Source organism: Maylandia zebra, linkage group LG9 (genome assembly GCF_041146795.1).
Source record: "Maylandia zebra isolate NMK-2024a linkage group LG9, Mzebra_GT3a, whole genome shotgun sequence".
NCBI lineage: Eukaryota > Metazoa > Chordata > Actinopteri > Cichliformes > Cichlidae > Maylandia > Maylandia zebra.
Window position 1 is genome coordinate 2578292 of NC_135175.1, and position 72089 is coordinate 2650380.

At 42.6% G+C, this 72089-nt stretch overlaps 2 protein-coding genes across 2 annotated transcripts; one reads left to right on the forward strand and one right to left on the reverse strand.

The window, feature by feature from the left end:
- Positions 1-964: 964 nt before the first annotated feature.
- LOC143420216 (uncharacterized) lies at positions 965-9246 on the reverse strand. The gene is made up of 9 exons (XM_076887888.1): positions 9144-9246; positions 8695-8857; positions 6750-6942; positions 5888-5984; positions 5738-5799; positions 5358-5472; positions 5063-5124; positions 2072-2137; positions 965-1756 (listed from the first exon to the last, which is right to left on the reverse strand). The coding sequence occupies exons 1-8, from the start codon at positions 9244-9246 to the stop codon at positions 2111-2113; spliced, it is 822 nt and encodes a 273-aa protein (XP_076744003.1). The 3' UTR covers positions 965-1756; positions 2072-2110.
- A 27987-nt stretch (positions 9247-37233) lies between these two features.
- LOC143420215 (uncharacterized) lies at positions 37234-44349 on the forward strand. Its single transcript, XM_076887887.1, has 3 exons — positions 37234-37455; positions 40591-42532; positions 42896-44349. Exon 2 carries the CDS (start codon positions 40717-40719, stop codon positions 42529-42531), a length of 1815 nt encoding a protein of 604 aa, XP_076744002.1. The 5' UTR covers positions 37234-37455; positions 40591-40716; the 3' UTR covers position 42532; positions 42896-44349.
- Positions 44350-72089: the final 27740 nt, after the last annotated feature.

The following is a 72089-nucleotide window of genomic DNA, read 5'->3' on the forward strand; positions in this document are numbered from 1 at the left end:
AAAACCCAAACCCAAAGTGGGTTTTGGTCAGTGGTTGTTGATCAATGGTCATGAGAATTTGCATAATTATGATTGTCTGTGAAGGTTCTCAGTCATCCAGGTCATCGTAGTCAAAGGAGCTTGCAAAGAAAAGCGTCTTGACTTGGGGGTTGTGGATTTGACACCTCAGCATTGTCAAAGTGGGGAAACATGTTTCTGGCTGAGCATAAGATTTCTGCTTACAACATAGAAACTCAGCTCTAAATGAAATTCAGATGATTTTTTAAGTGTGGCTAATGTATTATTTGACTTCTAAGGCATCCACACACACACACACACACACACACACACACACACACACACACACACACACACACACACACACACACACGTTTCTTGGGTTAGAGGGACAATTTCTGAAATTTTTGGCAAATCAGACTGGACATAGGGCTATGGGGACACCGGGTTCCAGAGGTGCTAGAGCTACAATATGCATATCAAAAATCATGAAAAAAATCAGCAAACCTATACACAACTTAAAATGTAAACATTTTCTTTGCTCGACTGAGATATAAAAAAGGCTATTTTTTCAGACATTCTGGTGGTTTGTAGAGACTTTTCTGTAGCTCGGTCTATAAGGACAGTCTGGTGTACAAGGTCAGTGATGTCATCATACATATACACAAAGTATAGTCTGTTCTGAAGGGACACATGGTGTGTAAAGCCAGTCTACTGTACACACACACACTGATTAAATCTGGTTTAAAAGGACACATGGTGTGTAAAGCCAGTTCACTGTACATATACTCACACATGCACTAAGTATAACCTTCTTAGAAAAGAAGGTGTATTATAAGACTGTGACTGATACATCATTATAATAAAATTGAATAAATTTGCTTAGGCTGCTGCCCCTGCGACCCGGCCTCGGATAAGCAGTTGAAGATGGATGGATGGATGAATAAATTAAAAAAATAATAAAAAGACTATATTTTGGTTTTCTCTGATGAGCATTACAATCTGACATACAAGCTTACATAAAACACCACAGATCATATCTGTTGTGATCTACTAACAGGTGGTCAAAGTGTCATTAAAACAACTAGAAGCATAACACAACAGTGCTTGCATCAACTAGAACAAACTATGTATTATAGAGTTTTTCATTGTCCTGAAGAAACTGGCACTGAGTGGCTGACCAATAAAACAGCACCTTTGCACACCAGGGGTGAGTCGGGCTGACACCATGACTTATACATAAGACTTATATCAACACACAACACATTTGTTGAATTACTGAATTATATTTAATATAACCAACTCAATAATCAATTCCTTAAAAGGACAGCATTGTAACAATTATTGAAGGAAAATAAAAGTGAATCCTGGCATTAAAAGACTCAGGCTAACCACACATCAAAACAAAACACTGCCTGTGAGCACAGTGAAGTCAACTACATACTTTTTGAATGGAGAACACTAACCTTGAAATCAGGCCCAGAAAGGTAAAGGCTCAGACTGTCAAAAAGTGCATTTAGTGTTTAACATTTTTTTTTTTTTTTTTTAAAGGCCAGTCCTCTGTTGCGCACAAAATCTCGAATGTTTTGAATAGATCTCGTCTCCAAGATAGGTTGTTCCTTTTCTTTGCACTTCAGACACTGCTGGTTGGTGACAGTGATACCGTTTTCAATAAAAGGCTTCATATGTTTCATCACCGCTCCTATCTCCTCCTCAGACCATGGTCTCTTCACACACCGCCTTGATGAAACACGTAAACCTGTTCAATAAAACAAAACAAATTTGAAGTTTAAAAAGATCATGTGAGATGCACTTGTAGGTAGAGATGGTGTTCAAAACTGTGAAAACAAGCTGGTACTTGTCTAAACAAATTGTGTGTGATAATAAATAGACTGTAGACCTGATAAAATTTAAAGTTTGATTGTTTTCATTAACATGATAGTTCATCACACTGCTTGGTAAACACAAAATACATTCAGCTTCTTTATATGTTATATAATGTCTAACCACATGATGTTGGTGTTAACTGCACATAGTGCCTAGTGATGGACATGGCATCTGATTTATATCATACCTTTAGTAACTGAGTCAGGGACAGGAGGTGAACCAGAAGTCACACAGGCATCATTCCCCTGGTCATCTAAAAAATATTGCACAGTATAAATGTATGGGCTTAAAGAGGCTTTCTGCCTACCAATCAAACACCATGAGCACAGAGGGGACAATGACAGCCAGTTCTATTATACTAACTATACACATGGCAATGCTGCTGAACTGGATGAAGTCAACAATACCTTGGGTAATAAGTTTACTGGGAAATGATGTAGATTTTGCACAGGCCAAATCTTGCTTGGCCAAAACTGATGAAGCATCAAAATACTAGTCATAAAGCATTAGTGTCACAATTAGGAATGGAACAACTAACAATCGACCATGTAAAAATGTACTGATGGTTAGTAATATTGTTCTATACACAATCCCAGGTTATCGTAATCAGCATAGTAGTGTTAATAGTAAAGTCTGATTTCATTTTTAATGCAATGAAAAACAGATGCAAGTGGCATTAATGAAACAAGAGAGCATCGTTATCATACGTGATGTGCGCTGTTAAAATACGTTACTGCATATTTCACTGGATTTGTCTCTGAACAAGACTAACTCACAGATCCCAGCTCATTACATAAGATATGTTGGGCAAACTTTGAGTACAGCATTGAAAATGTACCTTGAGCTGCAGTCTCGGAGAAGTGAGGCAAATCAGAAGTAATATTATTTTATAGATAGATAGATAGATAGATTATCTATCTATCTATCTATATATCTATATATATATCACACAATGTATGATTTTATAACAAGTTTTTTGTATATTTCTTTGTAAAATAAGTATTTGAACACTTGAGTCAAACTATATTAATATTGCCTTTGTTAACAATTGCAGCGGCCAAACAGTTCCTGTAGTTCTTCACCAGGTTTGCACACATTGCAGAAGGTCTTTTGACCCACTCCTCCACACAGATCTTCTGTAGATCTGTCATGTTTTGGGCCAACACAGACTTTTAACTCCATCCACAGATTTTCTATTGGACTGAGGTCTGGAGACTAGTGAGGCCACTCCAGAACCTTGAAATGCCTCTTACGGAGCCACTCTTTGGTTTTCCTGGCTGAGTGCTTCAGGTCTTTGTCTTGTTGAAAGACCCAGCCAGAACCCATCTTCAATGCTCTGACTGAGGGAAGGACGTTTTGGCCCAAAATCTCACAATCCATGTCCCCGTTTATCATCTCCTTAATACAGTGCAGTCGTCCTGTCCCCTGTGCAGAAAAACAGCCCAGAGCATGATGTTTCCACCCTCATGCTTCACTGTAGGATGGTATTATTGGGATGAGACTCATCCTTCTTCTTCCTCCAAACCCCAACAATGGAGTTTAGACCAAAAAGTTTTATTTTGGTCTCATCTGACCACAGGACTTTCTCCCATGACTCTGGATCATCCAGATGGTCCCTGGCAAACTTCAGACGGGCCTGGACATGGGTTGGCTTAAGAAGGGGAACCTTCAGTGTGATGAATGATTTTAAACCATGACGTCTCAGTGTATTACTGATAGTAGCCTTGCCAACGGTGGTCCCAGCTCTCTTCAGGTCATTGACCAGCTCGTCCCGTGTAGTTCTGGGCTGATTCTTCACCTTTCTTAGCATCACTGACACCCCACGAGCTGAGATCTTACGTGGGGCGTCAGTCCGAGGAAGACATTAGCCTCTTCCATTCAGGGGCGCCTGCAGGAGTCTTGCAGAGGGTACGCACAGTCACCTGCACGCGCTCCATCGCGCACACGCACATGCGTGCACGCGCACTGTCGCGCACCGAGCTGCTTGGCAGTGGCTCTGGAGCCCTTTCCAGCTTTGTGAAGGTCTAAAGTTTTGTCTCTTGTGTCGTTGGAAAGCTCTTTGGTTTTACTCATGTTGCTGCAACACATTTGACAGATTGTGGGGTGCACATGTGTCTTTATAAAAGCTAACGGCATCAAACAGGTGCTGCTAAATTAGAATCATGAGCAGAGTGTAGTTGGACTGTTTAAAAGCAGAATAACAGGTATTTGAGGGTCAGAAATCTGCATGATAAGCAAGTGTTCAAATACTTATTTCAAGCAGTAATATACAAAAATATTTTAATAAAATCATACATTATCATTTCCGGAATTTTCTTTTTGATTCTGTCTCTCACAGTGGACATGTACCAACGCTGAAAATTTCAGATCCCTCCATGATTTCTAAGTGGGAGAACTTGCAAAATAGCAAATACTTACTTTCCTCACTGTAAATGGTATTAACTACACAGCAAAGTACAAACAGAACTGCAATAACAACCAGAAGGGATGCTTGCGATCTTTAGCTGGGTATGACAAGTAGAACAAATATTGCAAACATCTGGCAGCTACAGTGGAAATGTATTTAATCCACTACGAGTGGTCTTTTCTAACCAGTGTCCCCTCAACCCATGTGTTTTTCTGAGTATGCCAAACACTGGAGATGAAACAGTGAAAGACTCAGTTTGAGCTCAGATGTCAGGACAGTGTTCTCACATACCTTGAGTGTGTCTGTGTCAGACACACACACATAGTTAAGCATTTTCTGTTTCACCTTCAGTTAAATACAGTTCTAACTTTCACCCTAACTGCAAGGAAACAGAGTGATTAACCCTTACCTAGTTAAGTGAAGCCAAAGTAAGACAATACTAAGAAGCTAAAGTGACTGTGAGTAAAAGGTGCATGTATATGTCTGACACAGAAAAACCCAAGGTTTTCAAGGACACTGTCCATCAGCCTCATAATGACATCTGAGCTCAAACTGATGCTTTCACTGTTTCACCTCCAGTGTGTGGCCACTCAGTAAAACACACTTGTTAAGGGGACACTGTGGTTAGAAAAGACCTCCTGTTCTAAATAGAGGACATTTCCACCACCGCTGCCAGATGTTTGCTAAAATACTCAAAATGGAGTTTCGTGTAAACACCATAACACTTCTAACCATTGGTCAATTTTAAAACAAAGGTCAATTTCAACTCACCTCACAAGCAGAGTCGTTAGGCACAGCTCTGGATGATTGTGGCACCTCTTTCGATTTGCTCTCTGTACAAGGGAACACAAGGAGATTCAGTGCTTGACTTTCGTTAAGTCAAAAAAACACATCTACGCATAACGCAATCAATTCACATCCCTGACTGTTACAATTCTACTCAAAATATCCATCAAGACACTATAGAATCATCAGAAATGTCCCAATACTGGCACATTTTTCATGCAGCAAACCTTCAGGCATGTCATGCATTGCCAGAAGTTAACAACATTTACTCAAAACTGACCACTGGTAAGTTCTTCTGAGAACGCTTGGGGTGACAACTCCTGATACTGGACACCAACTTCACCAATTAACTCTTTCAGAGAAGAAGTGCCACGCTGACCTCCAACAGAATGCACCTAAAAAGATGCAAAGATGAACAAGCATCAATGGTACAGTGTCCATCTGATCAAGAGGGACACTCTCAGTCAAACCTTAAAACACCCAAATGATGTTGAGAGGGAAATGCAATGTTAAATGATGACTACCTGTACTTACAATGATTTAAAGACTGTACATGCAGTATAATTGTAATCAATTGATAAACATGATCTTTACAAACCACACTATTTACCAAACTACACATTGATACAATCTTTAGTAAACAGATGAATCCATGCTAACCTCATGCTCAGAGTTGTCTGCTGTAGGTCTAGATGACTGACACTCTGCTTTTAATTCTCTGTCTGTAGAAGAGAACACAAGACATGGAGGCATAGTGCTTTGCAAGACCCCAGGGTTTAACAGGTAGTGCTTACTCAAGCAGGGACTCACCTGTGAATGAGTCTGTAGAGATCACATGGTGCTCCACGTCATGGGCAATAGGCTCTGCAACACACTGTTGACCAGAAGGGATGCTTGCGATCTTTAGCTGGGTAGGAAAAGTAGAACAAATATTGTAAACATCTGGCAGCTACAGTGGAAATGTATTTAATCCACTACGAGTGGTCTTTTCTAACCAGTGTCCCCTCAACCCATGTGTTTTTCTGAGTATGCCAAACACTGGAGATGAAACAGTGAAAGACTCAGTTTGAGCTCAGATGTCAGGACAGTGTTCTCACATACCTTGAGTTTGTCTGTGTCAGACACACACACATAGTTAAGCATTTTCTGTTTCACCTTCAGTTAAATACAGTTCTAACTTTCACCCTAACTGCAAGGAAACAGAGTGATTAACCCTTACCTAGTTAAGTGAAGCCAAAGTAAGACAATACTAAGAAGCTAAAGTGACTGTGAGTAAAAGGTGCATGTATATGCCTGACACAGAAAAACCCAAGGTTTTCAAGGACACTGTCCATCAGCCTCATAATGACATCTGAGCTCAAACTGATGCTTTCACTGTTTCACCTCCAGTGTGTGGCCACTCAGTAAAACACACTTGTGGAGGGGACACAAAACAGATAAGCTTGCAATCATCACTTGGGAAAGTCATACAAATTCAAGATTTAGTTAAACCAGATTGAATACCACCAAGAGGACATTTAAATATTGTGACTAGGGCTGAAACAACTAATCGATTAATCGACAACTAATCGATTATTGAAATAATCGTTAGTTGCAGCCCTAATTGTGACATCTAGATATGTATGTTTTAAACAACAATTCATAGGGGGAAAAATTTTTTTAAATGACCCACCTTTTTCCGCCAGGGCCATTCTTTCCCACCATAGTCATAAGTAATTTCACTTCCTGCCGCAATTTCCTTCAGTGCAAAAAGGCAGAGATGTGGCTTCCCTTCTGCTTCAATCAACTTCATTCTGCAATTTGGTGTCCTGTGTTCATCGTTTACTAGTCGCCCAAATGACCCATCTTCAAGTGCTCCATCAATACTGCAAATTTGGAAACATACATTAAACAAACATTTATAGTGACATGCCTATGAACTATACTATAATTTTTAAGCACCAACACAAACACAACATCCAATACAAGTTTAGTTGTTAAATGCATAGTTGATAAGTTAAAGAGGGTCCATCAGTCAAGGACGCATTGCTTTCTGACTGAGATAAGTGTTTGCGCTTCTACTTGTGCTTAGAGCTTAAATGTGGTTTTGTTGTACTGTTGCGCTGACCTAGTAGGTGTGGCTGTTACTCTTCTCTTCCTCCTCTTGCCCACTACCTGCTCTGTGCTACTGCTTGCGCGTGGCCACTGATTAGACCTTGTGCAATCTACAGCTAAGCGCAGCCTGGTGTGCACTGCTCTGCCAGGTGAGTTGAATTAGAGCAATCAAGGGCGGGCGTGCCTAGTAGACCTTAAAATGCATGCAGCAGCCATTTGACCCGAGTGCGACATACTGAGAGGACAGCAAACCAAGCACAATCCACTTTCCACTGTGAGGAAGACTTTGAGTTAGACGGGCTATCGGTAAGCTTGGACTCATATTTGCGGCTTATGTTTGGGAACTATGGAAGCTCAATTGTGGAAATGTATTTATGCTTTGGGAAATAGTTACTGCATTTAAGTTTAAAAAATTATATTGATATTAAAATAAATGTTTAAGTTTGAATAGATTGTTTATGTAGATAGTGTTTCCCACACATTTATGTTAATTAATACTAAAAGTAATTACCCCAAATCCTTGGTTAAATCTTAAAACTAGTGTAAATATGTTTGGTTTAATTTAAGGAAAATAATTCTTTGTAAAAGAAAATCCTTGGTTAAAGTCTTTATTAAAATATTTGTAAACTCTAAAATGTATACTTTAAAAATGTAATTGTTACAGAAAGTGTAAAAAGTGCAAGGTAGACCACAGTTTATTTCATCTTCGTTGTTTGAAATTACTCACCTCTGATTCAAAAACTAATGAATGTAAAACTAAAACTAGGATAAATGATAGTTTAGACAAAAGTGGCTTTACTGAAGTGTATTTTTGTTATTTCATTTGTCTTCTGTATAATGCATTTAATTTATCTGAATGATTAATGAAATGTTCTTTATTTTTTGTGTTGAAAGGTTTTTCACCTATCCATCAAGCCATCCATCTACCTACCTCACAGACAGAGAACACTTGACATGTACTATTTTGGCATTGTACATATTATACAGTAGTTTTGGACACAGTATAACAGTGCACGAGTCTCCGTGTCCACATGTGCCAAATGCGCACAGACACAGGGCCGCTCATTCAGCCCTGGCCATTTGAATTTTCTCTTATTATTTTCTCTATCTCTATATTATATTTTAAATCTTCACAGCAGCGTGAGAACACTGTCTTAGCTGTAAAATGTAGGCTTATATTATTACCCCTCTAACCCCGTACATTACGCCCGTGAGTGTGTATTAGAGAAGGCACACACAGGCTGAATACGGGGACTAACGGGCCCTCAGCATATGTGGGAGTCCCGTCAGTCCCCAGTACCGAGAGTTCCCGGGGACCACAGGGTCACCGGGAAATGACGGAGCCTTAGTAAGAATGAGATCCCGCTATTCCACGGGTCCGTCACTCCCCCTTCTATAGATTCTGGGGACTGACGGGGCCGGGTACTAGAGGTAAGGACTCGTTAAAGAGCAATATGAGATGTTTGCTTCAGAAATCCTGACCTTGCAATAGAAATGTAAACAGTCAGTCATTTTGAATTTACCACAATGTCTTCTGCTTCCATATGAATTCAAACATGAAGCCTGAACATGCGCTGGGGTACAGGTTACGTCTGTGTTCAGCTTCAGTTGCATCAATAAGCTCCCCTCTATACTCGACCACAAAGTCTCCTTGTTTGAAATTGGCTAAAGTGAAGATGCCACGACCTGAAGAAACAACCATATTAGAGACACAGGTGTGGCAGCACTGCAAATAATCAATTCATTAAATATGTATATCTGTAAATAACAAGTATGCAATGTTGTGCTTTTTTCAATTCTACATATATAATAAAGAAAACATGTCAAAGTGCAGAAAACATAAATAGCCAGGCTCGCTAATAACTAAATTATTAAAATACCTTTAATTTTAATTTATATTGATGTTTGTACAGGTCACCACTGGTGATGCGTAACCCCTCAGTCTAGCCTGCAGTGTGTCGAAGTCACTCACCTTTAACTGAATTAATAAATTGAATTTCTAACATTGAATTCTTGTCTCTTCTTGCAAGGATGTGATTAATGGCATCCTGAAGGGGAGTAGTTCTCCATGACATGATTTGCTAAGGAAATAAGATAAAAATGTAAACAACATCAAAACTTCAAGCCTTTATGCTTACAAGGGCATTAGTAAAGCCTGAATGAGAAGCACCCCCCCCCCCCCCCTCCATGTTAGTGTACTATTAGTTTAAGGTTATTTTAGTTTGAGTGCTGGAGGGATTCTGATTAACAGATAAATGGATGGGGGCGAGGCTGTATTTGTGCAGATTAACTTGACTGTGTTCCACCTGTGTTGATTAAGTCAAGTATCTGACATGCTCCACCCAATTTTTCTTATTTCACTAATAGCATGGATACTGAAACTGTTTCAATTGAGTTCTATGCTTTCATTACATTAACATAACAGACACAGACAAGGCTGATGTCTGAGTTGTTTTAACAGAAAGCATGCACTTGCAGATATTAAAGATACTTAAATGTCCTAATTTAACTAAAGCCTAACTCTGACTTAGCCTAAACCTGTCTGTCAAACTAAGCTTTAGATCTCTCAGGAATAATGTGCTTCATCAACACAACTATAAGAGAGCAAAACAAATGTGTTGTTTGGTTTTTTTACAATATTTTATAAACAAATGTGTGCAGAGTGACATCAATACTGTCTCAATTAAATTTCATGAATCTAAAAAAGTTTATTTGTATTTGCCTTCCAATGTTTCCTTGGTATTTGGGCAAAGATCATCTTTTAATATCTTAAATAATCATCTCAGAACAGGAGGAAAACAGCTCCAACTACCACAAAAAAGACAGGTGTGAGTACTACTGCTAGTACAACTGCATCTACTACAACTACTCCTACCATTAGTACAATAGGTAGTAGTTACTAGTTACAGAAGTAGTACTTATAGTAGTTGTAGTAGTAGCAGCCATTTTACATTAAACAAGTGTAGTGATCTTGTAGTGAAAAAGGCCTTCTTTCAAACTCAGTGAAACATCACACACTTGTGTAATTTCTTACCTTGAAACAAGTGATGAGATTAGGCCAGGGTAAAAAAAAAAACCCATCCCGGTGCTTGGGACAGTCCGGGAATCCCCGCCCCGCGTGTTGCTGTGACCTCCGTGAACCGTTCCGCGTGCTCCGGCCCGCTCTGCCGTCCTCACCTCGTCGTGGTCCGGTCCCCGCGGTGTGCTCTCCGCCGTCCGCTCGTCGTGGTCCGGTCCCCGCGGTGCGCTCTCCGCTCGTCGTGGTCCGGTCCCCGCGGTGCGCTCTCCGCCGTATGCTTTCCACCGTACCTCGTCGTTCCCTCACCTGCCGCCTCACCACGGCTGTGCCTACTCTGAAGCACTGTGTCTGTCAGAACGTCCGTCTTTTAAAAGTTTTATAATTACCGTCTTACCTTTTCTCCAAAGCGTGTCAAAACTCTGCCAAAATTGATGGATGAATAAGAAGCGCCCAATCAGTCGGTCTAAATCATTGATGTAAATATCAATGGTCTAAATGGGTAATGTTAAAATGCGCATGCGCAGCTTCCAATTTCGCGCCATGTGTATAATGTCCCGCGCTCGTGTATAATTTCCCGCGCTTGTGTGTGCGGCATGCAGGGACAACTCGAACCGACAGGGGGCAGTGGCGGACACACAAATATACAACATATGTCAAGTTTTTGGTTTACAAAGACTTTTGAGAAAAACACTTTTTGGGTATTAAAACATGCCCAGAAACCATTTTAAAAGGTCAATTTTATGAGGACAGCAAAATGTCCTCATGTAACAGAGGGTCCTCATAGCTCTTTGATTTGTCTTGAAAATTGTCCTCCTAAAACGAAAAACACACACACACACACACACACACACACACACACACACACACACAAGAACAACAACAACCCAGAGAAGAAGAGGGGTCGTGTTACTATGCATCATAAAAACACAATCATTCATCTTCCAACTGAATCTTTCTGTTCTGGGGCCCGTTCTTCGTACGTCGCTTACTACATCCAAGATCAAATGACACATCCAAGATCAAATCATCGCGCTAACCGTGAGCTCGCTAATCCGGTTCCCCGAACACACCTGCTGTTGACGATTACTACAGCTGGACGCAGTAATGTGACATCACTGGGTGTCGTAAAAGGGGCTACGCATCGATAGTAGAAACATTGATCGGCAACCCTCTGATTGGTCGGCGAAAATGTCGACGGAGCGCGCTCGGCTCGGTATTTTTCGGCAGCAGAGCAAGAACTCTTGAGTGAGGGATTTCAGGAGTTTCAGAGTTTAATCAGAACGCAAGGGAACACTGCAAAGGCTGCAAAAGCAAGGAGCGAGGGCTGGCAGGAAGTTGCTGACAAATTAAACTCGTAAGTAATTTAATAATAACAATAATAATGGAGTGGATTGATATAGCGCTTTTCAAGGCACCCAAAGCGCTGTACAATGCCACTATTCAGTCACTCTCACATTCACACACTGGGGGAGGCAGCTACAGTTGTAGCCACAGCTGCCCTGGGGCAGACTGACAGAAGCCAGGCTGCCATATCACGCCATCGGCCCCTCTGGCCAACACCAGTAGGCGGTAGGGTAGATTTATTATATTACACTATATTATCCAATATTATATTACATTATATTATAATATGTTATATTTTATCCTCTGTCACATTAGAGCCACGACAGGACCCACTAGAACATGGGAACAGGTAAAAGTGAAATATAAGAATATTCTACAGAATGGTAATATTTATCACTTATATTGCTTTTAGTCTCTTGGAAAGAGACCCTGGAATAATCTGTTTGTTTATAACAGCAACCAAGAAAAGGGCAGAGCAACAAAAGACAGGTGGTGGTCCTGCACCCCCTCGTCAACAAGTTGGTTAGGTAAATAATACCCTCACGGGAAAATCGATATCTCTCTATGAGCACACTGTCGCGCTGAGCTAAAGGATCCTGTCTGTCCCGCAATATACGCTGAATTCTGAGGACTCTCCTTATCAATCTTGCACCTTCCGCAATGGGTGGCTCGCGTATACGGACAGGACATGGCTGCGACAGACTTCCCAAATCCACCTTCGCTTTTATAGCCGTGGTCTCTCATCTTGATTACACGAAGTAATTTACACTTGCTACTCTGAAATATGAATTAAATCTGTAATAATCACATACATGTAATAGAATGTTAATAGTACATTTCCCTTTTTTAGGAAATGACCTGTGTGAAATCAATAAATGGATCAGGTGCTGCATTGTCTTTAGTTACATTGATGTTATTTATTTATGGTGAAACAGTGGTGGAATATCGCTGTTGCTTTCGTATGAATGACGCGGACATACCTGCGTGGCCGCGATCTAATCCTGTTTACATAAAGTAAACCTGCTCCCGAGCAGGTTTACGCTTACGGCTCTGTTGCTATGACAGCAAGTCCCGGATGAGCTTCGGGGAACCGACTGATCCAGGATCACGCGAAATCGTCAACAATCTAATCCGGCTAACCTACTTAGCGAGGTACGAAGAACGGGCCCCTGGCTTTAGAATCATTGGTTGTTTACTGAGCCGTACTTTGGGAATCATTGTCATGGTCCTGCGGCCATGACTCGGTGACTTTGTGTTTATGTTCTTTATTGTTATTACTTTCATTATTATTCGTGGCTGTTTTGGGATGGTTTGTGCTTGGGATTTTAGATACTGGGTTCTGGGTTTGTGCTCCCTCTATTGGTCCCTGGTGTTAGTGTTCCCCTGTCTCGTCAGGTTAATCAGGTCCAGCTGTTTCCCCCACCTGTGTGTGATTTCCCAGTGTCTCTCTGTGTACTTATAGTGTGTTTTTTTTCCTCTGCTCCTCGTCGCGTCGTCTGTGTTCATACCCTGTGAAATTCCCTGCGTGCTCTCCCTGCTGTTTCTCACTTCGATGTTCAGGTTTGCTACTCCTTGGCTTAGTTTCTCCCAGTTTAGTTCATCCTTAGTTCTGTTTGCCATCTCCACTTTATGTTTGGTATTGTTAATAAATCACCCTCACGTCTGAATAAGTGCTGCATTTGAGTCCTCCTTTTCACCCTTCACACGGCCGCTGCCCCGGACCGTGACAGTACGACGCGACCACAAGATGGACCCAGCAGCGCTTAATCTGTCCAGGGAGCTACGGGAGACGCTCATCGATGCCACACAGGAGCTGATCGACCTGTGGCTGGAAAGCCCGGGTGGCACGTCCCAGCGCGCAATAGAGAGGCGGCTACAGCGTCTGGTGACCAGTCTCCCATGGCTTCTGGACTCGCTCTGTTCGTGGGAGCGGGAGTTTCTCCTTTTGGACCTTGGACTTCACCCCCCGTCTGCATTTACTTTCGAGCAGCCCGAGGCGGTGAGTGAGCGGGATTGCATTGGCTTCCCCAGATTCCGGGACTTTGTTTTCTGGGGCTATTCAGAGCGGGATGGGAGACTGTACGGGTCGCTTACCCACCTTCGTGGTAACGGATCCTTCCCAAGTGGGCGTGTACAGACCCTCTGGAAAACTGACAGACTGTGTCTCTGCCGCTCCCTCCGAGCCAGGACTTTATCACCATTCTCCGGCTCAGTTCTGTGTCCAGCCACAAGCTTCCAGGTCTTTAGCTCAACCGTTAGCCTCCCTACGGACACAATTACCTGTTCCGCCGCTCCAGTTAGCCACTCAGTCACCACCACCGCTAGCGTTGCTTCAACCCATAGTTCAGTTAATGGCTGAGTCACAATATTCACACTGTTTTTCCACCGCTGTTTCTAAGCAGGGAGATGAACTGTTTTACAACGGACCTGTTCCTCAAAAGCTGGCAACATTAGAGACTGTTGCTCACCCCGGGGCTTCCCCCAGAGGCTGGGTTACTGCCCTCAGCTTACTCTGGACCCCTGGAGGCCAAGCGGCCAGCTGTGAACTGCACCGGGCTGTCACTGCCTGAGCTGGGTCAGTGCTCTGCGCAGCTGCGGCCCTCCGTACATGCGCCAGAGGCCCACGTGCCTACTGGTTTTGTTTCACGTGCGCCAGAGGCCCACGTGCCTACTGGTTTTGTTTCACGTGCGACAGAGGCCCACGTGCCTCCTGGTTTTGTTTCACGTGTGCCAGAGGCCCACGTGCCTCCTAGTTTTGTTTTGTGTGTGCCGGGGGCCCCGGTGCCCGCTGGTTCTGCGGCTGTTTTCGCTGGGGGGCCCGAGGAGCCCGTCCAGCCTCCTGCTTCGCCCGCTGGGGGGCCCGAGGAGCCCGTCCAGCCTCATGCCACACCGGCTGCCACGTCGGCTGGGGGGCCCGAGGAGCCCGTCCAGCCCCATGCCACACCGGCTGCCACGTCGGCTGGGGGGCCCGAGGAGCCCGTCCGGCCTCCTGTGGCTGCTTCTCCACCTGTGGCTGCTTCTCCACCCGTGGCTGCAGCGCCGCCTCCTGCAGTACCACCACCTGCAGCGCTACCACCTGCTACTGCCACGCCTCAGCCTGAGGACGCAGCCTCGCCTGGCCCGGCTTCATCCTCGCCTGGCCCGGCTTCATCCTCGCCTGGCCCGGCTTCATCCTCGCCTGGCCCGGTTTCATCCACGCCTGGTCCGGCTTCATCCTCGCCTGGTCCAGCTTCAGCTTCATCCTCGCCTGGTCCAGCTTCAGCTTCATCCTCGCCTGGCCCAGCTTCAGCTTCACCCTCGTCTGGTCCAGCCTTCGTGCCCGCATCTTCGCCTGCTGCGGCTTCATCATCTTCGCCTGCTGCGGCCCCGGCTTTCGTGCCTTCAGCCTCGCCTGGCCCGGCCTCGTTTGGGTCTGGAGCTAAACGGCCGTTTTCTAGACCGCTGGCTAGGCTACTGGCCGGGCGCCGTCGCCTGACTGGCCGCCGTTGCCTTCCGCACGGCCGGCCCCCGGACCGCCATCGCCTGAGCGGCCGCCGTTGCCTTCCGCACGGCCGGCCCCCGGACCCTCTTCGCCTGAGCGTCCGCCGTTGCCTTCCGCACGGCCGACCCCCGGACCGCCGTTGCCTTCTGCACGGCCGGCCTCCTGGACCTTTTGCGCGCCTCCACGGCCTTCTTCGTGGCCGGCCTCCTGAACTGTCCCATCCTGGCCTCCTGTGTTATCAGGCCCCAGGCCGGCCTCCTGAACTGTGTTTCGGACTCTGCTCCCCTGTGAGTTTTGTGTACCTTTTTTTTTTTTTTTTTTTTTTTTTTTGGGACTCTGGGGCCTCCGTCTTTGGTCATGGCCCGGTCCCTCCGTCCTGGGCCCCCTGCCGCCCGCCCGGATCTGGTGGTGTGTTTCTGTGGCTGTCGGGGGCCAGCCCTTGGGGGGGGGGGGTACTGTCATGGTCCTGCGGCCATGACTCGGTGACTTTGTGTTTATGTTCTTTATTGTTATTACTTTCATTATTATTCGTGGCTGTTTTGGGATGGTTTGTGTTTGGGATTTTAGATACTGGGTTCTGGGTTTGTGCTCCCTCTATTGGTCCCTGGTGTTAGTGTTCCCCTGTCTCGTCAGGTTAATCAGGTCCAGCTGTTTCCCCCACCTGTGTGTGATTTCCCAGTGTCTCTCTGTGTACTTATAGTGTGTGTTTTCCTCTGCTCCTCGTCGCGTCGTCTGTGTTCATACCCTGTGAAATTCCCTGCGTGCTCTCCCTGCTGTTTCTCACTTCGATGTTCAGGTTTGCTACTCCTTGGCTTAGTTTCTCCCAGTTTAGTTCATCCTTAGTTCTGTTTGCCATCTCCACTTTATGTTTGGTATTGTTAATAAATCACCCTCACGTCTGAATAAGTGCTGCATTTGAGTCCTCCTTTCCACCCTTCACACGGCCGCTGCCCCGGACCGTGACAGTCATACTGTTGTGATACTGGGGAGAAAAGGGTAAGGTTTGATAGAGTAAACCATTACACACAAAACTTTAAAAACCTAAAGAGTGTGTGAGACTGCTAGCTGTGTAGTTCAGCAATAAACTTATCTACAAATATGTTAGTAAAGAGTGACTTGTACTTCTGTCCCATTAAGCAACAGTTTAACAAATTTCACTGCAAACTGTAAAAGGAAGCTGGATTGAAATAGGACAGTAGTGATGGATTAAGTGCAGGAAACACTAGTATAAGGTGTCTATGGAACAAATCTCCTTCAGCGTTCAAAATGACCAACGTGAGGACTGCAGGCGTTTCTCTCAGTTGGTTGTGTTCAGGGAAAAAAGCAGCTAAATACACTGAGACTGCTCCACATTGTTAGTGAGTTAACTCTGGATATCTGCAGGTTTGTCAAACTTGGAGTGAACAAAAGCAGAAAAACAGTAAAAGATGCAGACAGTGAAAGTCTGGTTTATTTCATGAACACAATGAAACATTTTACAGTCCACAGAGCAAAGTAGCATACATGATAAATAGATGCACATAACACGGCCGGTGAGAAGTAAAACTCGTCGTCTTACCACATGTTATATTCTGTAAACTTAAAATAACCACAGAAATTAGAGTTTAGTGTTTTAAAGTCATTATTAAAAACATGAGTCAACATTACTGAAGTGACACTTTAACGATGCTTCATATCACAGTCTTTATGATGATAAAACTTATTCTCTCGTTGGTAGATGTCTTCGCTGACACTTGTCATGAAAATGTCCTGAGCCTGGGTTCAAGCTTCCTCTTCAATTACCTTTGATCATTAATAGGGTCACAAAAGATTTGTCACATTATCCCCATTAACAACATGCTTTTATAGAAATCATTGTGACACAAATATTTCAGATTCTTGTTTCACAACGTGCACAAACTCAAAATCTTTAGAGTCTCATATTTATAAAGAAACCCAAAGAATACATTTATACCATTGTATGAGCTGCACTTCTTGTAAAAAACTGATTGGAAATGCGTTTGAGAAAAGCTCCTGCTGTGACCTTCCTTCTGTGAGGGCACACACACACACAGACACACACACACACACACAGACACACACACACAGACACACAGAGAGAGAGAGAGAGAGAGAGAGGTTCAAGGTTCTTTATTTGTCACATGCATAGTTATACAAGTATAACACACAGTGAAATGTAGCCTGACACGCTCCTCGACATGTGCAAAAATTGGGGGGGGGGGTGTGGAGGAAGAACATTATTTATATATATATATATATATATATATATATATATATATATATATATATATATATATATCACACACACACACACACACACACACACACACACACACACACACACACACACACACACACACACTCTGGGTGAATGTGCAGTAGTAGCAGCAAGCAGGTGAATTCTGTACATTAATATGAATAGACATCTGACTATTTTACAGGATAGACAATATAAACATATTTAAAATTAAAGGAATTGAAATGTACATTGTGCCTTGGTTTAGAGTGTTTGGAAGAGAGTCCTGTCTCAGTCAATTATAGATGATGTGAGAGGGCGGGTGTGTGTGTTTAGGGCACGGATGGCTTGGGGATAGAAGCTCCTCTTGAGTCTCTCTGTCCTTGCCCGGAAGATGCGGAACCTTCTACCAGATTGCAGAAGTTGGAACAGTTTGTTGCCTGGATGGGACGGGTCCTTCAGTATCTGCGCTGCTCTAGTCCGGCATCTCCTGGTGTAGGTGTCCTGAAGCGGGGGGAGAGCAATCCTGCAGCAGTGTTCTGCTGTACGGATCACTCTCTGGAGAGCTTTTGGTCCTTAACACAGCTGTTCCCAAACCACGATGTCATGTTCTGTGTGGGGATGCTCTCCACAGCGCCTGTATAGAAAATCCTGAGGATCTTTGGAGAGACCCTGAACTTCCTCAGTTGTCGTAGGTGATACAGGCGCTGCCTAGCCTTTTTGGTCTGGACCTGAATGTGGGCAGCCCATGTCAGGTCTGAGGAGATGTGGACACCAAGATACTTGAAGGACTGCACCCTCTCCACTGGAGCTCCATTGATGATAATGGGCTTGTAGTCTCTGTGCTGACCCCTTCTGAAGTCCACCACCAGCTCCTTGGTCTTGCTGACGTTCAGCTGGAGGTGGTTGTCCTGGCACCACGATGCCAGATTCTTCACTTCATCCATGTAGGCCGCCTCATCATTGTTGGAGATGGCACCCAACACCACTGTGTCGTCAGCAAACTTCACAATGGTGTTGGAGCCGTGGGTGGCCACACAGTCTGAAGTGTAGAGGGAGTAGAGCAGTGGCAAGAGGACACATCCCTGAGGTGCTCCTGTGTTGATGGTGATGCTGTTGGAGAAGCACCTGGCCACCCTCACCACCTGAGTTCTGCCAGTGAGGAAGTCTAACACCCATGCACACAGACGGCTGTTAAGTCCCAGATCCCTCAGCTTTGTGAACAGTCTGCAGGGCACTATTGTGTTAAACGCTGAACTGTAATCAACAAACAGCATTCGCACATAGTTACCCTGTTTCTTGTCCACGTGGCTGAGAGTGGTGTGTAGGACGTGGGCGATGGCATCCTCTGTGGATCTGTTGGATCTGTAGGCGAACTGCAGCGGATCTGTGGTGTCTGGGATGGAGGAGGAGATGATGTTCTTCAGCAGCCTCTCAAACACCTTCATTACTACCGAGGTCAGTGCAACTGGCCGGTAATCGTTCAAGGATGAGGGTTTGCTGTTCTTGGGCACAGGGATGATGGTGGATCTTTTGAAGCATGTGGGGACCACAGACTTCGCCAGGGACTCATTGAAGATGTAAGTGAACACACCTGCTAGCTGGTCAGCACAGCAGCGCAGCAGACGGCCGGTGATGCCGTCTGGCCCCGCCGCTTTCCTTGTGTTCACTCTCCTCAGTGCCGCTCGGACGTCATGCTCGGTGATGCTGGTCACCGGTCTCTCGCTGATGACGTCACTATCCTCGGTAGTCAGGCGGTAGATAGCATTAGCCGCCTGGCTAACCTCGAAACAGGCGTAGAACCGATTCAGGTCGTTGGTGAATGCAGAGTCGGCGTTGATCAGCGCAGTGTCCCTGGCTTTGTAGTCCGTAATGGTGCGTAGTCCGTGCCACATACTCCGTGTGTCGCCCTGGTGGAAGCGGGACTCCACACGTTCCCGGTACCGGCGTTTGGCATCTCTCACCGCGCGCCGCACGCCGTATGAGGCCGCTTTGTAGGTGCTCATATCGCCAGTGGTGAGACCCGCGTTGTAGGAGGCGGTCCTGGCGTTTACTGCAGTGCGGATCGATCTATCCATCCACGGTTTCTGGTTTGGGAATGTGGTGACTCTCGCAGTGGGGATAATCTCCTCCGCTAGCATTTTGACGAAGCATACTGCTACTTCCGTAAACTCGTTGATGTCGACTGCGCATGCTCTGAACATGTCCCAGTCTACGTCGTTGAGTGCGTCCTGTAGCGTAGCTTCTGATTGGGCAGTCCACCGTTTTACCTCCCTCGTGGTTACTTCTTCCCTCCGTATGCTTTGTTTATAATGGGGAATGAGGAAGATGGCGTTGTGGTCAGACTTCCCAAAAGCCGGGTGTGAGACCGCTTTGTAGCCCTGCTTGTATGGCGTGTAGCAGTGATCCAAAATCCGATCCCCTCTCATTGGACACGAGACATGCTGGTAAAAGTTTGGCATGACTTGTCTGAGGTTCGCTTTGTTAAAGTCTCCTGCTACAATGAGGGCTGCGCCCGGGTCCTTGTTTTGAAGCGAGCTCAGCACATCATGTAATTCGGACAAAGCCATACCTGTGTCCGCTTGGGGTGGGATGTAGACCACCGTGGCGATGACTGAGGTGAACTCACAGGGCAGATAGAAAGGGCGGCACTTAATGCTCAGGAACTCCAGATGTGGCGAGCAGCCGCTGGAGAGAGTAGAAATGCTCCTGGCATCACACCACTTTCTGTTTATCATGAAACACACTCCTCCACCTTTGGTTTTATTCGACTCTGCCGTTCTGTCCGCGCGGAGCACAAAGAATGAATCCGACGGAGTTACGGCCTGGTCCGGCACGGTGGGGGTCAGCCATGTCTCCGTGAAGCACAGAATGTTGCAGTCCCTCATGTCACGTTGGAAGGTGACCCTTGCTCTTAGGTCATCGAGCTTGTTCTCCATGGATTGTACATTGGCCAGTAGGATACTGGGCAGTGGTGCGCGATGCGCCTGCTGTCTCAGTCTGTTCCTAATACCAGCGCGTTTTCCCCGGCGCTTCTTTGTTCTGTGGGGATATCATTACAGTTTTTTTACAGACGCTAGGACACATTTCTCAATACTTAGGACACTTTTGCAAAACTCCTCACACAGTGAGCACAACAGAAGTCTATGTGGGCTAAACTGAGGATCAGTTATCATTGTTTTGGCACAAAATGCATTCAATGACTACATCTCTCAAATTTCATGAATTATTTTCTCACTCAGAAACAACAACTGCCAAAAATCTTTGTACGTACAGGACATTTTGCATGTGCTTACATACTGTTTTCAAAACTGTTACAGTTTTTTCTGATTGCTTAAGCACATTTTTTGTAACTATTGGCTAATTTTGCAAAACTCTTCACACAAATAAAAAAACCTGTCACCCAATAATCAAAACATTGTAGTTCTCTTGCAAAAGCAAACACAGCTAGATTACAGTTTTTACAGACGCTAGGACACATTTCTCAATACTTAGGTCACGTTTGCAAAACTCCTCACACAGTGAGCACAACAGAAGTCTATGTGGGCTAAACTGAGGATCAGTTATCAGTGTTTTGGCACAAAATGCATTCAATGACTACATCTCTCAAATTTCATGAATTATTTTCTCACTCAGAAACAACAACTGCCAAAAATCTTTGTACGTACAGGACATTTTGCATGTGCTTACATACTGTTTTCAAAACTGTTAAACTTATGGCCAAAACAATAACACAATGCAAAACTTACAGTTTTTTCTGAATGCTTAAACCCTAACTGTGATTCCTGTAGCACAATCTCTAAAACTATTCAGACTTATAGCAAAACCACTCACTGAGTTTGCAAAACTAAAAGCACAAAAACTGCTTTGCACTCAGTTTGCAATTTTGTAACACACACTTTGGAAAACTGTAGGCACAATTCACTGCACAACACTCAATTACCAAATTTCCAACACACTCCTAGCAAAAGTATACACATGTATGGCTATCATTACAGTTTTTTCTGATTGCTTAAGCACATGTTATGTAACTATTGGCTAATTTAGCAAAACTCTACACACAAATAAAACAACCTGTCACCCAATTATCCAAACATTTTAGTTCTCTTGCAAAAGCAAACACAGCTAGATTAACTCTTCACACCTTTGTAAAAATGGTGTTTCCGTATCAAACAGTACACACAAGCCATCATCTACTAAGCACACAATGCGCCAACTGCACACCGATGGTATGAATACAAAACACATCTGGCGTTTGCCTTCCCTGTGCACAAGGTAGGCTATGTCAGTTTTGAGCTCATACTTCTGTCATAGATCCATAAGCATGGAGGTATCCAAACTTCAAGTACTGGTGTTTATTCAAACACATCAAAACAAACACAAGTGTTTATTTCCAAGTATAGGATTATTTGCAATCGCCATAATGACTATATGGGTTACGTGGTCTGCAGTGAACATGCTTCCTCTGCCCCCTCCTCGTCTTCCTCTTGCTCCTCCTTGTCCTTGTCGTCCTCTTCATCCTACTTCTTCACCTCCACGTCCTCTTCCTCGGCCTCCTCTACTTCTCACTCTTTCTGCTCCCACCATTGTACTCCGCACACACAGCTTACCTGTATAATAGTGCTTAGGCTGATTGCAAAGTGAACGAATTATCTAAGAAAGTTTTCACATGTGAAAGTGTGCCAGACAGTTGGCAAATTAGTGTTAATGATAGCCATACATGTGTATACTTTTGCTAGGAGTGTGTTGGAAATTTGGAAATTGAGTGTTGTGCAGTGAATTGTGCCTACAGTTTTGCAAAGTGTGTGTTACAAAATTGCAAACTGAGTGCAAAGCAGTTTTTGTGCTTTTAGTTTTGCACACTCAGTGAGTGGTTTTGCTATACGTCTGACTAGTTTTAGAAATTGTGCTACAGGAATCACAGTTAGTGTTTAGGCATTCGGTAAAAACTGTAACACTAATTTGCCAACTGTCTGGCACACTTTCACATGTGAAAACTTTTTTAGATAATTAGTTCACTTTGCAATCAGCCTAAGCACTATAATACAGGTAAGCTGTGTGTGCGGAGTACAATGGAGGGAGCAGAAAGAGTGAGAAGTAGAGGAGGCCGAGGAGGAGGACGTGGAGGTGAAGAAGTAGGATGAAGAGGACGACAAGGACAAGGAGGACGAGGAGGGGGGAGAGGAGGATGAGGAGGGGGGAGAGGAAGGGTAAGAAGAGTAAGAAATAGAATTACTGATGACATCAGAGCTACAATAGTGGACCATGTAATCAACCGTGGAATGACCCTGAGGGTAGCTGGCCAACGGGTCCAGCCTAACTCGAGCCGCTACACTGTAGCAAGTACCATAAGGACATCTTGAAATGAGAATCGGTTAGTACAGTCACTTTGCACAAAGATTTGTAGCACTGCCATATGCCAATGAGAAACACACCAATACCATTGATGTAAAAATACTGAAATTGTTACTTTACAGAATTGCTAGATGACCAGATGCTGGGGGCAGAGGAAGCATGTTCACTGCAGACCAAGTAACCCATATAGTCATTATGGCGATTGCAAATAATCCTATACTTGGAAATAAACACTTGTGTTTGTTTTGATGTGTTTGAATAAACACCAGTACTTGAAGTTTGGATCCCTCTATGCTTATGGATCTATGACAGAAGTATGAGCTCAAACTGACATAGCCTACCTTTTGCACAGAGAAAGCAAAAGCCAGATGTGTTTTGTATTCATACCATCAGTGTGCAGTTGGCGCATTGTGTGCTTAGTAGATGATGGCTTGTGTGTACTGTTTGATACGGAAACACCATTTTTACAAAGGTGTGAAGAGTTAATCTAGCTGTGTTTGCTTTTGCAAGAGAACTACAATGTTTTGATTATTGGGTGACAGGTTTTCTTATTTGTGTGAAGAGTTTTGCAAAATTAGCCAATAGTTACAAAAAATGTGCTTAAGCAATCAGAAAAAAAACTGTAACAGTTTTGAAAACAGTATGTAAGCACATGCAAAATGTCCTGTACATACAAAGATTTTTGGCAGTTGTTGTGTCTGAGTGAGAAAATAATTCATGAAATTTGAGAGATGTAGTCATTGAATGCATTTTGTGCCAAAACACTGATAACTGATCCTCAGTTTAGCCCACATAGACTTCTGTTGTGCTCACTGTGTGAGGAGTTTTGCAAACGTGACCTAAGTATTGAGAAATGTGTCCTAGTGTCTGTAAAAAACTGTAATGATAGCCATATATGTGTATACTTTTGCTAGGAGTGTGTTGGAAATTTGGTAATTGAGTGTTGTGCAGTGAATTGTGCCTACAGTTTTGCAAAGTGTGTGTTACAAAATTGCAAACTGAGTGCAAAGCAGTTTTGTGCTTTTAGTTTTGCAAACTCAGTGAGTGGTTTTGCTATAAGTCTGAATAGTTTTAGAGATTGTGCTACAGGAATCACAGTTAGGGTTTAAGCATTCAGAAAAACTGTAAATCTAAAAATGCAGTTTAACCAGCCACAGCTGATTCTGATTGTAGATGAACATCTACACAGGTGTTACTCCTTCAATTTCATTACAAAAGGAGACAAGTGCTGAATAGGTTTGTTTTGTGATGTGAACATGGACCCAGCCAGAAATGGAGAAGTGGCTGAAAGATGAAGAAGAGTGGCTGGGAGGGGGCGAGGAATACGTATGCGTGGTGGAAGAAGAATAAGAGGAAGATCAAGAGCTGTAGTCTCAGATGAGATCAGAGCTACTGTAATTGATCATGTAGTAAATCATGGTCACTCAATGAGAGAGGCTGGTCAGAGAGTGCAGCCAAATCTGCAACGCTCTACAGTGGCATCTATTGTTAGAGTTTTTCGGCAAACCAACAGGTAACTTGTATTCTGCAAGGGCATTTGCACATTTCAGAAGTAAATAAGTTTTTGTGTAATTGTTGTTGCATTTCTGCTTAGGACTCAACGGTTACCTCACACAGGAGGGAGAGGATGGATGTTCACTGATGTGCAGGAAACTGCCATTGTTGATATGGTCATCAGAAACAATGGGATAAAACTCACTGAAATTAGACACAGAGTCTTGGCAGACAACGTTACTTTCGCAAATATTCACAGTGTAAGCATAACAACAATTTCTAGTGTCCTGAAAAACATCAGGTCAGGATGAAACAGTTGCACACTGTGCCTTTTGAGAGGAACTCTGAACATGTCAAGCAACTCAGGAACCAGTATGTCCAGGTAAGATCACAATAAAATACAGATCTGTTTTTGAACAAAACCAAACACACAAAGACAATTTTTACAAATTTACTACTGTAACAGCTTATGTTGCCTTGTGGATTTATGTTAGAGAGTCATGGAGATTGAAGGCAGGCAAACACACCACATTTTCATCTTTGAGGATGAGGCAGGTTTCAACTTGGCCAAAGCACGGCGACGAGGGAGGAATGTGATTGGGAAGAGCGCCACAGTGAACATCCCGGGCCAGAGGGGTGCCAACATCACAATGTGCGCAGCAACATCCACTGATGGACTGCTGCTACACAGACCACTGATTGGGCCATACAACACTGAACGGCTCCTTGCGTTCCTGCATGACCTCTATGGAAGGGTTGTGCTAGGTGAGGAAAGGGATGCGGAGAGAAGGAATCAGCCAACATTTATAATTGTATGGGACAATGTGGCATTTCATCACTCCCGTGCAGTCACCGAGTGGTTTGCAGCCCATCCCAGAATGGAGTCTCTTTTCCTCCCACCTTACTCTCCATTCCTCAACCCCATAGAGGAATTCTTTTCCTCATGGCGGTGGAAGGTTTACGACCATCATCCACATGATCAGATGTCCCTCCTGGATGCAATGGATGCTGGATGCCTGGAGATATCAGCAGAAGATTGCCAGGGATGGATCAGGCATGCCAGAAGATTCTTTCCTAGGTGTATTGCCCTAGATGACATAAGATGTGATGTGGATGAGAACCTGTGGCCAAATAGAGAAGACAGAGTAGAATAGCATTACTATTGTATGTGTATCAGTGGATGGTGTGTATACAAATTCTTGTATTTTGGGATTACTTAGTGCAGAAAAATAAAAATACATAAACAAATATTAACGAATTCTGCATGATGTCTGATTCATTCCAGTAACATATATTGAAATTATAAACAGAGATGTGTCCTTGTTTTACACAAGAAAACACTGTGTAATGCTACATGTTGTTAGTGTTTTTTAGGTCATTGTTTTGTGGGTGACAAAGTGTGTTTGTCGGCTGTCAACCTTTGCTAGTGTTCTGGAAGAATGAGTTTATTTGAGACCTGAATGAAGTGTTTTGGTAGTTGTAGTGCATTTTGAAGGTGAAATGAACTGCTTTGCCAAGCTGAAGGTCAGTGAGGAGAATTGTGTGAAGAGTTTTGCAAAAGTGACCTAAGTATTGAGAAATGTGTCCTAGCGGCTATAAAAATAAAATAAATTAAAAAAAACTGTAATACAAAGGATTGGAGTCTGTTTTGGATTTTCACTTGTTGTTGGCTTTAATATGAACAGTCACATAAAATTCATTCAAATTTTTTTTGCCTTTGCTTCAATTAAGAAGTTTCTTTAAATCTACAACAGCTTCCTTTTCAAAAAGTTTACTGACATAGTAAGGTAGTAGCAAGGGAACTCAGTAAGTATGAGCAACAGTAGCTTAGGGACACTTTCTCCAATAAAGAGGATTTCATCATCTGCAGTTCGTAAAAAGTGCCGTATTAAAAACAATTCAGCAGACCCTCAGAGTGCGGATACAAACTGTTTTCAGCTGTAGAGGTAGAGGTACGCTTCATGTACTTATCAACATACAGTTCAGAGGCTTGCATTAGAGAGCATTGGTGCTTGGGCATTGTCAGAGATTTACAGTTAACAGTCAGGTGAATAAACAACAATGAGACACTTGTGTAGGTTAACGTGCTGCACGGGTGAAAAGCTCAGAGCAAATCACACCGAACTGCAGTATTCGTTTATTTTTATAGGTTACATCGTCAATATGCAAATATAATCACATTTCCTGTCACGCAGGTCCTGATGTCTGTCTGCATGCAAGCTGTGTGTGTGTGTGTGTGTGTGTGTGTCACAGAGTATGTGTGTTGCAGGTCAATTTCTAAGAATAATATAATGCAAGTCAACTTCTGCGGATATGTATTTCTGTGCTGGTCTCTTGTCAGTGTCACAGGGTCAGCTTCCTGTTTTAACAGAAAACTGTGTCTGGTGAAATATGTATAACATAACTTTTGAAGCATAAGCAAATAAAACAATAAAAACTCCCTGACATTCCCTCCTGTTGTTACTGTATTTCACCACTTCAATCATACTTTATTATCAGCCAACAATCACTTGCTTTCAACACTTTCAATTGTAGCATCATTCAGTATGTGTGAGTGTGTGTGTTCCTATACTAAATCTTCTTGTGGCAGTCCAACATAGGTGATCACTGTGGCCTGTACCATTTTGTCAATCATTGATCTGATACAGGGTAGAATGCATGTAGAGAACATGCAAAGCAATAAAAGAAAAACTCCTATCAAGACAAGTCCTTTGATCATGAGGGTCTTCCAGCTGCCGCTCAGCAGCCAGGTCAGCCAGTCCTCTGTGTTCATGACATAGTCTTGTTGCTGTGCATTACTCAGTTGTCGTAACTTCTCCAGGGCGGTGGTCATGGTCAAGGAATGCACGTTATCTGGAATATAGGTGCAGCAAGTGATGTTGAATAAGACACAGAGGCCCCCTCTCTCAGCGAGAATCATGTCCAGGGCGACTCTGTGTTGCATGACCACTATTCTGATCGCGTCGATTTCCTCATTCTGAGCCTTGTTTATCCATGTTGAGCTGTTCAGGAAAAGTCCAAATCTGTAGTCAAGAGTCTCGATTCTCAGCATGTTTTTTCCATTCCCGATCCATGGGAAAAGTGAGTGCAGGACTTTCTGTCCGGTGGTCCACAACTTGAACTCCGCTGGCACATCACTGCCCCAGATTGGATCATGAGGTTGCACGTCATCAGTGCTCCTCTTGCGTCTTGGTCGGTCCTGATGGAATATTCTGAATGTGTGGTCTGACACTAAAATTGGGGCGCAGAGTCCGGTGCTGTTGGGTGGGATGGTGAAGTATGTCTTTGAGCCACATGCCCAAGCTGTACCCTGCACCCAATATGTGCCATTCAGGAAGCTTATCCGTGCCTTTCTGTCCTGCGGCATCCGGAAAGTCTGGGAGCAGTTTTGGTTCATCCCCAGCTTTCTGTTGCCGTATGCGAAGGTGAAACACATTGGATGTTGTATTCCTGGTTCCCTCCTGACGTTGAAAGATTTTCCCTTGTCATTGGTCGCATTCAGGTGTACCCAGTATCGGTCATCACAGCTGTAGTTCCAGTCTGAGATCTCTGGTGTACAGAAGAGTAGCTCATTAGGTTTATAGTTGATCAGTGTTCCATTACATCGTCGCAGGTCGATTTTTGTGACTTGTCTTTTTAACTCCAACTTGAAGGCGAAGATGTCTTCGGGGGAACATGTTCCACTGGTGGCCTTGTAGAATATACATAGGGCTTCGGAAAGGCTGGGTGATTTTCCATATAGGGTGGCTTGCATTGCTGTTGTTGGGAGGTGAGAATAGACGTAGCAGCCAGTGTGGTTGTCTTCTGTATGTACTCGGTTGTAGACGTACCGGTACCAGGCATTGTTCAGCCAGGGGTGGTTGTGCTCTTTATCCATATCCTTTAGGTGTAAGTTGTTATATGACCATTTTTATCTGCAGGTGGTGCTGTGGGTCCTCGTCTTTCCAGGTGAGTATCAGTAGGCTCTCTAGGAGCGCAATGCCAGTCATTATGAGGACAAGGTTCTTCATGATGACCAGGCACACCCGGGCTCCAGGTGAGTAGACCACTGGCGAGAAGACAAAAGGGCGGGATATACCCAAACAGCCCTTTCCTCCACCAGGGAACACCTAGGAGTCGGGGGAACCGGCGTCTATGCTTGTGTTGTCACTCACTTTTTTGCAGTGGCTTTGGTGGATCCAAGATGGTCTTTCTGCTATTTTGGGCCTTCCCACCTTGGTGAACTCCAATTTTTCCTCTGGAGCACTTTAATCAGGATCCAATCACCTGGTTGCAACCTGCAAGATACTGGAGAGATATTACTCGGCAGTTTATTGTTTAAGACAATCTCTTTATTCTCAAATAATTTAGTCATCCACTCTGCTAGGGTGGTTTCTCTTATAGACTTATTAATAGGCTCACTAGTGAGAGGAAGCGGAAATTGCCTCCCGTGAACAATTTCAAAGGGTGTGAGCTTTTGCGAACCCTGGGTTAGTCGCATCCACATCTTCACCAGGCCCAAACACTCAGGCCTTTGTCTGATTTTATCAGAGTAGGAATAAAATGGTTGCATAAACATTTTGCTACTGAGATTGCATCTGCTCTTTTTACTGGATAGATTTCTGGCCATTTTGAGAACACATCCACAATTACTAGAGCGTATTTTGATGTTTGACATTCGTTCAGTTCAATAAAATCCATGTGGATTGTGTGAAATGGGTGCGGTGGTGTTGGGAAAAAGCCTCTTTTAGGCCTGAGGTTTCCCTGTGCAATATGTTTCTGGCAAATCATGCATGTTCTGATAAACTCTTGTGCTGAAGCTTCAAAATTTTGAGTATAGAAGTGTTTGGGGAGGATACTCATCATTCCACCCCTTGACAAATGCTTTAAGCTATTTGTCACTAATGCTGCTGTCTTGTGTAGCAATTTTGTAGCCGTGCTCCACACTTTAGCCATTTCTTTCGCTCCGCTATAGGAGCGGCTTCCTATTCATCTCTAAGTACATCAAGTGGTATTAGCTGTGAAGTTTCAGACATTAAAGTTCATATTGGTTGCTGTGCGGCCTTCTTTGCGGCTTGGCCTGCGAAGTTATTGCCTTCAGTAATTTCTGAATTATCTTTTTTGGTGTGCAACGCATATTGACTGTCAGTGTGAATATATATATATCTTGACCTTTGCGCAGCATGCACGTATGATAGCCGCTAATTCTGCACTCTGTGCTGAAAAAGAGGAAGCTAAAGGTTTCGCTTCTAAAACAGTAGGCTGCAGTGTACTAAAAATGTCTGGTCGGGGTTTCATTTTTTTCAGTTAGCTTCAGCATACAGCTGTGTTCGGCACCATCTACTTCCGCAGGAAGGAGAGTGCTTGTCACAGTCAGGCAAGGCTAAAACTGTGCTTGTTTGCAGGGCAAGTTTTAAGTCAATAAATGCTTTGTCTGCCTCTGGTGTCCATTCTATTTCATCTTTCAGAGCTAAGTGTTTGCCATAGATCAAGTTTTGCAAAGGTTGGGCCAGCAGTGCATATTCAGGTATCCAACGTCTGCAAAAGTTGCAAAGACCTAAATAACTCATCATTTGTTGTTTGGCGACAGGCTTAGAAGCGTATTGTACAGCTACTTTTCTGCTGTCTAACAGCTGTCTGCCTTGTCCTGTCAGTCTGTGGCCAAGGTACGTGACCTCTTTGCTCTAAGGTCATGTACTAGCCGATATTTCCCAGTGTTTGCTTCTTTTTTTTTTAACTGGGAAAATCAGAGTATTACATGTTGCTTCAGTTGTTTTTATTAAAAGGCCTATTGTTAAAATACTGCACGCTTTTTCTTCTCTATAGATGCAACATTACATTTTCACTTAAGGCATGTTTAAATAATTTCTTGTTTCTCAAAGAATTCACACATTTCACTCATCTTACATATTTCAACTTTGAAGTTAAAGTTTTCTTATTTCATCTCTCTCTATATATATATTTAAACTTTGAATTGCTCACAGTTTACAGCTCTAAAACTGGGCATTTGTAAATCATGTACGTGAATTTGCATATGTTGCTTTTGCAGTGTTTCAGACCCCTTAAGCAGTCAGTTTTCTTTCCCAAATTTGCTAACCTATGGGTTTCTTCCGACCGCTGCACGTGGAGAATTAATCCAGGTCTGTTTTGCTCCTGAAGAAACACAACTAAGACATTTTCATTATGATCCTGAGTACTTAAACTACCCGTTTCCCTCTCTCTGGTCAGAAATACCAACTCATGTTATGTTATGTGTATAAGTGTAAGCAGGTCTTCATTTCTTTTCCTATGCATGTTAATGTTCAGTGAGTGTAAGCTGCTTTCTTCATTGCCTCTGCATGTTATAATCAGGTGTAATTCATGCATCTTTTCACTGATTTTTTAATTCAAAACCATCTCACTTCTGATTCTTTCCAAAAATAATTTCACATGTAACACTTTGTGTATGTGTGTTTTCTATTCATTGATAGACAGCTCCCTGTGCTGTCCCCTATGCAGCTTCCGCTCGGAAACAAATAAATAAAAATGTTTAACTCGCTCATTAGCTTAGTAGTGTCCACATATTTAAATCAGCTTCTCAATCTTGTAGCTTTAGCTATTATCCACAGGGTTTGGCTTATTAATTATTATTATAAATGTGCTCTACATCTCAGTAATATTTATCTAGGATAAATGACAGATTTTCAAGCAGGTTAAGTGCCTCTATGCACCTAATTGGTTTAGATATTGCCTTTATTTTCTTCATCTCATATGTCATTATACTGAGTTTGAGCAAACCTTAAGCTTGATGCAGACTACTTCATAACAATTATCCATCTCACATCATACTGACTAGGATACTTCTTGTCATTAATATTATATTTTTATTAATATTATCATCTTTTTCTTTCTATATAATGACAACAGTATATTACAACATTTTATCAGTGTAAATTACTATACTACTACTGAGCCAATTTAATAGTTTAGGATCATCTTACTCAGCAAACAGATAATTTAGAATTCATCCAATCCGTACAAATTTGCTTTTTCTCTGAACAGGTTTGTGCCTACTTTTTAGACTGGTCTTCTGTTTGCCTCATCTCAGATCCAATCTTCAGTCACATTCATTCTCTCTGTTTCATGTTGAACCAAGTAATTTATTATTATTTTTATTTTTATATTTTATTTTGTATCCATCAAGGGCTCTGGGTGGGCTGCAGTCCCACCCGTCATCCAGGCTGGAGACATTTACCTTTCCACACACTTTCCTTGGCTGAACAATGAGACAGCCTTAATCTACCTTATGCATCTCTCTTTTTTATAGAAAAGGTTTTCATGTGAATGATTTCCTTTTATTTATTTTATACAATCTGGGCATGATCGTCATGCCAACTATATTTCATTGTTCAGTTCTGTTTGTAAGGTTCCTCTTAAAATAGTTACTGCAGAGGGACTGCAAACCATTTAGTTTCGTTTTGTAGAAGGTTTGATTACAATGTATTTTATTGAGTTAAATATACAGTCAGACCCGTGAAGCTGTCACTGGCACGAAGGACGAGATAAGTTATCAACAACAGGCTTCTACTTTCAAGCTATTCTTGAAAGCGGTTGTCGATTTTACGTGATGACGCACAACTTTTTCCTCATTCAGCCAGTACATGAGCTATCAACGGTAAACAATTCAGTGCAGTAGTTCAGACACCTTAATGTGCTGTTAAATCAACTTACTCCACCAACAAAACAATGAAAACAGTTTATGCGCGCAATTTCTATCCTATGTTAGTTGACACTTTCCGTACACTTATTTACTTTCCAGTAAAGTTAGACTTCCAGCCTTTTTTAACTGCAAAACGAGTGTCTATTACACTACCAGTTTCGTCTTACAGGCGAGTCCCTCATTCAGACTACCAGCTTTTTTTTTTAACTGCGAAACGAGTGTCTATTACACTGCCAGTTTCGTCTTACAAGCGAGTCTTAAAACTGCCAGTCCCCGTAGGACGAGTTTTCTTGGAACAGTGTCACCCTAAACACCGATAATTTTACGCAAGGTGTGTCAAATGTGGAATAATCACCTGGCTTCGCTGTTGCCGGTCTGTCGGGCATCTCTTTTCAAGCCCCAGCGCCGTGGGCCTGTATGACGTCGGCCAGGACCCGAATTTTAGCGTCCCTGGACTTTCAACCCTTCCTGGAGGGCGCTCTGCAGAGTCTTCGACGCAGGCTTGTCACGGCGTCGGGACTTGAGGAAGGATACCACTGTGAAATGGAGCATAATATTATTATTAATACCAGTCCATTAACGGCTTCGAAGGACCAATTAAATGTCAGAGATTTACAGTTAACAAACAGTCAGGTGAATAAACAACAATGAGACACTTGTTTAGGTTAACGTGCTGCACGGGTGAAAAGCTCAGAGCAAATCACACCGAACTGCAGTATTCGTTTATTTTTATAGGTTACATCGTCAATATGCAAATATAATCACATTTCCTGTCACGCAGGTCCTGATGTCTGTCTGCATGCAAGCTGTGTGTGTGTGTGTGTCACAGAGTATGTGTGTTGCAGGTCAATTTCTAAGAATAATATAATGCAAGTCAACTTCTGCGGATATGTATTTCTGTGCTGGTCTCTTGTCAGTGTCACAGGGTCAGCTTCCTGTTTTAACAGAAAACTGTGTCTGGTGAAATATGTATAACATAACTTTTGAAGCATAAGCAAATAAAACAATAAAAACTCCCTGACAGGCATCTTTTATTTAGCATGGTTATACCATTGTGAATGTAGCTATATAAACATGCTCAAGAGTCTATCATATGTTTGACATGCAACTAAAAATTCGAAAATATGTTTTTAAATCATTAACTTTGCAAATTTAGAGGAATTGTTTTCGGACAACATGTGTGTCACATTTTAAACAGGGTTTGAATGATCAGCACTGACATACAGACATTTATGCGCTGGGTATAACAGACATGCTTAGCAAGCAGCTGTGTTGCAGTTGACTGGGATGAGCTGTTTGACATCCGTAGCATGTTTCCTGTAGAAAGGCGTTTAGCGCCAACATCACCAGGTGGTTGGTTGCAAGCTTGATGTCGATAATAGTTTCCTCACACAGACCTGATCCTGTAGGATCCTGCACAACTGTGGGGGGGAGGGGGTGGGGGGAGGTGGTGGGGTCTGGATTGGCAACCATGGTGGTGGGGAGTCTGGCGAGTCTGAGAGGTCCCATGCTTGCATGTCTCCCTCTGAAAAATGAGAACAATAAAAAAAGAGTACAGCTATATTACTACTGGCTTTCTATCCGGCTTAAAGTTTTTCCACACAGCTGTATGCTTTAATTCCAGAGTGGGTAACTAGATGACTCTGTAAGCTCTTACTGTGAGTAAAATCTCTGCCACACTGATCACATGTACGCTTTAACTGGTGTGTTTTTAAGTTTGAAGTCTGCGTAAAAGACTGACTTTCCCAAGCTTTGAGCACTGACTTCTCGGTCCACGTTGGTCCTCCAGTGACAGAGATACAAACAGGCAGTCGTGAAATGCAGTCGTGGAACAAACTGAACCTTCGAACGTCCTCAATTAACACTAGTTGTAAACCCCAGGCTGGTGATGTGAAGTTCATGAACAAGTTTGCTCTACAAGCCGATTCTTTGTAGCGAACGAGACAAACTGGCTTCTGCCACAAGGAGATAAATAATCTCCCCTACCCCACCCACTTCAACACCTTCAGCCCCCACCACCTCCACCATGTAAACAGACTCTTTAACATACAGAATCCAACAAAGCAGCTGAACCAGACTCAGTGTCTCCATCATAAACCATACAGTGGATCACAACATGAAGCAGTTTAAGACGACTGTTGCTGTGAACTTTCACTATAGAAAGAAAACTGAACAGAACATCTGAATTCCCTCGATGGGCCTTTCAACAGTTTTAACCAGCTTTCCTTCCTGCTTTGACTGCAGCTGTGTTTGACACAGGAAGACATTATTACATTCTTCATGATTATACTTTATTCTTTTTGGGGGAGGAGCAGCTTTAAACCTTCACGTGATTCAAGTCAATCCAACAAATCAATCTGAACGATCACAGGTGAGAAAAACTTCTGTAGACAAAATAAAATAAAACCCAACATTCAATCCACAACATGATTAAAAACATGATTCTCCCAAATTACCAAGAGCTGCACATTAACCACCACAATATATTGTCTTGATGCATTCTCAATCATCCAGGAAAATAAATCTCCAAAAGTTGATTGTGTTCATCTGGACGTAGCGTTTTGTGGGAGAACGTCGTCACTCATCCAGGTGACTTCTTCAGTCTCAGCTGACTGCAGGTTTCAATCTTATAAACAGGACATTTGCATAATGACTGAAACCAGCCCACTGAAGGAACGATGGGCTGGGAGGTCAGTTCCTTAATCTTAATTATGGTCAAAGGAGCTTGCAAAGAAAAGCGTCTGGACTTCTTTAACTGAAGAAGTCCAGACGCTTTTCTTTGCAAGCTCCTTTGACTACGATGACCTGGATGACTGAGAACCTTCGCAGACAATCATAATTATGCAAATTCTCATGACCATTGATCAACAACCACTGACCAAAACCCACTTTGGGTTTGGGTTTTGGTCTTGGCTCCCCGAGAAGCCTGCAGTTAATCCAAAATGCTGCAATACTGACAGGGCTTAGTTGTTGTTCCTAGAGTATTTAAAAGTAGAATGGGAGGCAGAGCCTTGAGTTTTCAGGTCCCTCTTCTGTGGAACCAGTTTCCAGTGGGATTGGTGAGGCAGATACTCTCTACTCTACACTTCTCTACTTTGAAGATTAGGCTTCAAACTTTCCCTTTTACTAAAACATATAGTTAGGGCTGGACCAGGTGACCCTGAATTCTCCCTTATTTATGCTGCAATAGGTGTAGGCTGCTGGGGGATTCCCATGATGTGTTGAGTATTTCTTCCTCAGTCAGCTTTCTCACTCACTATGTGTTAACAGACCTCTCTGCATTCAATCATACTTGTTATTAATCTCCGTCTGTCTTCCACAGCATATCTTTATCCTGTTTTCCTTCTTTCACCCCAACCGTCTGTGGGGTGAAAGAAGAACCTGAACCTGGTTCTGTCGGAGATTTCTGATTTCTTCCTGTTAAAAGCGAGATTTTCCTTCCCATTGTCACCAAAGGGATTGTTGGGTTTTGTATGTATTATTGCAGGGCAGGGGGTCCACTACCTCCATGATCCAATCTGGAGCCCCTAACCCTAAGGGTACATCTTTCACCATCTTACAATGCTGGGATTGCAGCCATTCCCCAACTCTCTGTGAAGGGTACTCGTTGAATTTGATCAATGGTCATGATTTGCATATTAATGATGAAGAAACTGACCTTACAGCCCATTGTTCATTCAGTGGGCTGTTTTCAGTGTGCAAATGTACTGTTTACTGAGAAGTCACTTGGAACACTGAAAACGCCAAAACGAATCAATTATTTTGGTACAAACAATTGACCACAAAAAAGACTCAATATTCAGGAAAACTCAGAAGTGCTTTAAACTGTGCAATAAATATTTATGACAAACTCAAAACAATGTAACTTAAAACATACTGCAAAACAGTGCTGGCTCTCATTTCAGTGGGAGAAATTTTCATGGACATGTGCAGGTAGAATTTTACTTTGGAGGAAATGGGGTCAATGAAATTTTTAAGCATGTGCGCAAATGTCCGATGGATGGATGGACCTTTATTAATCCCTCGGCTCGGTTCCTCCGGGAAATTCAGTTTCCAGTAGCACAGCACCGACAGAAGTTGCATGTTACAGATACGCTAAGGGAAATGAGAGTAAGGATATAAGCACACAGCCCCACTCCACTGACGACCTGCTGCTGGCCAACACCCTCAACGACCTTTACTGCTGGTTTGATGAGACGTCAAGCAGCCTTGACACCTCCACCTTCCCCAACAATAGAGACACTTTGGTCCATCATCCCCCCCACCTCCCCACTCCCACCAGCACAGAGCCATCACCACCATCAAAGACTTCACCCACAGGAGCTCCCCCCTCACTCCACAGCTATGAGGATTTCACACCACCTTCTCCCACTACAACCCTTCATATTCATGAAGCAGATGTGAGGAAGCAGTTTAACCCTTTAGACCTACCACAGAACCAAGTCTGCCTGAGCTTATCGTTATATTTTTACATGTTGTAGTGCCATTTCTGGGAGTATTTCAAGTTGCTATACATCAATACAACCATTATATCCCAAATGTTTATTTTTACACAAATTTCTAGTTAAAGAAATTTCAGAGGTTCATCCCTCAAAATTGGAAATGTAAAAAAGTTGCATAAAACAGTTTCCAAATTAATTTTGAGTGTCTTCATAGTTTTATTTTTGAGATACACCAATTTGTATATACTGCAGCCACCAACTTTGAAATTCTCATTTACATGACTTATTTAAACATTCTCGTCTTGAATGCAAAATTCTTAAAAACATATTTTATCCTTTTAAGAGTAAATAAATCTGAAAGCTTTTCCATCCTAAAAGAGGACAACAATGTGTAGTTTATGATGTTCTAAAGGTTTCAGCATCTTTTTGAATTTGTCACGTGTGGAAAGGTATGAGTGAGCCTTTGTATCTTACTGTGAGTGATGCTCATCAGCACACAAACCCAGAGTTTCTCTACAGGAACACAGAGAGAGTTATTCCCTGTACTGTAAGGACACATTCAGCATTGTGCAGTAAATCCAGATCACCCCAGTTAAATGATTACATGGATGTGAGTGTGATCGTCAGAGCAGCACTGATCAGTGTCAGGTTATAAGGACCAAGGTGTACACAAACACTAAGTTTGAGTGTGTGCAGTGAGACTTCAGTCAAAGCATTTAACTGAGGTGTGAAAAAATAAGCTGAACTCTACAGCTTGTTGTGGTCCCCTGTGGCTTGACACGCCTTCCATCTGTTCTCCAGCATTTTCAATTACAGTCATAAAATATCTCCACATGTTGCTCCTCTTTCTCACTCTCTGCAGTCCAAATGCGTCTTCTGAGCGCATCTGAGTCACGTGACGGCACAGTAACAAATCCCAGCAGGGCAGGAAGAAGGGGGCGGAGCAAAGTGCGTCTGCCGCATAAGAAGAGGTGCTCACACAGACAGAGCTGCTTTTTCATCCACAGCGATTAAAGAAGTAAATCTACAGGAGAGAAACAAACTAACGTATCGATCAACAACCACTACCAACATCTGGATAAATATCTGCATCGATCCGCCCAACCTTGTCTCCTGGATCGTAGCTGAGATCAGCGTGAACCACGTGGGTCTCTGCTCCCTGATCTGTTTCCTGTGTTTGGAAAGAGTTCCAGCTTCATCACGGAGTTTCTCTCGGTTTGTGGGCTCATCTAAAGGTAAGCACCGAGCTAACTTCAACACTTGATTTACTAACCCTGCGCAAATTTGCAGAAATCCCCTGAACCCAACACCTACTAGAATTACTGACTTTTTTATTTTCTGGTGAAAGTCTCGAGGTGTTAATCACCCCTGCTGAGATTTGTACAGGTCATATGCTCGATTCACATCCTGCTTTTGTTGTGCAAAGCACCCATTGTCTTTGAGGCCTGGCAGATTTCCTTTTGCACACACATACAAACTGTCACGGCTGGCGGAGGGAGCCGTGTGGTGTGGAGGAAAAGGAGGACCCAAGATGCAGCAAACTGATGATATGAGTGACGTTTATTCACAGAGGTGGAACGAAACACCATAGAACGCAGATGAATGCAGAGATACAGAGGAATGCAGAGATACACGGAGGAACGCAGATAACGCAGTGATACATGGATGAACGCAGACGAGCCGACAACAAACGCAGACGAGCCGACAACAAACACAGACCGACACCCACTATATATACACACACACGGTAATCGGGTGATCGCACACAGGAGGGAAGAACAGCTGATCTGAATACACATAATGACTGGAGGACACAAGCTGAACACAATGACACAGATACAGACCTTCAGAATGGAACAGGAAATCCAGAACACGAGCCTTCAAAGTAAAACAGGAAACACAGACTGATTTACAACACTACACGGGGACATGAACAGAGCACCAAGGACAGACACAGGTAGGGCTGACAATACACCAAACTTCAGGTTAACCCCTAAACAAATCAGAATAAACACAAAACGCTGGGTCAACGACCCAGGACCATGACACAAACGCTGCAAATCTGTGTTTATTTGACAGTGTAAGACAAAAGCAGCAAAAATAAAAACTGTTCCAAGAGTACAGTCTTAAAGGCTCACTATACAAACAATCTGGAGACATAAATATGGACACGTGTATTGAAAAATATTGATATATATATATTAGGGCTGCCACGATTAGTCAACTAGTCACGATTACGTCAACAATCAAAATCGTCAACGACTAATTTAATAGTCGATACGTCGTTTGAAGCTATTTAAGATCCCAAAAGACGCAGGAATAAGCAGTAGGTTTAAAGATTGTAATAACGGACTGAAACAGAAGATGGCAGCACTGCATGTACAAGGATGCCAGCTGCCATAAAACCCAGAAGAAGAAGAAGCAGCTTGCTGTACCTAGCTGTGTCCAAGTTCAGCAACCGCATCTTCCTGTGCCCGCATAAAAAAAAGTGTACATGTATGTATGTATGTGTGTGTATATATGTGTGTGTGTGTGTGTGTGTGTGTGTGTGTGTGTGTGTGTGTGTGTGTGTGTGTATATATATATATACACACACACACACACACACAAATGCATGTAGATATGTTGAAACGGGTGGGGTAAGGGGGGGTTATTTATCTTCTCGTGACAGAAGCCAGTTTGTCTCGTTCACTACAAAGAATGGACTCTTAGAGCAAACTTGTTCATGAACTTCACATCACTACCAGCCTCGGGTTTACAACTAGTGTTAATGGAGGGAGTTTGAAGGTTCAGTTTGTTTCACGACTGCATTTCACACTGTCCCGATCCTTTTATTTGAGTTCGAGAAAAAACAACCAACACTCCAGAGAAGTCCAGTCAAACAATGATTTATTGATTACACGTACGCGGGAGAGGTCTGCAGCGTCACTCACTTACAGAGGTCTTAACTAGGAAGCACACATCACACTACTTTTGTATATTAAAGTCCAGCGTCACAATACGTAAGCAGACATAATATGCGTCAGTTACAGTTAGAAACAGTTAGACACATTTCCTTTTTTAACTCTCTTGACTTGTATAACACTTCCTCACCGTCTCACACTATAGATGTGTCACAAAACGTCGGCTGCATCCTCCGGAGGCCGCATTTGAAGGCCGATTACGTCACAGCCAGGCGACGAAGGCTGTCCCAATTCGTCGACTCCTTCAAATGCGGCCGACAAATGCGTCCTTCATTTCCCCGAATTTGAAGGATGTGTCGGGTGTGTCCTTCGTGGCCCACCATATCCCAGAATTCATAGCGCGGGACAGCCAAATTTCAGCTGCCAACAATGGCGGCCGCTGCTAAGTTTTAAAATTAGTCTTATTACTCTTATTACTCAACTTTTAACATATTTTCAGGCGAGATTGTAGCTGTGTAAAATACAAATATCTGCTCGGTTTATCAAGACATCGCATATTTGCAAAAATGTGCCAACGTTTTTGGAGACGTCTGTTACCCACCAGCTCGATAGCAAGCCGGGGGTTCAATGGTCACTTCAGCCGGCGAGAGCAGCGGACTCCTGGCTTCATCGTTTTCAGACCCCCGCTTTTTCGCTATTCAAGTTAAACATGATATATAAGTCACTTGGACAACTTAAAAATGTAATTGTTTGCCTTTTTTCATTGTTTTATTTGTTCCAGAGTAAATCGGTTTGGCTGAGATCAAAGTTATTAGATTATTAGAGTAAATAAAACTTTATTAATCCATCGGGTGGGTTCCTCCGGGATTTTCACACAGCTGAATAAACGTTAAACAGAAAACTGATTAAACAGAAGTGTGAGACGGTCGAGAATTTATGCCAGTGTCCTGTTATATTTTAGATAGCAAGGAGCAGACGGCCGAGTTTATTAAACTCCACCAAGACAGCGGTGACGCAAATTTGAAGGCTAGACTATCCCATTTCGCAACCTCGCACTTCCGGCCTTCTCGGTCTTTGAAGGACCCGGCCCACGTAGACCGCGAAGGCCGGGGTCCTCCGAAGGATGCAGCCGACGTTTTGGGACGCAGCTTCTGTGTTTCCTGCTTTTTTTTCTCCTGTGACATCCTGTGCTAATCTCACTGAGCAGGCGTACAGGCACTTTGCAGGCCAAATGTCTCTCACCTTTGCCCTAGAAACAAGTCTAATATTTATCTGTCTGTAAGTGTGTTTGCATTGACCCTCAAAAGACTGAATGCCAACTCTCATGAGCACATTTGCAATGTGTGTATGAAAATAAGTGTAACTACTTATTTAATAAAAGGTCACAAAATACCACTAATAAAAGGCCGGTTAGAATAATGTATTTCCCACAACTCACTGCCTCTGTTTGTATCTCTGTCACTGCAGGACCAACGTGGATCGAGAAGTCAGCGCTCTCAGGAGCCCGACAAATTCGTTGAAGAAAGAAGTGGAAGAAAAAAATACAACTGTGACAAGTTTGGGAAAGATTTTACTGTGAAAGCTTCCCTAAAAATGCATCAGGTCATCCACACTGGAGAGAGACCGTTCAGCTGTGACGAGTGTGGAAAGTCTTTTACCCAATCTGGACACTTAAAAAGACACCAACTGATCCACACTGGAGAGAGACCGTTCAGCTGTGGAGACTGTGGAAAGTCTTTTACCCACTCTGGAAGCTTAAAAACACACCAACTGATCCACACTGGAGAGAGACCGTTCAGCTGTGGAGACTGTGGGAAGTCTTTTACCCACTCTGGAAACTTAAAAAAACACCAACTGATCCACACTGGAGAGAGACCATTCAGCTGTGATGAGTGTGGAAAGTCTTTTACCCAGTCTGGAAGCTTAAAAACACACCAACTGATCCACGGTGGAGTTAAAGCGTACAGCTGTGAAGAGTGTGGGAAGGATTTTCTTAAGAAGGATTCACTACAAATCCATCAGGTCATCCACACTGGAGAGAGACCGTTCAGCTGTGACTTGTGTGGAAAGTCTTTTTCCTGGAAGAAAGCCCTAAAAAGTCACCATCTCATTCACAGTGGACTTAAAGCGTACAGCTGTGATCAGTGTGGCAGAGCTTTTACTCGCAGTAGCAGCTTACGGAGTCATCTAGTTATCCACTCTGGAATTAAGGCATACAGCTGTGACTTTTGTGGAAAAACTTTCAGCCATGTAGGGTACAGAAATATTCACCTACGCATTCACACCAGACATGATGTGTACAGCTGTGAGCAGTGTGGCAAACAGTTTGCTACAAACAGAAAGTTACGATGTCACATGTTTACCCACTCTGAGGAGAGACCTTATAAATGTGACCTGTGTGAGAAGACTTTTAAATCTCCACATTCTCTGAAAGCACACCAACAGATCCACAGTGGAGAGAGACTGTTCAGCTGTGATGAGTGTGGAAAGTCTTTCACCTTATCTGGAAGCTTAAAAAAACACCAACTGATCCACACTGGAGAGAGACCATTCAGCTGTGATGAGTGTGGAAAGTCTTTTACCCACTCTGGAAACTTAAAAACACACCAACTGATCCACACTGGAGAGAGACCGTTCAGCTGTGACGACTGTGGAAAGTCTTTTACCAAATCTGAAAGCTTAAAAACACACCAACTGATCCACACTGGAGAGAGACCATTCAGCTGTGATGAGTGTGGAAAGTCTTTTACCCAATCTGGAAGCTTAAAAACACACCAACTGATCCACACTGGAGAGAGACCGTTCAGCTGTGATGAGTGTGGAAAGTCTTTTACCCAGTCTGGAAGCTTAAAAACACACCAACTGATCCACACTGGAGAGAGACCGTTCAGCTGTGATGAGTGTGGAAAGTCTTTTACCAAGTCTGGAAGCTTAAAAACACACCAACTGATCCACAGTGGAGAGAAACCATTCAGCTGTGACGAGTGTGGAAAGTCTTTTACCCAGCCTGGAAACTTAAAAACACACCAACTCATCCACAGTGGACTTAAAGCGTACAGCTGTGATCAGTGTGGCAGAGCTTTTACTCACAGTAGCAGCTTACGGAGTCATCTAGTTACCCACTCTGGAATTAAGGCATACAGCTGTGACATTTGTGGAAAAACTTTCAGCCGGATAGGGAGGCGAAATACACACCTACGCATTCACACCAGACATGATGTGTACAGTTGTGATCAGTGTGGCAAACACTTTGCTACAAACAGAGAGTTACGATGTCACATGTTTACCCACTCTGAGGAGAGCCCTTATAAATGTGACCTGTGTGAGAAGACTTTTAAATCTCCACATTCTCTGAGACGACACCAACAGATCCACACCAGAAAGACTCTACAAGTGCAGTTACTGTGAGGTATGTATTTTTATGTTTATCTTGTCAGCCCGACTGTTTGAAACAACTCTGCTCATCAAATTGTGTTAGCATGTTAGCAATTCTACTGCATGGAAAGGCAGCTCTGAATGATTATTCAGACTCTGATCACAGGTTTTTAGGGATAGTGTTTGAGAATTGTATTACTGTTATTGTAGCATTAAACTAGTATTGATTTAATGTTTTTACTCTTATCGTTTTTATAGCACATTAAATTGAGCTGAGTGTGATAATGTAAGCAGTAAAATGTAATTGGACTTTGGCAGAGATGCTCTTTATTTCAGGCGACGTTCAGGATAAAAATGTTGACGGACTGACTTACACTGTCTTTGTGTCTTTGTTTAGAAGCAGAGCAACACAGATGGATCAAGTTCTCAACCCTGTCATCGCTGTGGGAAAGACTTTTGTTGTGACCTTTGTGGAAAAACATGAAGTCATTGAAGGACTCTGAAAATACATCAACGTAGACACACTGGAGACGAAATGAACTACTGTAAACAATGCAGGAGAGGCTTCACCACTTCAAAACACTTCAAACAATATGAACTCATTCACAGTGGGGTTAAAAAGCATGTCTGCGATCAGTGTGGGTCATCCTTCATCAGTGCACGTCAGCTTGAAAAGCATAAACGAGTCCACACTTGAGAGAAACCATACAAGTGCAGACACTGTGACAAAACCTTTTCCCAATCATGTGATCATACTAAGCATGAACGCAGACACATGAAAGAGAACTTCATCTGTGAAAGAGTTTGAGTAATCTCAGTTCATACTCCACTCACAAACGATTCCATGTTACAAATAAACTGTTACGTCTTGATTCCCGCTTTTAAGTTAATCTTGTAAACAGTACATTTGCATAACGAATGAAACCGGCCCAATGAGTGAACAATGGGCTGTGAGGTCAGTTTCTTCATCATTAATATGCAAATTCTTATGACCATTGATCAACAACCACTGGTCAATGGCCATGAGTACCATTCACAGAGTAAAAATTTGCATAATGATTATGAAGGAACTGTTTTACTGTTACCAATGTTCAAAAACATTTACTAAATTATCTCCTCTGTGCAAACATCAGCGTGATGCAGGACTGAAATCATTACCATCTCTGGATCACAGTGAATCTGCATACTGGGTCAGTGACCTCCTGACCCAGTATGAACCTTCCAGATCCCTCAGGTCATCTGGATCCGGTCTTTTATCAGTTCCCAGAGTCAGAACCAGACACGGAGAAGCTGCATTCAGCTTTTATGCTCCTTATATCTGGAACAAACTCCCAGAAAGCCTCAGATCAGCTGAAACACTCAGTTTATTTAAATCCAGGTTGAAGACTCACCTGTTCTCAGCTGCATTTGAATAAAGCACCAAATCCACACTTTTAAGCTTAAATTTCAAAACTTACACTAACTACTGATCTTATCTATTTCTGATTTTATCTGTTTTGATTTTATATACTGTTTTGTTTGTTTTGTTTGTTTGTTAAGTGGGTTTAGAGCTCTGGGTAGCTCCCCAACTGGGTCTAGACTGGGTCTACAGAGTATTTTAAATTCAGGGAATTTAAAATAGAAAGTAGCTCGTCCACAGAAGGACTGGTAGCTCCCCTTACGATAAGGGTTCAGATCGCGCGAACAGGTGTGAAATGTGTGTGTTTACTTAGTTTGTTTGTTTGCTTGTTTTAATCCATTTTAAATCATGCTTTTTATTTGTTTTTGTTTCTAATGTCTCTGTAAAGCACTTTGAATCACCTTGTTGTTGAATTGTGCTATACAAATAAATTTGCCTTGCCTTGCCTTGCCTTGCAGAGACAGAAAGATCCTCTTCTGGTTTCAGGGTCAGACTTAAATCTTTGAGATCAGGCTCCACAGAGTTCAGGTGGAGTCTTCTGTAAAGATCTGATTAGGCACCTATGAAAATGTGCCTCTCGTTACATTTTAAGCTTTCTAAACTGTTCTACTGTAGTGTTTGTGTTGAGTGGTTAGCTTTGTTCCAGCAGTTTGATTAAGAAATCTGTTTCCTGTTATATTTTTATTGAATGCATTGATCCATGTGTTCTGCAGTTTTTTTTTCAGCTTGTTTGTGTAATGAAATCCTGCAACAGTTAAACCAAAATTTTACATGTTAAATAAAGAAATGGTTTACTGACAAAGAGTTTGAGCCGTGATGTCATTTCCTGTATATCAGAGCAACACCTGAAGTGACCAGTGTTTAAAGTCAGAGTCAAATTTTGTGTCAGCATGACCTTGTCAAAACTGCTTGGCGATGCTTCACTATGTTATCTGCTAATTGTTGGGGCGTAGAAGGACGAAACTCCCAGGGTGACCAGTGCCAGGAGCTTCCTGATGCAGAGAGTTGAGTGTGGGGGATATAAAAGAGAAGCTCCTGCATTTCAGTGGAGACTGTTTGTAAGATGGGAAGCTGGCTAAAATGAAAGCCATTTTTATTTTCAGCCATTTTCCATCATGAAGGTGTCGTGGAATTTTTCATAAAGTCTGCAAGACTTCCCCTTTCACATCCAAGGCCAGAGCTATTGCTACACTCATATGGAAAACGACTCCATTTACATTTGGGTCTGCGGTCCCCCCTGCACTTTGCTTTAGCTATGGAGCCACTAGCCGTTGCAATTAGTAACTGTGAAACCCATCATAACTTTATATGCAGATCATGTGGTACTAACATTGTCAGATGCCAGCCGTTCATTGCCTGCCCTGCTTCACCCCATCGACAAATTTGGGCATCACTAACCCCTCATATGGAAGCGAATAAGAGATGTGAGATGAACAAAATACAAGAAAAACTCATCCAAATGACTTCATTCTCAGTTAATGGCATGTGAAGAACAAACACATACAGTGGTTCCTTTCCTTCTTACTAGGATGGATGCAGAATTATATTATACAGCTGACACCACCTCAGCATTAAATACTGTTATTTTGTATTTTTTCACAGCCCAGTTAAAGGCTTTGGCTGAATTTACACTTCACACATTTTAATATCAAACTTAGTGTTTGTGTACACCTTGGTCATTATAACCTGACACTGATCAGTGCTGCTCTGACGATCACACTCACATCCATGTAATCATTTAACTCGGTGATCTGGATTTACTGCACAATGCTGAATGTGTCCTTACAGTACAGGGAATAACTCTCTCTGTGTTCCTGTAGAGAAACTCTGGGTTTGTGTGCTGACGAGCATCACTCACAGTACGACACAAAGACTCACTCATACCTTTCCACACATGTGACAAATTCAAAAAGTTGCTGAAACCTTTAGAACATCATAAACTACACATTGCTGTACTCTTTTAGGATGGAAAAGCTTTCAGATTTATTTAGTCTTAAAAGGTATACGTTGTTTTGCATTTAGGAGAATGTTTAAATAAGTCATACACACAGGAATTACAAAGTCTGAGGCACACCATTAACCTCAAATTTCACTAAACCTAACACTGAAACAATCTTCTGTATGTTGATGTGTGATTGTTATTGCAGTGTCAACTCCTCACGCTGAGTGTTCAGAGGCGAGTCCTCTCATTGTTCCTCAGTAACACAGTTTTCATCAAACAGAGCAGAAATGAACAGACATGAGCGTCTCTTTTCTCGGCTCTGTGTGCACAGCGAGGGACTTCTCTCTGCTGAATTTGTGACAAAGTGTTAGTGTGTTTAGTTTTTCAGTTGGGTTTTATTTCAATCATAACAACAGTCTCCTTCAAGTACTTTACATGGTAAGGTAGACCCTACAACAGGGATCCCCAATCCCCTGACTCTGGTCCAAATCTGGACCCCAAGAGGGTTTTGTCTGGGCAGCCAAACATTTTTTCATTTAGTATGTAGTTGGAGATTTAATTCCTTCCTGTAGTCTTGTTTTCTAATTCAAATGTGCTTTTACCATTAAAGACCCCCCCCCCCCTTTTTTTTAAACCCATGTTTATATTTATAGCATCCTCCTTATGCATTTCATGCATGTGTTATTTTCAGACATATGGGGGTTATGTGACCCCCCTCCTCCTCATCAGTAATGATCTAGTCCGGTATTTACTTGGGCGTGAGCCAATTAACCAATACCTACCTATTATATGTCAGCTGACCTATCTATGAAGTTTTGACTGGTTAATTTGAAATTTTTTTCTGTTTCCTGTCTTGTATTTAAGCAATTTTTACAATGTTTTACTATGACCCTGATGAAGGCCACAAGCCGAAACGCGTTGGTCAATTATTCAAGTTGTTCATCTTCCCTCAAGTGTTGCTGGAGTTCCTGCTTTGTGAATTCGTTCATCCTCTCCATGCACCTTGGAAACAGGTGAAGTTGTGCCAGAAAATTTTTGCGGAGATTTTATTCCTGCCATCTGTGGGCAACTCTTGAACAGGCGTGATGCAGCCTGTAAAATAAATAAATAAAAATAAACATTTAAAAAAGTGATAAGCAGATTGAAATATACATGAATGCAGGTGATGATCAGTGCATGGAACCGATGCAGTGAACACAGCGTAGGGTCATGTGTTAGTGGTGGGAACAGTCATACGGTTATTGTTCATGTGTCCAACAGCAGAGGGGAAGAAACTGTTCTTATGGCAAGAGGTTCTGGTGTGAATGGACCGGAGCCTCCTGCCTGAGGGGAGCAGGTCAAACAGACTGTGTCCAGGGTGAGAAAGGTCAGCTGAGATCCGAGCTGCATGCCCCAGTGCCTGGAGGTGTACAGGTCCTGCAGAGATGGGAGTCTGCAGCCAATCACCTTCTCAGCAGAGCGCACAAAACACTGCAGTCTCTGTTTGTAAGAGGTGGCGACTCCAGCGTACCACACGGTGATGGAGGAGGTGAGGATGGACTCGATGATTGCAGTGTAGAATTGCATCATCGTCCGTGTTGGCAGGTTGAATTTCTTCAGCTGCCTCAGGAAGTACATCCTCTGCTGGGCTTTCTTAATGACAGAGGTGATGGTGGGCTCCCACTTCAGATCCTGGGTGATGGTGGTATCCAGGAAGTGGAATGAGTCCACAGTGGTGATGAGGGTGTCAGTCAGGATGATGTGGGGGCTGTGTGCTTCCTGAAGTCCACAATAATTTCCACTGTCATTGTTTAGCACCAGGTTGTTGCGGCTGCACCAGGACACCAGACGTTCAACCTCCATCCTGTAGGCAGACTCATCCCTGTCCGAGATGAGTCGATAACAGTGGTGTCATCTGCAAATTTCACTAGCTTGACAGACTGCTGGTTGGAGGTGCAGCAGTTGGTGTACAGCAGGGGTGGGCAACTCCAGGCCTCGAGGGCTGGTGTCCTGCAGATTGGAGATTTGTCCTTGATCCAACACAGCTGATTCAAATGGCTAAATTACTTCCTCAATGTATTTTGTAGTTCTCCAGAGGCCTGGAGCTGTGTCAAGGACCAAAAAGCTCTCCAGAGAGTGATCCGTACAGCAGAACGCTGCTGCAGGATTGCTCTCCCCCAGCTTCAGGACACCTACACCAGGAGATGCCGGACTAGAGCAGCGCAGATACTGAAGGACCCGTCCCATCCTGGCAACAAACTGTTCCAACTTCTGCAATCTGGTAGAAGGTTCCGCATCTTCCGGGCAAGGACAGGGAGACTCAAGAGGAGCTTCTATCCCCAAGCCATCCGTGCCCTAAACACACACACCCGCCCGCTCACATCATCTATAATTGACTGAGACAGGACTCTCTTCCAGACACTCTAAACCAAGGCACAATGTACATTTCAATTCCTTTAACTTTAAATATGTTTATATTGTCTATCCTGTAAAATAGTCAGATGTCTATTCATATTAATGTACAGAATTCACCTGCTTGCTGCTACTACTGCACATTCGCCCAGTGTATATACTATATGTATGTATATATATATATAATGTTCTTCCTCTACACCCCCCCCAATTTTTGCACGTCAAGTAGCGTGTCAGGCTACATTTCACTGTATGTTATACTTGTATAACTATGCATGTGACAAATAAAGCACCTTGAACCTTGAACCTTGAATCATTTGATTCAGGTGTGTTGACCCAGGGTGAGATGTAAAACCTGCAGGACACCGGCCCTCGAGGCCTGGAGTTGCCCACCCTGGAGTACAGGGAGAAGTGCAAAGGACAATTAGTGGATGACTATGGTGGAGGACTCATTCTCACAGGAAGTAAAGTTTATTTATTAAGTGCTTTTCATAGACAGGTAGTCACAAAGCGCTGTACACAAAGATTAAATTAAACAGTCCGATAAATAGCAAATTATATACACAATATAGAGGTTAAATGTAAATTAAAAATGTAAAAAGCATTGGTCAACAGAAAGCTTGTTTAAACAGTAAAGTTTTTAACTGCTTTTCAAAGGATTCCACAGAGTCAACCAAACGTAGTTGTGGAGGTAGACTGTTCCACAGCGTTGGTGCCACAGACTGAAAGGCTCCGCCCCCTTTCATCTTCAGTCATGTTCGGGGAGCAACCAACAAACTCTGAGCCTGTGCGCGGAGACAACGAGCAGCAGTGTATTTTGTGAGAAGCTTGGATAAATAATCTGGTGCCTGGCCATGTACTGCTCTGTACGTTAAAACAATAATTTTAAAGGGAATTCTAAAATCTATTGGGAGCCAATGTAAAGAACATAAAATAGGAGTGATGTGAGCTCGCTTGCAAGAGCGAGTTAGTAGTCTGGCTGCTGCATTTTGTACAGAGATGATTTATCCAAGCTGGTAAACAGGGAATTACAATAGTCTAAACTAGAGATGGCACGATACCACTTTTTTTATGTCCGATACCGATACCGATATCATAAATTTGGATATCTGCCGATACCGATATGAATCCGATATTGTGTTTTTTAATCAACAAAACTGTTTTTTTAAATATCTTGCTGCATTTTGTATAAGTTCATACTCAAGTTTAAAACAACAGCTACACTAAACCTATTCTGTTATACCTGTATGCAAAAAAAAATATTTCATAGTTCAGCAATACTGATCAATCTAATAAACTTAAACCTACACCATCCTCCCTATTCTGGTATTTTAAAGAGTACTTAGCGTAAATATTAAGCAACCCAACTAATAGGGTTCCAACTCCCAGCAACAACAAAAATAAATAAATAAAAAATAGGGAACCACCCCTCACGCTCCACCTCATGATGCTTAATCAACGTAATCAACCTTAATTTGATGCAGTGTGAAAAAAATGCACAGAAATCAATTATTTTTCAAGAAATATTAAATAGATTCAACATCTTTCTTCAACAAAATTGCAGACTGCACAGATGGTACCTTCCCAAAGGAAAATGTACTACAGCTTACTAGGGTATATTAGACTTAGCAGTTACTATATACAGTAATGGACTTCTATACATTTTACATCAAATTAAAACTTTGGGTGTCAGATTCAGATAATTATTTATTAAAAGCTCGACATTTTAAATGAGAATAAGAAAGAAAAGTATGTCTTTGTGCCCCCTTTTCCCTGTTCATGCCCCATCGGCCCCCCTGGCTAAACTTTGCTAGATCCGCCCCTGCACAGTTACAGCCGTCAGCTGCGTAGAAAAAGATCCTGGTGTAGAAAGTTATATTAAATAAATTCTAACAACAGCTTATCAAGCTTAAACGTGCTGCTGTTGTTCAGCCGCTGGTTTCCTCTTTCTGGTGCAAAGTGGGCCAAAAACAAAGAAGAGAGACGGACTCACGACAGAAAAGCCGATCAGCTGATCATTAAGCAGTTTCATGATTGAAGTAGCAGCAAGAAGAGGCAGTCGCTTGTTAAGCTTAACGCAGGAATGCTTTACAAACATTCAAAGATGGACTTACACACTTGCTTTACTTCTCTCGGGGATAACTTTGTCGGAGATGAAATGCCAGGTTGCTAGCGAAGCTCCAAATGCTATCCAGACCACCACAGGTCCCGCATGCCACAGCTGCTCTATCACGTGATGCATACTGCTCCGACATGCTAACGTTCTGAGGTGAGTTACGGCGTGTTGCAAGTTTTGTGAGGTGCTTTCGTGATATTTAATGGATCGGATTACATTTTTTATTTTTCTCCGATATCTGATCCAGTAATTTAGGTCAGTATCGGACCGATACCGATACATGATATCGGATAGGTCCATCTCTAGTCTAAACGCAATGACACAAATGCATGGACAATTTTTTCCAGTTCAGCTAAGGAGACCATATGTCACAGTTTAGAAATATTCCTTAAATGAAAGAAACAGGAACGAGACAGAGACTTTACGTGTGAGTCAAGGCCCAAAGAGGAGTCAAATATTACTCCAAGATTTCAAATATTTGGCTCAGCAGAAAAACAGAAAGGGGCAAGAACCTGACTGATTTTAGAATATAGATCAGGAGATGGTATGATCATGGTCTCTGTCTTGTTCATGTTTAAAACAATGTAATTGTTAGAAAGCCAATCAGAAACCTGGGTTGAGCACTGGACTAGGATGGACAGCGTATCCAGCTGATTAGGCTTAAAGGACATATACAGCTGAATGTCATCAGCATAGAAATGATAAGACAGGTCACTAAAAGACTGAATAATGCAGCTAAAGGAAGCATGTAAAAGAAAATACTAATGGACCCAAAACTGAACCCTGTGGAACCCCGCAGGTTAGGGCAGCAGTGTTAGAGGAGAACCTATCAGTCCTAACAGAAAAGGTCCTTTCTGACAAATTGAAAATGATTGAAAATGTGACGTCATTCCGGGGTAAAACCGCAAAGGATTGTGGGTACGAGTGGCAAGCGGTACTAGCGCATGCAGGCTTTCACATGAAAACAGTCACACAGCAATAAAAAGAAACACAAAAAATGTCAAGAAGCTGTTTTATTATTAAGTGCAATAGCCGGTCACATGACAGCCACAGGAAGCCGGCGGGTAAAGAGATCGGTTTTTATCGGATTACGTCCCAGAACACTCCAGCTCACATGTTAGTCTGCTCCAAGCATTCCCACAAAGGTCAGTCTTCTGTTGTAGTTATTACGTAATTTATCATAACATAATTGTTGATGTCTCACATTCTTCACCCAGCATTTCAGTGGCTCCCCTCTGAGCGACGCCTCCGCTGCATTTCCTGCAGGACTGAGAGGAGGAGAGCCACCTTCGTCCCCAAATCCACTCTGCTTTTTAACTCATTTCCCACACCATAAACATAAACTACTCTACACTCTTTTATACTGCCGACACTTTATTTTTATTTATTTTTTGCATTGTTGATTTGTTTTTCACCGAAGCAGCTAATAAAGCATGATGGAATACAATTTTGCCTCTTTCTTGTAAGATTCTATAATAGAATGAAACAATAATGCCAGTTATAAATAAAGACAATAAATTGAATGAATTACGAAACACTTATTTTATTTCTATTAGATCTGAAAATGTTGTGTAACACTACAACCTGAAACGACAAATAGATTGTGTTTATGCCCCTCCCTAGGGCCAGCTCCCCCGCTGACCCCAGTAGGCACCCCCGTCCTCCTGCACCCACCAAGGCAAGGGAGCCCAGGCCGGGGCCTACGGCAGCAGCACCGCCCAGCCCCTCAGGACCCGGGGCAGCCCACCCGACCCCACCGCAGAGGAAACTGTACCCACCCCGACATTCAATCATCTCCCAGACTACACAAGATAATAGACACCCGGGTTAAGTTTATTCTCCACCTCTCCTATGTCTCTCCCCCACCTGCAGAGTGGACTCCTGCAAGGATGGAAGAACCTCCCTGCCAGTTGAAGAGCCCTTTAGTTAGGCCGATGCACCAGAGGCCCCCTGTGCCAGGGCTGAGCCCCGTGCACCCACCCGCCCACAACCTCGGCAACACACCAACAAGGACCGAAGCCCCCAAGGCCCAGCCAGAGCCTTAGCATGGAGGCGAAGCACCCCCAAACCCCAAGCCCCCACGCCTGCCCCGGATCCACTCAGGGGCAGCCAGGCTACCAGGCCAGTAACCTAGGTCCGCTAGCACAGACCCTCCCCCAGCCCTGCTGCACGCAGCCACAAGGAGAACTCCCTCTAAGACGAACCAGAGCCACTAACCAGGTTATGACCACAACCCCTGGGTTAAGCCCTCCAGGGATAACTCCAGGGATGATGTTTGAGCTGATAAATGGTAGGTCTGAAATCTCTAGATTATTGCATAGTGCCTGTTCAACATCTAGCCAGGGCTCATCTAAGAAGGTACGTTTTAACCATCCTGAGATGAACTGAAGCCTGTTGGCTGAGAAATATTGTTGAAAATTAGGCAGAGACATTAATACCTCAATATTTAATATTTCCAGATTGTAGTAGGCCGGGGGAAGAAGAATTATGGAAGGAGCAGTTAATTGGAAGAACTGTAGATTTTTACCAGTTAATTGAATAATTTGAAACTCTTGAAAACCAGTTTATTAGAGTAATTACCTCAGAAAGGTTGGTTTGTGAGTTTTGGAGGAAAAGCAAGAATCATCCGCATAGAGACTGATTTTATGTTTTACATTCTTGCATTTTATGCCCTTAATTGTTGTAGCCTGTCTAATTGCTGCTGCATCACTAACTGGTGGGAGTGGGTTGGTGGGGGAATGATGGACCAAAGTGTCTCTATTGTTGGGGAAGGTGGAGGTGTCAAGGCTGTTTGAGGGTGTTGGCCAACAGCAAGTTGTCAGTGGAGTGGGGCTGTGTGCTTCCTGAAGCGAAAATCTGCAATTTAAAGATGAAAGATGAATTGCTCACAGCTGACCAATGAACATTTGCATGCATGCGTAAGAGTTGCACTGACCCCATTTCACCCAAAGTTTAAAATTCTAGCTGCAAATGTCCATGAAACTGTCTCCCACTGAAATGAGAGCCAGCTCTGTCTTGCAGTATGATTTAAGTTACATTGTGTTAAGTTTGAGGCAGCACGGTGGCATGGTGGTTAGCACTGTTGCCGCACATGTAACCCTGGAGAGTTACTAAGGGTTTTAGTGTGTTATGAGTGATGTTAGTATTTTGAGTTCATTGTTAAGTTTTATTAAGTTAAATTATTTTGTTGAGAATTAATAAAATAGGAGATGTCTATAATGTCCTGATGGTCCTTGAAGTATACAGGGGGAAGTACCGCCTCCTGCCGTTCACTGCGTAGCAGCTACGGATATCAGGAGAGAGGGAGAGGAAGAAAAGTCCGTTTTTTCCAAGTGGAAAGCGTGGTTGTTTTTATTCAGTCAGATTATGGAAATAAACTATCTGGAAATTGTTGTTAACCAGAAAGGAGTTTATTACTGCTCGGATTCTTCTGGTTGTGCTACAACGCTTCACCATCGCCATTTTGAAGCTCCAGGAGAGCCCATTTTATTGGTTACTTTGGTCAGGTTTTTTTACTTGGGAGTACAGTTCGGTGATGATCCAGTCCAAAGATGGCGAGCCACCCTTCCAGGATCCTTGAGATGATTGTTTTAAGAAGAGAACTAAATTCTTTGGACGAACCGTGAACTGTACAAACTCTACTTAAGTGGTAGGACAGATTTGCACCTCATTCCTCCTTTGCACATCCTGCAAGGAGAATCCTCATTGCTGGACTCACACTTAAGGGTGTCGGCGGACACGAGAGAGAGACTGAGTCAAATCCCCCGGGGTTGTGTGTGTTTTGTTTATTATTTTCCATGACTTGGGCCCAATTTTTCCTTTCATGTACTGTTATTGTTTTCATTGTATGTGAGATTCTTTAATTGTGAATACAAATTGATCAAGCCAAGTTCTCAGAGCGTTTCATTTGTCATCCACTCTGCTCCAGTAGTCGAACCTCAGCTACAGTATTGGCCCAACACACAGGTAACCATTTAAATCTGTATCCCAAGTGTTGAAAGGGGTGTTACACACAGCAAGAAGGTCCTGAATTCAATTCCAATATCAGGCCGGGGTCTTTCTGTGTGGAGTTTGCATGTTCTCCCCGTGTTTGCGTGGGTTCCCTCCGGGCACTCCGGCTTCCTCCCACCGTCCAAAGACATGCAGCTTGTGGGGATAGGTTAATTGGATAATCCAAATTGTCACTAGGTGTGAATGTGCGAATGAATGTGAGTGCGAATGGTTGTCTGTTCCTGTGTGTTGGCCCTGCGACAGACTGGTGACCTGTCCAGGGTGTACCCCGCCTCTCGCCCTATGACAGCACCCCCCGCGACCCTGAAAAGGATAAGCGGAAGCGAATGGATGGAATGGATAGATGTATGTGTTAGGTTTGTCAAACATGTTTACCGCACAGCTCAAAATTCTTCTCAATTTTCCTGGATATTTAGTCTTTTTGTGGTAAATTGCTTGTACCTAAATGTTCTCCCAAAATAGTTGATTCTGTACCATTCACAGAGAGTTGGGGAATGGCTGCAATCCCAGCATTGTAAGATGGTGAATGATGTACCCTTAGGCCCCCTCCTCGATTCAGAGATGGTTCTTCTATTTTCACGTACTTCTTCAGAAGTCACTTGGATGAGTGACGAAATGTTACCTCCAGATGAATAGAATCAACATTTTGGGATTTACTTACGTGGATGACTGACCATGCATCAAGACACTTTAATGTTGCATGTGCAACAGATGTGGTAAAAAGTAATGTTATTGTTAAATTGTATTCTGCTTATAGTTAGTACTTGAAGTGGATTGTCTGTTCAGCAGATGATTTAATGGGTAAATGAATAATTGATCAGGAGTTTCCAGACAAAAATATATATTGCTAAATAAATGTTGTATAAAAATGAAAGAAAATATTTCTGTTGGTTCATTTAAACTGTTCAGACCCCAGATTTATTGGATCATGGAGGTAGTGGACCTCCTGCTACTTTAGTTGGGGACCCCTGCCCTACTATAGTACATACAATCCAACAATCCCTTTGGTGACAACGGGAAGGAAAATCTCCCTTTTAACAGGTGACTGAAAGGTGACTAAGGAAGAAATACTCAATGCATCATGGGAAACCACCCAGCAGCCTACACCTATTACAGCATAACTAAGGGAAGATTCAGGGTCACCTGTCTAGTCATAACTATATGTTTTAGTAAAAGGGAAAGTTTTAAGTCTAATCTTAAAAGTAGACACAGTGTCTGCCTCACCAATCCCAGCTGGAAGACAGAGGGGCCTAAAACAACAGAGGGGCTTGGGAAATCTTTTTGTAGCCTAAGCCTGCTTTAAATTTCTCAATAACTTTATCCCTGACCTGTCTGTTGTGTTCTTTGGACTTCATGGTGTTGTTGCTCCCAATATTCTTTTAGACAACCTCTGAGACCGTCACAGAGCAGCTGTATTTGTACTGACATTAGATTACACACAGGTGCACTCTGTTTAGTCATTCGCACTCATCAGGCAACGTCTATGTGCAACTGACTGCACTCAGACCAAAGGGGGCTAAATAATTATGCACACCCCACTTTGCAGTTATTTATTTGTAAAAAATGTTTGGAGTCATGTATGATTTTCGTTCCACTTCTCACGTGTGCACCACTTTGTGTTGGTCTTTCACGTGGAATTCCAATAAAACTGATTCATGTTTGTGGCTGTAATGTGACAAAATGTGGGAAAGTTCAAGGGGGCCGATTACGTTTGCAAGACACTGTATTAGCAAAAGACAAGAGTGGGTTTACAGGAAACACTGTTAAATGTTCAGTTTCTATGCCATATGTTAAAACAAGTTCTAGAGTGTGATTAACATGATGGGTGGGTTCTTTTACATTCAAGATCAACAAAAGTGGCCAAGAAAAGATTGAAAAATGTTGCCTGGTCTGATGGGTCTCAATCTCTGCAACATTCAGATTTTAGGGGCAGAATTTGTCTTAAACAACATAAAGCATGGATCCATCCTGCTGCTGGTGTAATAGCGTGGAGATATTTGGTTGGCACAATGTGGGTCCCTTAGTACCAACTGACATCATTTACAGACCACAGCCTACCTGAGTCTCAGTTAGGGCTGGGCGATATATCGAGTTTTTTAAAAATATCGATATATTTTTATACAAGATATAAGATGTGACAATATCCTTTATATCGATATAGTCTATGTTACATTATAATTATAGTTGTGGAGCCACAAGTTTGCCTCTCTTTCGTCCACTTTTGTCTCTACGCAACGTTACTCAACCTCGCCTCTCTCCTTAACTGAACACAACTCCCCCTCCTCCACCATCGCTTCACCTGCAGGCAGCGACAAGATGGACACGGCAAATCTCCGTTAACGAGTTACTGTGCATCGCCCTGTACAGAGTCAACGTATTAACGAGCTAACCACGCTAACGCCATGCAGCCCAGAGCGGCTGCACAGCCTAAAATCCTTTCATTCTCTTAAAATTTGACAGTGCACCTTTTGTATGAATTCTGGTTGTGCTTGATGACCGCGAACCGATTTTATGTGGAACATGGCACTCAGCAATCTGTCAAAAAATGTTTTAGTACGACTTTGGTAAGCTACGGAGCTGCACCGCTTGATGGATTGTTGGAGCATTAAGGCTACCGAGGAGCCTCGCGCAGTAAACCGTACTCTGCTTCAATGTAATATTACCGTATTGTGTGTGTATAAGGACATAAATGGCATCTGTTATGAAACATGGTTACGAAGATGATTTCAAACTCCAGGCTGTCAGTCACACAGTAGAAGTTGGGAACAGTGCAGCTGTGAAATCTGTCTTTGTTATTATGCTCAGTGTCCGTTGACTTTGAGTGGGTGGCCCCCATAGCCAAACAGTTTGTCCTTGTCCTCCCTGAGTGGAGTTTGTAGCATTTGGAAAGTGTTGGCTGGTATGATGTTCGCTTGTGCTCCAGTGTCCAACTTGAAGGTGAGTTTTATCTTATTTGGTCCCAGTAGTATGTCTGCAAACGGACTGTCTCCATTATCTTCTGCAGCTATGGTGTCTATGAACAGCTCTGGCTCTGAATCGTTAGCCTCTAGTACAGTGTGCACCTCTCTGTGTCCTGTTTTTCTTTCCACGTTGCTCTTAGATCTGCATACTTTTGCAAAGTGGTTGAATTTATTGCATTTCAGACACTGCTTTCCTTTGGCTGGGCAATCAGTTCGTTTGTCGTGATTCCTCCCACATGCCATGCAGGCTTTGTTTTGGTGTCTGAAACTTTCACTTGCTTTGCTGGTTCGTGGTAAGTTTTGTGGTTTTGCGCCTTTGCGACGTATGGCATGCACTTCATGGTTGTCGTTAGTCATAGCTTTTAGCTGTGACTGTGCTAGCTCATAGGAGCGGGCTATGTCTATGGCTTTCTCTAGCGTAAGAGTCCGTCCTTGGCTAAGTAGCTTCTCTCTGACGTGAGGAGAGTTGGTTCCAAAAACTATTCTGTCTCTGACCATTTCTTCACTTTTTTCATAATCACAGTCTTTAACAAGGAGTTTTAGCTCTGTGACGAAGTGCTCAAAAGACTCACCGCTGTCTTGTGTTTTTTCGTGGAATTTGTATCTGGCGAATATAGGGTTAGCTTTCGGCATGAGGTACATTGTGAAGCCGTTGTAATACGTTTGTAGCGCCTTAGCTTCGTCTTCTGTTAGGTTCCACGTATTATTTATATCTCATCCTTTGTCTCCGAGCCACAAAAGTAGAAAGCTGCACTTTTGTTCCTCTGACTTGTCTTTGAGTGGTCCAGAAAACATTAGCTGTTTGAAGCGGCGCCAGGCGTCGGGTAGGTTGGACGAGTCCCAGTCCATTCTCGGGGCTGGTACACCGTAGGCTTCCATTTTCTTCCTTTTTTTATTTTTTATTTTTTCGAGTGGGTCCGCTGAGTTACTCACTCTGACACCATGTTGTGTCTTCACTGCTTATGAAGGAATTGTCTCGGAGTCGTCATATAGATTCTTTTATTCCGTAAATATAGAACAACGCATCCACACCACTGTAAACTGCTAAGCTAGCACATGAACACCAGCTGGCGTACCTATCTACTTCCGGTGATTTCAAAATAAAAGTTAGAACATTACAATGAGTACATATCCATATTTTATATTTCTAAAACGAAAGCTGACACTTGTGAGACTTCATCAGAGGTGTAAGCATCACAGCAGATGCCTTTGTGTCAAAGTAACTGAGGATAAAACAGAAAAAAAATGAAGGAGATTTTCCTGGTCTGAGTATAAAAATATTCTGCAGTGGATCAAACACGAAAGAAAACCATGAATCAACATATGAACATTACCTGATGCTGCTGAAGTGAAGCAGAGCAAAGTTACAGAGGGTTTATTAGAGACACAGCTAAACGTTTTGCATAATTTTAAAGTTTACATTTATTCTGTATTGAACAGCAGAAATGAGGTTTTGTTGCTGGAAGGGGAAAAAAGAAACAAACAAACAAAAAAAACAAAAACAAAAAAGAAACAGCGCCTGACAGCGCTGTAAACAACAGTCTTCTTTTGCTGCTGGTTCAGTCAATTATGTTTGGAGAGTGACAAAACCTGCACCTTCAGAATCTAGCGCCAAAAAAGATGTAAACATAAGAGGCGGACCCGCCGACGCATCAGAATCAGTGAGCTGCCGGCTTTCAGCCCCGGCATCTTTGTTTACGTCTTTGTGCAGAATCCGTGTAACTGCTCTCATTTACTGTTTTAGCTGTTTGGTGGTTGTTGAAATTTTCTGAAGTTTAACCTGAGATTCTGGCGTTTCAGGCAAAATTTATTCATATTTAAAAATCGTTTCAGGATTTTAATGGATCAATATCACGTTATCCAACCTAGAATCGATTTTAATCAATAATCAAAACCCTCCCCCAGTGAAATGCAGTCGTGGAACAAACTGTCATTATTTTTCAACACAGTCTTCTTTGGTGACATCTGCTGGTCAAAATATGAAGCGCAGCTTGAATGGAAAACTATAATGAAGCGCTTCATTATGTTTAATATCATGTGACAGTTCTGTCTGATATCGGGCTGCTGTTGTGGTGCTTTGCACATGTATTTTTTGTGTGATTAAAAAAGTTTTGAAATTTGATGAATAAATAATTTTGATGAATATCCTTATGGTGGTAGACTTCCGCAGGCACAAGCATTCTCCACGGCAACCACTGAACATCCAAGGTATGGACATTGAGGCTGTGGACAGCTACAGGTACCTTGGTGTTCATCTGAACAACAGACTGGACTGGACTCATAACTCAGACGCCCTCTACAGGAAAGGGCAGAGCAGGCTGTACCTGCTGTGGAGACTCAGGTCATTTGGAGTGGAGGGCCCACTCCTGAAGACCTTCTATGACTCTGTGGTGGCCTCTGCTATCTTTTATGGTGTGGTCTGCTGGGGCGGCAGCATCTCTGCTGGGGACAGGAAGAGACTGAACAGGCTGATCTGAAGGGCCAGCTCTGTTCTAGGATGCCCCCTAGACCCAGTGGAGGTGGTGAGTGACAGGAGAATGGCGGCTAAGCTGTCATCCCTGTTGGACAACATCTCCCACCCCATGCAGGAGACTGTGACAGCACTGAGCAGCTCCTTCAGTGGGAGACTGCGGCACCCACGGTGTGGGACGGAGAGCTTTCGCAGGTCTTTCTTCCCCACTGCTGTCAGACTCCACAACAAAGACTTTAACTGATCAAACACACACATCCACTAATGTGCAATAACACTAATGTGCAATAATCCTTTCTGGCATCATTGTATTTTTACTCAGTTGTATACAGCATTTGTATTCTATTTTTATCTTATTTTATATTTTATTCTATTTTATTCTACTGTATATAGTATTTTATTCTATTCTGTACAGTTGTGTACTGTATTTATTCTTATTGTATTCTAATTTTTGCTTCATAACTTTTGCACTGTCCACTTCCTGCTGCGACAAAACAAATTTCCCACGTGTGGGACTAATAAAGGTTATCTTATCTTATCTTATGTAAACATGTGCTATGGTGTGGTCTCCCTTTGCTTGTGACTTCTTGATGTTTGTAAACATAATAGATATAAAATAAAAACATAGCATACAATAAAATACAACACAGTCATATAACAGGTTGGGAGTATGAGAGTTTTAGACGTGACTGATTATTTGGTGAAACTGTGATATTTTCCTCACTGATAGGTTTATAGCTTGAACCCATCCGCTGGAACGTTGAGGACAATATAATTACACAGCAAAGCAAGACACGAGTAGGCAAAGTTCTTCATGTTACTCGTGCACGGGAGAGAGATGAGGGAGTCCTGCCTGGAGCCAAGTGTCGTTCCACCACTTGACCTCCGTCAGACTCTCAGCCAGGTCCCCCATAGCACTCCTTTTATTGTGGTTACATGAATATGCATAGGGTCATTAACATATAACATCTTACATAGGTATACATGTGAACAAAGAATACTGTGTGTGTGTGTGTGTGTGTGTGTGTGTGTGTGTGTGTGGTGTTGTCTTCTCCCTCTCCTCCTCCTCCTTCGTTCTGGCCCCTCCCCTTGTCTCTCTCTGCCCCTGCCTTCTCCTTTAGGTCACACCTGCTGCTCATCTGCTCTCGTTACAACCAATTACCCTCAGGGGTGATATAAGCTGGAGTAGAGCAGTGTGGAGGAGGAGGGAGAGGTTTCTGGTGGATTTCCTCTGGGCTGGTCAGAGTGTGCTACTAGCCTAGGTGTGGAACAGCCTGCTGCGTGTGACCAGCCTTCTGGTGTGTGGCTCTTTGTGAGTAGTGTTTAACTGAGCAGTGATTGCCCATGAGTGACGGCGGCCTTCATTAGTTTGTGTGGCCTGCCTGGATATTGTTTGCTAGCAGCGTTGCTGTCTCTTTCTGTTGAAGCCTTATTGTTGCTTTCTTTGTTGAAGTGGTCATTACCACTTTGGGTTGACCTCCCTGATTTCTCATTAAAGCAGCGGTGCTGTCTCCTTTTGTTGTTGCCATTTGTATGATTATTGAGGTGTTTGCCTACAATAAAGATCTATTTTATGTTAAATACCTCTGCCTGGCGTTCTTTTCATTCCACCTGGATCTAACTGTTACTGTCCCCCACCCTCATCGCCTAGACTTTTAAGTGGGGACGTAACACCACGTCAACGCGATAAAGCAGGCTAACCCGTGTTAGGATTTACTCGGTGTTAAAGCATTATTGTGGCTTAAACGTGTTAATGCCGACATCGCGACTAACGCGATTAACAATTAAACCAGCGCAGTCTGAGTCAAAATCCCTGATGTTGCTGTTAGCTAATTTTGGGCAATTTGTCCAATGTCTGTCCATTCTGCTGACAGCCCTAAAATAAAAGCAAGGGGTATAAGTGTATTTAGTCGTGTATTTATTTATATGCCTGAAGAAAAAACTTCTTACAGTTTTGATGCCCAAGCTTTCTCAGTACTTGTATCACTCTCTGCAGTCGCCATTACAGAAATGTCACATGTCGTCATTTTGAGTACTAGGCCTTTAACATTTTAAAAGAAGGCATAAATTAGGACTATGAATAAGTCAGCTGTGTTTATGCTGTAAACTACACTACTGCTAGTTCTGCTGCTACTGATGATGATGACAATGATGACGATAATCGTAATACTGTATATGCTTTGGTAATACAGCCAATCAAAACGTACAGGAGAACATGCGAAGGAGACGCATTCCTCCACGGGAGGATGCAGTCTGTCATGTTTCTGCTGGAAGGGACAAACTGGGACTTGATATCCACTACATAAATGCCTTCAAAGGTAAGTTGGTCTTTAGTTTGGATTAGATTTGGAGTTTGTCACTTTGTCTTTTGTCACTCACTTGGTATGCCTATGTAATTCAGGTCTGGGCATTTTCACGACTGTTCCATTCCAAAAAGGAGACTTCCTTTTGGAATACAGAGGTAAACTCATAACAAAAGAAGAATGTGAGCGGAGACACAGAGTTTATCATGACAGCCTGAAGGTGTTCATGTTTGAATTCAAGTTAGATGGAAAACTCTGGTGGTGCGTATTATATCAGTGTAGTTTGATTAAGATTAAATTACACATTGCTTTTGATTTATGAAAAAAAAGCTTCCTAACAAAAACTAGTTAAGCTAATACTTTTTTGCCTAACCCCACAGTGTGGATGTATCTCAAGAAGATGGGTCATTAGGCAGACTTGTCAACGACAACCACATCAGTCCAAGTGCTAAGATGAAAATATTAAATATCAATGGAAAGCCCCATCTATGCTTATTTGCAAGCAGAGACATAAGTCCAGGCGAAGAAATAGACTATAATTATGGTGACTCGGATTGGCTCTGGAGATGCAAGGTATTTCTACAATTGTACTTTTTGGAACTGATAAATTGCATACCGTAAGCCATTTTTACATTTGTACCTACTCAAATTGGCTTAATGTGACTTAGGGCATCTAGTTTTTCACTGAAATTGAGTATCACCTACTGTGCCTGGGGTCCCTATAGCAATGCAGCCGAGCATCCAGTGATATAAATGCCACAGCAAGCATGGACGTCAAGGTGACAAAATGCCTGCTGCTCAGTCTATACTTTAGTGTTCAATTCAGGGATCACGCTGTTAATTTTGGTCGCTATTTCAAACATTTCAGAGTTTCAAAAATGATGGCTTGGATTTTCACGAAGGAGGCGCACTCATAACTTATCGAGTGACACCATTGACCAGCCACCTGGTGGCATTCAGTCTGTCTATGTCAAATTTTCTGATCACTTTGGATCACTTGGAACCTTGGTGCAGTAGTTACTGAAAAACTACATGGTACTATAACCTACTGGAAAAACAGGGGTAGGTACTAATGGAAAACAGGCAATTGTGATGGCTGCCACATCAAAGCCCTCTAAAAGCACTAAAAAAATATCAGCAGGTATGCAGAAATAAAAAAAAATGGCTTTCGGTTTCTAAATTTTAACAGTGATTGATGTTTAATGTGATTCTACACAGCAAAATCTCCAGTGTTAAATTAACACTGGAGAGTGTCTATAAGGGTCCACACCTCTGAGTGTTAAATACAACACTGTTGAGTGTTAAATTAACACTTTTGACAGTGTTATATGTTTAAAAGTAACCTAGTCAGTTTTGAAGATTAACAATGGCTAACACTGCACAGTGCTGATTTTCTAACACTGGAAAATAACTCAAAATGTTAGAAATATTCCAGTGTTAGAAAATCAGCACTGCTGACTAGGTTACTTTTAAACATTTAACACTGTCAAAAGTGTTAATTTAACACTCAACAGTGTTGTGTGGACCCATATAGACACTCTCTAGTGTTAATTTAACACTGGAGATTTTGCTGTGTAGCCTCTTTAGTTAGATTCATTTTAAATTTTGGCCCTCGAAGATAAATGGGCCCTAGTGACAGTTCGTTGCTGCTACAGGTGATTGTTTTACTCCTTTAGCAATGGCTTAAAAAATAAAGAAATCACACTGACTATTTGTCTCTTAATCATAGGGCCTTAAATTCTCTATACATGACAGTGAATATTTTAAAGACATTAGCTTGAAACTTATCTTTCTCATACAGTTTATTTAATGTTTCAAAAGCCTCTTCAAAAATGCACTGTATTTTCATTTTCTATCTGTTACACACGAAGACTGAGACCAGCCAGATTCAGAAGACTGTGAGCTGCCTAAAGCCGCAACCAAACAGCTTTCCAAACAATGATCTGGACCTGAAACATCCAGAGCCTGAAAGGGTAAATATAATCCAGTGTACCACTTAATGAACTAATAATTTAATCTATCATCATTCTTTATGGATGCTGTGTGTGTGTGTTTGGCAGTCACCTGGGTGTGATGTGATTTACATGGACCGTGGCTTGTAGGTCCTTTTCATTGTTTCAAAGTGCAAGTCTGTATAACATCTGAGTGTGTGTGTGTGTGTGTGTTAACCACCCAAATGTGACTTAGGAGGACCACACTGTTATTGGGGGACTCCGTCAAAGTTTGCTTCATGGTGACATCACTCTGGTTTTAGGAGGGGTCTTCTCGTATTTCTTGACAGTTTGACCTACAGCATGCAGAACTGACTGCATGTGCTTTGTTTCTATGTTGAAATTTTTTGAAACTCAGGCTTGAACATTAAGATAGATAGTACTATACAACTTCTTAACTTGTTTTAGGCACTTTTTACTGCTGTAGTGCATGGGTTCTCTCTGGCTGTGTACTCTGGCTTCTTCCCACAGTCCAAAGATGTAGCTTATGGGGTTAGGTTAACTGGTGATTCAAAACTGCCCTTTGGTGTGAATGCAAATGCTTGTCCTTCCATGTTAGACTGGTGATCTGTCCAGGTTGTACTGCCCTATGGTAGCTGGTATAGGCCCCAAACCTGCTACCCCACAATCCTGATAAGGATAAGTGGAAGAGGATGGATGATTGCAAAGGAATCAGTTGTTAATTATTGTAGCTAGTATTTTTTTGAGTGGAAAGCCCCCCCCCCCCCCCCCCCCCCCCCCCCACACACACACACACACACACACACACACACACACACACACACACACACACACACACACACACACATGCAAATTAAAAACAGAAGCACAGGCCTGCCCAGTACAGTTGCAAGAAGAGCACTTGGTCTAATCTTTGTGCCATCTTTTCTTTGTTGCAGGATCTTGATGAAGAAATGCCTCAGCAAGGCTCAGAAGCCATGCATTCTTCTTCAGTGCAAGATTTTGAAGAGGTAACATTGACCTAGGACAGATTTTAATGAATGTTTCTCATGCACGATGTGTACCTTACGCTATTTGCCGATAGTGAAATGGTTTATTCATCCTCTTGAGTGATGCATTTTTAGTAACTGTCAGATTACTGTTCTTTTGTCTTCATTTTCTATCTGTTACACACGAAGACTGAGACCAGCCAGATTCAGAAGACTGTGAGCTGCCTAAAGCCGCAGCCAAACAGCTTTCCAAACAATGATCTGGACCTGAAACATCCAGAGCCTGAAAGGGTAAATATAATCCAGTGTACCACTTAATGAACTAATAATTTAATCTATCATCATTCTTTATGGATGCTGTGTGTGTGTGTTTGGCAGTCACCTGGGTGTGATGTGATTTACATGGACGAAGTTTATTAGTTGATATCTACAACTGAATTGAAAACACCTCACCTTTCCAACTGTCCAAAACAAATAAATGTTGCAATATTTTGCTAACAGTTTCACAATCATCGTCTGGTGTGCACAACAATATCATCTTTGGACAAGTGCATTCAGTGTGTGGGACCGGTTTCCTCCCTCAAGTGGCTTGGCTACAAGTGCAAAGGTGAGACATTTAGTGAATAGGTACAGTGTATAGTAAAAAGCATTAATAGAGTTCAACAAGTTAAGACTAGCTGAAATGAACACTGCTCCCTTTTTAATTAATGGGTGGTCACGTCTAATTAAAGAAATGTAGTATTACCTCATTGGTGCAGGACCTTGTAAAAATGGTATACTTGGGATTGTCCTCAATTCCCCATTCCATAACATAAACTGCTCAAAATAATAAAGGGAACACTTAAACAATGCGATGTTACTCCAAGTCAGTCACACTCCTTTGAAATCAAACTGTTCACTTAGGAAGTAACACTGACAACCAGTTTCACATGCTGTTTTGCAAATAGAGTAGACAACAAGTGGAAATTATAGTCAATTCACCATAATAAAGGACTGGTTCTGCAGGTGGTGACCACAGACCACTTCTCAGCACCTATGCTTTCTGGCTGATGTTATGGTCACTTTTGAATGCTGGCGGTGATTTCATTTTAGTGGTAGCATGAGACGGTCTACAACCCACACAAGTGGCTCAGGTAGTGCAGCTCATCTAGCGTAGCACATCAATGTGAGCTGTGGCAAGAAGGTTTGCTGTGTCTGTTAGTGTAGTGTCCAGAGCATGGAGGTGCTACCTGGATGTGGAGTAGGCCATAAGAGGGCAACAACCCAGCAGCAGGACCGCTACCTCCACCTTTGTGCAAGGAGGAACAAGAGGAGCCCTGCAAAATGACCTCAAACAGGCCACAAATGGTCAGAAACTGACTTCATGAGGGTGGCTTGAGGGTCCAGCGTCCACAGGTGGGGATTGAGCTTGCAGCCCAACACCATGCAGGATGCTTGGCATTTGCCAGAAAACACAAAGTTTGGCAACTTCGGCACGGGCACCCTATGCTCCTCACAGCTGAAAGGAGGTTCAAACTGAGCACGTGACAGTCTGGAGATGTCGTCGTGGGGAACGTTCTGCTGCCTGCAACATCCTCCAGCATGATCATATTGGCAGTGGGTCAGTAATGGTGAGGGGTGGCATTTCTGTACCTGCCAGAGAGCCTGACTGTCATTGGGTAACAAGATGAGGTCCTCGGACCCTTTGTGAGACCACATGCTGGTGCGTTTGGCCCTGGGGTCCACCTAATGCGAGACGACACTGGACCTCATGTGGCTGGAGTATGTCAGCAGTTCCTCCATGACAAAGGCATTGATGCTATGGACTGGCCCGCCTGTTCCCCAGACCTGAATCCAATTGAGCACATCTGGGACATCATGTCTCACTCCATCCACCACAAACTGTCCAGGGGTTGGCAGATGCTTTAGTCCAGGTCTTGGAGGAGATCCTTCAGGAGACCATCCGCCACCTCATCCCGAGCATGCCCAGGCATTGTAGGGAAGTCATACAGGCATCTGGAGGCCACACACATTCAACTACACACTTTCATGCCATTCAACTACCTAAAGAACAAAGTATTTAATAAGAATAATTCCTTCATTCACATCTGGGATGTCCTTTTTTTTGGGGGGGGGGGGGGGGGGATTAGCAGTGTATGTGTAGTCATTAAAATATCCTTAAGTGTGAACAGTTTGGGGTTTTTTTTTTCAGCATCTGACATTACTGCAATGCTTTGACAAAAAACTACTTCACTTAAATAGAACTGCAAAGCTAAATTAAGTCTATCAAAATGTGTTTCAGTTTGTTTAGGGGTCTGGCACAAATCTTGCCTTGCAAAATTGGCAAATCAGAATTGCCACCAGTCAACACAGGTGTGTATCCCATTCATATTTGGCTTGACTTTGTTTTTCAGTTTATTTTTTTACCTGTCTAAAGTATTGATCAATTAAAATAACTTTTGTTCTTACATTCCAGAAAGAAGAAATTTCTGAATATTCAGGGGAGGATGGATTGCCACATTCAGTTCTGGATCAAATATCAAGCGATGATGATGGCAACCACAGCATATCAGAAGAAGAATATGTGCCAGATTCAGAGTCATATGATGAAGATTCAGATGACGACATCTCATTATTGCCAAGCACATCAAAAGGTCTGCTATGCCAAAATGACATCTCCAGAGCGCATGAACAATCAGATTCAACGAATTTAATCCACAACTTGACAAAGGACAAGCCACAAGATAAAAGTGAGCTTTGCAAAACTGAATCAGAAAAAATGACTTTAAGTAAAAGAAATTACTGCTATTTTTGTGGCAAACCACAAGCTAAAATTTCCCGCCACCTGAAAACACACAAAACGGCTCCTGATGTTGTGCATGCATTTTCCCTGCCTAGAGACTCAAACGAGCGTAAAAGTCTGTTAGAGAAATTGAGAAATAAGGGAAATTTTAAGCATAATGCTGCAGTTTTGCATGGTGGAGTGGGACCACTGAAAGTGAAGAGAAGACCCAAGATTAAAGCAGTAGAGGGAAAGTTCGCTCATTGCTTTTATTGTCAAGGGATGTATGTTCGCAAGGATCTTTGGAGACATGTCCGCAGATGTCCGAACAAACCAAAAGATGACACGGATAAAGAACCTGGAAGAACCAAAGTACTCGGCCTGGCTTTAACTCTGGAGTCTCAGTGTTATCCGCAGGTGTCAAGTGGAGTCTGGAAGGTTCTTGCTGTTATGAAACAAGATGAGATTGCCTCAGCTGTGCGAAATGACGTTACTGTTATTCAGTTTGCCCAGTCCCTCTACAATAAACATGGACAAGACCCTACAAAGTATGATTATATACGACAGAAGCTTCGTGAAGCGGGACGTTTGTTGTTGTGTCTGCGCACAGAATTCTCAGTGCATAACATGGAAGAAGCTATTAAGCCTGCTAATTTCCAGAGAGTTGTGCAAGCAGTAAAGAAAGTTTCAGGTTTTGATGAAGAGACACTGATACAAAACTCCAAGCCTTGCGCTGAAACTGGGACATACACTGCATAAAATGTCTGACATTATCTATAATCGTGCCCTCATGACAGAGGATGAAGCCCTAATCAAGTCCACTGATGCATTCAAGAAGTTGTATGTCTCCAAATGGTCCGAGATGGTGTCTCACCGTGCCTTGAACACATTGAGTGAGGCAAAGTTTAACAAGCCATCAACATTGCCCTTTACAGAAGATGTTCGGATTCTCCATCACTACCTTCAAAAATCTGCAGAAAGTGCCTTTTGCAGCTTGGAGAACGAAGCCACAGCTTAGAATTATGCCCAACTTGCACAAGTTACACTCTCACAAATCATTGTGTTCAACCGAAGACGTTCTGGAGAGGTTTCAAAGATGCGCCTCAAAAGTTTTCTTGAAAGAGACAAAACAGCACTCCACACAGATGTTGCCATGGGGCTCTCAGAAATGGAACAGAGACTCTAACTATTTCTGTAGAATAGAAATAATGGGAAAAAGGGACAGAAATGTTCCAGTTCTGCTAACACCAAGCATGCTGGATGCTCTGTCACTACTGGTTAGTAGGAGGCCTGACTGTGGTATTTGTGCCACTAATATCTACCTCTTTGCAAGACCCCGTTCAATGAGTCATTACAGAGGAATGGACTCCTTGCGTGTTCATGCACACCAGTGTGGAGCAAAGCAGCCTGAGTATCTAAGATCGACACAGCTCAGAAAACATGTTGACACACTCTCACAAGTCCTTAATTTGAAAAACAACGAACTTGATCAGGTTGCAGATTTCCTGGGTCATAATATACGCGTTCACTGCGAATTCTACAGATTACCAGTTCCCACAACACAGCTGGCCAAGATTTCCAAACTGCTTTTAACACTGGAAAAAGGACATCTTTCCCAGATCCAGGGGAAATCACTGGATGAGATCAAAATAGAAGGTTTGTATTGAAAGGAGCAAATATTAGGGCAGTAGTTGAATATTATGCTTTATCAACAGAATTAAAACCTAAAAGCACAGACCATTCTGTTAAATGTCCATGATTTAAGGTTCTTGAAGTCTATTGTTTCATCACTTTGCAACATATGGCAAACTGCAGAGTGGTGGCAAAAAGTCACTTGGATGAGTGACAAAATGTTTCTCCCACTGAAAACGCTACGTCCAGATTAACAGAATCAACGTTTTGGGATTTACTTACCTGGATGATTGAGCATGCATCAAGAGACTTTTATTCAACTTTTTATTCAGTCTTTTATTCACAGCGGAACACTAAATGTCTCATTTTAGAAATTTGATAAATTTTCAAAGAGAATTTTTGCTCGTTTTGATATTGATGGTAGCAACACATTTCAGAAGTTAGTACAGGGTAGCATCCATTCTTTTAGCAAGCAAATGTTTTTTGTTTTTTTTGTTTGGTTTTTTGTTTGTTTTAACTACTACTACTTTATATATCTTCCAGAGAAAAATGCTGCTCAATCCCACAATTCCCGAAGAGCTCCCAAAAACATGTGGTCCAAGGCTGAGGTTGCTGCAGTGATGAGGCATTTTAAAGACCACATAAACGAAGGGAAACTAGCCACCAAAAATGAATGCAGTCATTGCAAATTGGTAGAAGATCCGGTGTTGGCAGGAAGAACAGTTCAAAACATAAGAGATTTCTTAAGAAACAGAGGATTAACTGCAAAAAGGCAGGAAAAAAATGAACTAAAATAACTGTTTAGCCAGATGTGGTTTTACATCTTGGTCAGATTGCCAATTGTTGTTAACACTGATGTTCTGTTTAAAGAAAAAAAAAGTTCTTGTTAATTACAGAAGTAGTTTGTATTTCATAATTTTTACATTTAATTTATTTAGGTTTTTTTTTTGACAGGTTATATTTAAAATAAAAAATTATAAATGCATATTTTCTCCCCTTAATATTTACCTTTAAACTATTAAAATTCATTTTAAATGTTTTTAATTTTTCTGTTTTCTATATTTTTATATTTCTGTGGGAAGCGTGGGCATTTTTGTCCATAGATTTCTTTTTTTTATTTATGGTTAAAATTAATGTTCAGATTGTGGGGATGAACAGAAAAGTATTTTACCAGCATAATATAATCTGCAGTATGATCATTGCTTTAACAATGTAACAGATAGCTTTAAGATGGCCTTAAGATGTTTATGATGATATTAACTTTGTATTTCAGGTGCAGTTATAACTATTTTATACATATTGCATATCTGTGCTTATTTGAGTTGATGTTCAGGTTCTTTAAAGGTTTTAAGCCTCACTGACGTGACTGTTCAGGTGATACATGCTGAGGGAAAACTAGAACATAGAAGGAATTGCAATACATGCTTACAAAACACTTATATCAGGTCATTTTATATTAAGGTTTTAGTAGAGGTTCTTGGTTAAAACATTTATTTGGTAGAAGACATACACATAGTCTCAGTGAGCTTCTGGTCTAGTGAAAGGTCAGAAGTGCAACAGGTGAATTGAGAAAGAGCATTTGAGGACGAGACACAGACAGTAGGAGGTGAAGAGGTGACACAAAGAGCATGTGAGGTCAACACGTACACACACATTAGTTAAGATTTATTTAGAGGAGAGATTAGTTAGGTCTAGACGAGAAAGAGGAACAATTCATTTTAAGATAAGAACGGAAAGTACCAAGCCATGAAAATAGAAGATGATTTTCTGGGTGAAAAGTCATGATGATGTTGATCTGATCTATGTATAAAATGTACCGGTGACGCATGAAGGGGCGTCAGTAAACAAACCCTGATGTTATAAAATAATTGTTTGTGCCTTAGTAAGTCGAAGATCAATTGCTGTTTTCAGTGATCTTCCCACGTGTGAATTAAAATCTTCGTTTGACTTCACCCGGCCGGACCAGTGTGGTTATTTTTCGATCACCTCTTGTACCCTTTCTCAACTTTTGAATCTTAACATTTGGGGGCTTCGTCCGGTGGTTGAGTAAGGGAGAAAAGTGGAGGTGTGAGCGGTGGTCCGAGGTGGTCAGACGGGCAGACTTGGCCAGTGGTCAAAAGTGAGTGGACGCACGCCGGCGCATCATATTTAAAAAAGGTAAGACACTACCTGTTGAATTATTTCCAAAGTGTGTCAAATTGGGCTGTGAAAATTAAAAGTCTACTCACTGAAATTACTGGTGCATGTCTGTTTTGATTTTGATAAGAATCTGAGGATTTAAAGCAGTTGGACTGCTGGTAATGATTGAATGCGGTTGGACCGTTTAGTATGTTAGGGAATCTGCTTATTTTTTGGTTATAAGGTTGGACCTGCTTCAGTTATACACTTGTTTTGGGTGTTGATTGTTGTTTCAAAGTATTATAAATTATTTTAGAACGGAACCGTGGGGGTTCTAGGAAGCGCAGAGCCCGGAGGTTACGCTCCCTCCTTGTCGTGGACGCGCGACATTGACCTCTCGGCGAAGAGGGATAGTTCAGTGTGGCTTAACTGTGGGGTACAGGGCATCCTGGAATTAAGCTAGGAGTTAGAGTCTCCTTACCGTTTGGAACGGTATCTGCGCTTTTTTGGGCAGCAAAGGTTGGACCTTGGGTGTTGGACACTTTTA

What these genes read in the sequence shown, in the direction of transcription:
- LOC143420215 (XM_076887887.1), top strand. Translation starts at nt 40,717, where the DNA reads ATGCATCAGGTCATCCACACTGGAGAGAGACCGTTCAGCTGTGACGAG.
- LOC143420216 (XM_076887888.1), bottom strand. Translation starts at nt 9,246, where the DNA reads ATGTCATGGAGAACTACTCCCCTTCAGGATGCCATTAATCACATCCTT. An exon ending in TGGAAGCAGAAGACATTGTG is followed by an intron (nt 6,943 to 8,694) that starts GTAAATTCAAAA and finishes CCAAATTTGCAG; the next exon opens with TATTGATGGAGCACTTGAAG. An exon ending in CTCAGAAGAACTTACCAGTG is followed by an intron (nt 5,125 to 5,357) that starts GTCAGTTTTGAG and finishes TCCCTTGTACAG; the next exon opens with AGAGCAAATCGAAAGAGGTG.